This window comes from Peromyscus eremicus, chromosome 23 (assembly GCF_949786415.1).
Source record: "Peromyscus eremicus chromosome 23, PerEre_H2_v1, whole genome shotgun sequence".
NCBI lineage: Eukaryota > Metazoa > Chordata > Mammalia > Rodentia > Cricetidae > Peromyscus > Peromyscus eremicus.
In genome coordinates, this window is record NC_081438.1 from 15,807,262 (window position 1) to 15,879,350 (window position 72,089).

Genomic DNA, 72,089 nt, shown 5'->3' on the forward strand with positions numbered 1-72,089 from the left:
TCTTTGAAGTTTTTAAGGTATGAACGACTGCTGCCTGATTTTCTGGGCTCTTTGCTAGTGATCCACCTTTCTTGGTCTAGTGAGCTTCTAAACCCTGTCCTGTGTACCCTCGGTCTCTGAAGAGCCCTTTGTCCTATGGCTTCATGCCTTTGAATACCCACTTATACTTCTTCTGGTGTGGCTTTAGGAAAGGTTGGCACTAACTGATTTTGTTCAATCTGTGATATTCAACAGATAAAGATTCACTGAATTTTTAAATATTCATTTGAATAATTTAATTTTAGATGGATAGGATTATAATCTGGTACAATATTCAAAACACCAATGAAATTCAATTTAAAACCATTCTTTGGTTTTAAATTGTGTGTGTGTGTGTGTGTGTATGTGTGTGTAAAACTCACAGTGTCTAGGACTCCATCCACAAGATCTACACAAACAAATCCCAGAATGCATGGGGGAGGGACTCAGGAAGTCCCGCCCCTCGCTGAGAAGCTATTGCAGCTGACAGCTGCTGGGGTAGAGGGTCAGTTTTCTTCAAGGATTTGGCCCCTGAGAAGATGCCTATGCTCCATGGATGTTTGCCCCTAACCACACACATACAGTCAGCACTAAGTGGACTAGGTGGGGTTTAAAAAAAAAAAGGCACACAGAATTAGGAAGAGAAAGTGCTGTGGGAGAAAAGGGAGGGATTTGAGGGTAGGGGGCGGGATTGGATTTGATCAAAACACATTATGTGAATGTTTGAAATTCTTAAACAAAAACTTTAAAACAAATAAAAAAATAAATAAGTGTGTGTGTGTGTGTGTGTGTGTGTGTGTATGTGTGTGTGCACATGAAGTCATATATGTGTGTGCAGGTAGGCAGTACATGCCGCTAGAGGAAGGCAATCATACAGTATCTTTCTCTGACTCTCATGTTTCTTTGAGGCGGGGTCTTTGCCTGACCATGAACCCACATTTTTTCATCCAGGGCTGGCAGCCAGTAAGCCTCGGCAATCCTGATCCCCTTTCTTTGTCACTGGGATTACAGGCTCACCCCGATTGTTTCCTGGCTAATGGGATCTGAACTCAGGTCTGCATGCTGATGTGGCAAGCACTCAGGCCCAGTGGTCCCATCATCTGGTGTTTGATGCCAACTGGGCAAATACAGTCAGCAAACCAACAAGCAGGCGTCAGAGATGATGAACATGTCTTGCTTTCACTTTATTTCATGTTTCAGTATAGTTGAATGAAAGCCGAGGATTGGGAGAGTTAGAGAAAAGATGGGAAGGAGAAAGTGAGAATGGAAAAGACCTATTAGCCCTCACCACTTGCTTTTGCATTTAATATTGCAATTTAACAGCAGCAGCAGCAGCAGCAGCAGCAGCAGCAACAACAGTCACAACAAGGCACCCACACAACAGACTCAGAGAGAAGATGCCATAGGGCATCACGTGTTTGTACCTTCACTTTCCCCGCTACAGTCTTGTGTATTGAGCCGATGGATTTGGTGTCAAACCCCGATGATTAATCCCTACATTGCAGCCCCATAACACCATGATGAACGGCACCATGGTCGATAGGATAGGCAGAGCTTGCAACTTTTTTTTTCTTATAAAATCAACCCAGTAGGGAAATAATAATAGCAGCTCACATATATAAACAAAAGAGCCTTTCATACTGACAATTGGAATTATTATGTATATCTGAGTTTTTGTTTTTGCATTTTATCTTCATTAGAGGGATGATGGCTTTCAGCCTCACTCACTACATAGAAAACTATGTATTTTCTACCCCATGTAGCATTTAGGGTACACTTTGCAAGCCAAAGACTAAATCAATCCACCCCGAAGGGTTTAGCTCTGTTCTGCTTACAAAATTGAAAGTAAACCATGTTCAAAAAGTATTTCTCACTTGCCTGGTTCAGTAACGTGAAGGTTTGAATGTGAAATTTCCCCACAGGCTCAGTTGTGTTAACACTTTGTCCCAACTGGTGGCACTGTCTAGGAAGGTTCTGGAACCTTTGGGACTGTGCCCTAGCAGAAGTGGGTCACTGGGGGTGGAGGTTGATGGTTCTGACCTACCTCTCAGCCCTCTGATCTACCCAAATGTGAACACACCCCATGCAGGCTCTCAGTGCCATAGATCGACATACTCTGCCAGCATGCTGTCCCTGACACGATGGCCTGTCCTCAATGACTCTGTGCCCTAGAACAAGCTTCTATTCCTTTACACCAATTGTGTCAGGAGTTTTGACCCTTGGGCATAAAAGTAATCTAAGCATGCATTTGTGACTGTGTGTGTGGGTGTGGTGGTGGGGAGACAGATACAGAGAGACAGACATAGACACAGAAATAGACAGACAGACAGAAAGAGGGAGAGAGTCATTAAGTGTGTATAATTTACCCCTTGAATCATAGGGCAGTCATGGTGTTTAATTTTACATTCTATATTTAAATTTCTTAAAGTCATACAGCATTTCATTACACACCTAAAGTTAATAGTCTAAATTTTCTTTTTTAAAAATAGTAAATTGTCTTCACCCTTGAGCATTTATTTCATACATGTATACAATGAAACAGGATCATAACTACTTGCACTTCACCCTCCCACTCTCCCCAAATCCACCTCCAAGAAGCCCCCCTCCAAAATCCATATCCTCTTCCCTTACCAATAACCACTAAGTGCAGTTAGGGTTGTGTGTGTAGGTATGTATAGGGAGGGGGCCATCTACAGGAGCATGGGAATTCTACCATTGGCCACACTCTTAAAGAAAGTTGATTCTCTCACCCCAGCAGCTACCACCTGCCTAAAGCTCCTTAACCTTGACAGGTGATTCTGTGTAGGCCTTATGCAGGTAACCATGGCGGCTGTGAGCGCATGAGTGCAACATCCACATCACGGCTAGAAGAGCATTTCACAGCTCCCCTCCCCACCCTCTGGCTCTTTCCACTCCCTCTTCCAAGATGTTTCCTGAGCCTCAGTCATCAAAAGAGACTGAGTACTAAGCCCTAAATGGGGGCTTATCTTTATCAGCCCCGCCACTAAATTTCTCTCTTAAGTAACTTTATTTTAGATTTTACTAGAACCAGAAACTTTTTCTCACTTTTAGAATGTTTATCAACAGACACACATGGAGGAGGAGGAGGAGGAGGAGGAGGGAGAGGAGGAGGAGGAGGAGGAGGGAGAGGAGGAGAAGGAGGAGGGAGAGGAGGAGAAGGAGGAGGGAGAGGAGGAGGAGGAGGAGGAGGAGGAGGAAGAAGAAGAAGAAGAAGAAGAAGAAGAAGAAGAAGAAGAAGAAGAGGAAGAAGAGGAAGGATCCAAATGACTAAAAAAAATATTCCTAAGTCAAAGATAAGGACAGACAGTTGTCAACATGATGGTGACAGGTTAAGGGTGAGATGACCCTGGAGCCTCCAGAAGGGCAGGAACAGTGGCTCTTCCATGTGGGATGTCTACATATTTGTCAATGCCCTCATGACCAGGGTTGGTGAGCTGCAGGCCAGCCATGTGGGTGTTTGGCTGAAAAGTGAACTTTTCGTGTGGAAATTGAAGTATGCTCCCCTGGCACCCTTTGTTCCTTCTCACTTCCATGATTTTTAGGAGGGAAAAAAATGTTGCATAAAGTTGAATGCTATTATGCAAACTGCAGTCTTGGGTCACATTCTACACCGCAACTGTCTATGGAGTTTGGTTCCAAAACTCTTCACTAGACTTTAAAGGGTTTTCATTTAATTCATTCTAGGCTAGTTTTGTTTCCTGTAATGGTTTCATGAGGTAGTTAATTTGTTCTCAGAAATAAACCAGTGTCTTGAGCTTCCGGATGGGGTCATTGGCTGTGGTTTGCTAGCAGAACGTGGACCTCTTCCCATCAGATATCTGCTTCTGGAAATGTATCCTTTAACCCTTTAGCTCCCCTGCTCCCCCCCCCCCCGTGTGTGTGTGTGTGTGTGTGTGTGTGTGTGTGTGTGTCATATTTAAATTGTTCTGAAGTTTCATTAGAGTTTTGGTACTATCTTCACTTTTAGGGAGAGGATCTTCCAAATGCATCTTCCCTTGGTCTCAAGAGGTGAGACTGACCCCAGTAGCATGATGGGATGCTAAGAATGTTAGTTGGTTCTCACTGATGGCTGTGAGCCATTTTGTAAGCTTGCGTCTGTGTGCCTGCCAGGGCATCCCCTGTATTCTTTGAGCCCCGCCTGTGGAGGTTAAGTCTACTTTGCTTTTGATGTTTTAGATAGTATTGAGCCTCTTTTTAATTTTTTTTCCTGCCTCACTAGATACAAATGCTCTGCAAAGCCCTTCTACATGGAAACCTTGGCCACATTGAACGGGGGGGGGGGGGGGGGGGGAGAAGGGAGATTCACAGTAAAAATAAACCAAGGCAGAAGTGACAGCCATCTATGTGGTACCCCCACAGCTAAGGGGAGAAGAAGCACACATATGGTCGTAGAACCTGCGAAATTTGGTTGGAGCTCATTCTTGCACAAAGCTCATGTTATAATTTAGCACCAAATCTTCAGTCATTTAATGGGCACCTTTCTGTAAATCCTCCTTAATTAGGCTATGGGTTGTGTGTGTGTGTGTGTGTGTGTGTGTGTGTGTATGAGAAAGAGAGAGAGAGAGAGAGAGAGAGAGAGAGAGAGAGAGAGAGAGAGAGAGAGAACTGCCAGAGATTGTCCACAGGGACTACTGGTCACTAGTGATTTTGCTGTGAGGAACCCTGAAACAAGGATGATTTCTAGAGCCATTTCCCTACATTGCTGGCCTTTTATGGACAAGTCTTTTGAATTCTCCTTTCCCTGTTTTACAGATTTCCTCTTGTTCATTTTACCCTACTCCACCTTCATGCCTTTCATATCTTTTTCGTTGGTTTTGATTTTTTGAGAAAGGGTTTCTTTGTATAGCCTGTAGACCAGGCTGGCCTCGAACTCAGAGATCTGCCTGCCTCTGCCTCCCCACTGCTGGAAACCTTTCTTATCTTAGCTTGCTCTCATGTGTTAGGAACTCTCGAGGTTTCAAACACACTTCCTGGGGGCTGTTTGTCTGTCTGAGAAACCACATAATCTGGAAGTCTGTGCTAGCCATCAGACACTTGAAACCATTAATTTAAATAGAAAAGTGTTTTATATTTAAAAATCATTTCCTCATTTGTGTCAGCCACATCCCGTGCACCCAGCAGATACCCGTAGGCAGTGATTATTGGTTGGCCACGGCACCATCTACTTCCGGTCTCACACAGGCCCCGACAAGGATTACTTCCGGTGCTGGGTGATTTTCTTTTTCCCAACGATGGCGCAGGCTTGAGCAATTTCTGGTGCCATGCTGTTCTGCTCACAGTGCTGACCGGATCTAGTTCCGGTTTCTCACACAGGCTTCCATCATCTACATTGAGTCTTGACATGGGCCATCTGCAGCATGGCTCAGAGTTTGATTGGGCTGGGCAGAGGGGTCCCTGGGTTTGATTTTTTTTTTTCCTGCCCAAAGTGCATGAGATTAATTTCTCAGGCCCCACGAGTCTATGTCGGCTTCTATGAGGTCTGTGTTGTTATTATCCTTTCAAACCCTCTTAGCTCATGGCTGCCTCACTGAGGGCTGCCTCGCTCTGCGAACCTCGCTCTGCCCTTGTTCTGTTACAGCTGTTGATCAATACACAGCCTTCACTTTGCACTCTCCTTGCTCCATCTTCCCAGAAAAGCCGCTTCCTCCTGTGGGCGTGGTTTCAGAAGTTATTGGAGGTTATCTCTGGGAGGTCTCAGGCCTTTCCCTTGAGGCTCCTCTGTGTTCCTGCAGACAGGGAACCAAGGCTTTTTGAAGCAAAATGCAATAACTCCACGGTGGCTTTTTCATGCCTTTTGAGAATCTGAGGACCATTCTTTTCACGGGCAGCTATTCACACGCGTTAAAAATCTCTCCAAATCAAGAAATCCAACTTGGGGTTTTTCTCGTGATACCAACGTACACATGAGTTGCCAGTATGGTATTTATTGAAAGAATCAAGCCTGGAGTTCTGACACTCCTTTGTCTCTTTCTGGGGCACCACTTTCCCCCCTCAATAGGTAAAATTTCTAATTTTATTCAAGTCCATTTTTAAAAAGTCCACATTATTCTTAAAATGTTGACGGGAATGACTTTAGTCATCCGCAAACTGACCCCGCTGGTCTGAACCCCTTCATTCCATGGCTAAAAGGAAGGCTATTTTAAAAACAGTTCTGTCTAATGAAAATGTAATATTTCTTTTGTTGAATGTCATTTCCTGACTTCAGGAATTTTTTAATACTAATAAGGGACCGACTGTTCACGGGATGCCTCCTTGCCCCCCACGTTTCTCTGTTCTTTTGTAGACGTGGGGTGAACCCCCCCCCCCCCATGTCCGTCATTATCAAATGCTTCTGATTCGACCTGTGGACAAAAGCAATCTACCTTCTGTCTTTTTCTATCGGTGTTCCTTTGCAGGAGACTAGACATACCATATCCTGCCTGAGAATAAGAATTCTTCAAAAGTCTCATCTCCTCCTGGATTCTAATTTCCAAAGCCAGCATTTATTAAGGGAAGTGGATATGAGTGTGGTATTGGCGTGTGGACATGCATTTATTTGTTGTGTTTTTTTTTTCATTTGTGATTTGAGGTGCAAGTGACCCACATACAAAAGGAATTATTTAAAACAAGTTCCTTGCGTCTCCCTCTCTGCCAACTGAGATGTCTGAAGATGAAGAAGAGGATGAAGTGAAGTGCAAGGAGCCTGAAGATGCTGTACACACCCTCCCTAGAGCAAGAAGCAGGAGGAGGCATGTGCTGGGAGCATAGGTATCAGGCAGACCAAACGAAATTGCAGGATCCCTGGTGAAATCTAAAATCCTCATCCTCATAAATAAGGATTTACTTGTGTGTGTGTGTGTGTGTGTGTGTGTGTGTGTGTGTGTGTGTGTGTGTATGTTTGTATGCACATGTGTGAGTGCAGGTGCCTGCAGAGGTTAGAAAAGGATGTCAGACTCCTGGAGCTAGAGGTACAGCTGGGAGCTGAACTCTGGTCCATTGTAAGAGCAGCAAGCTCTCTTATTCTCTGAGCCATCTCTCCAACACGTTTGAACTTATTCCCAAAACTGTTCAATGAACAAAAGGTAACTTTAGTGAAATAAATAGAGTTATTAGAAAAGTGCAGGAAGGTGTATGTCTTAGTTTCTATTCTATTGCTGTGAAGAAACACCATGACCAAAGCAACTTAAAAAAAAAGAAGCATTTTATCGAGGGACTTGCTCACAGTTTCAGAGTGGAGTCCATGACCATGACCATCATGGTAGATAGCATGGCAGCAAGCAGGCAGGCATGGTACTGGAGCAGTATCTGAGAGCTCCCATCCTGATCTGCAGACAGCAGGGAGAGAAAGGGGGAAGAGAGCGCGGGATAGGGAGAGGTGGGGCTGGTATGGGCTTTTGAAACCTCAAGACCCACCCCCAGTGACACACCTCCTTCAACAAGACCACACCTCCTAATCCTTCCTAAATAGTCCACTAACTGGAAACCAAAACATATTCAAATATAAGAGCCTATCAGGGCCACACTTATTTAAACCACCACGCTATGTAAAAAAGAAATCAAGTAACGACTGTCCATCCCGTTTGGTAGTACATTTTTATTGTTACACTTCATCTCTCAGGGGTTGGGATTATTTGCATAATAAGTTTCCATTCAGCCATCACGCTTAAGCCAAAGGAATCCTAACACCCCCGCCCCCGTTTTCTACTTGATTATCCACATTGGCATTACTTGTAGGCACGGAAACATATCCCTTCATCCCGATTTAGTTCAGAGCATGGAAATTATTGATGTGCAATTAATTGCTATTCATGGTGGGATGAAACAGAAGCCAACATGATTGAGTCAATTGTTGCTGGGGGCTGAAGATTTCCTTTCCATTTAATAAAACGTGATAAATATGATTTTAATACAAGCCTAGAAACACTGATGAAGCCTTTAGTTTTTAATTCTTTCAGCATTTCCAGAGTGCTGTCTGTGGTGAACAAGAGCTTAGAGGAGGAGAGAACTGTCGTGGAGCCACCAGACACATGCCCAACCAAGGTTTCGTTTGTGCAGGAAGAAGATACACCTGCCTCTGGTATCTCTGGAGTGTTGGCTTCAGGACCCCCAGTGATCGAAGTCTTCAGGTCCCTTGGCTAAAATGACATTGTATTTGCATATAACCTATGCAGTTCTCTTGTATACTTTGTTATACTTGTTTATGTGTGTGCATGCAAGTGTAAAGACTTGTACATGTAAGTGCAGAGGCCAGAGGAGAACATCACATAATGTGTCCTATTCCTCCACTCTCTACTATATTCCCCAGTGACAGAGTCTCTTGCTGAACTTGGAGCTAGACTGGCGACCAACAGGCCCCCGTGATTCTCCTGTCTCTGCCTCCCTTAGCACTGGAGTTATAGATGCACGTGTGACTACACACCTGGCTGTTTTATGGGGGTGATAGGGATTTTAACTCAGGTCCTCATGTGTGTGCAGCCAACACTTTACTCCCGAGTCCTCCCCCCTGTTCATCCTATATTTTAAATAATTGCTGGATTGCTTTTGTATTTAATACAACTCAATTACCATACAAGGAGCTGTTATTTAGGAAATGACAAGAAACATGTCATGTTCAGTATAGATGCAGTATTTTAAAAACTGCTTTTATTAATTCCTTGAGGGCTTCATACAATATATTTGGATTGCATGCACTCCTCACTTCTCTTCCTAACTCCTCCCAGATCCATCCCCACCTACCCACCCCCTCCCAACTCCATGTCTCCTTTTCTCTCCTCCATAATAACCCACTGAGTAATTTGTGTTGCTCAAAAACTCATGGGCATCAGGCCATCCATTAGAGCATGGTCAACTTCGCATCAGCCACACCTTTGGAGAAATCCCCCTCTGCTATCAACTGTCCATAGCTCCTCAGCTAAGGGTGAGGAATGGTGAGACCCTCCCCATTCCATGATGGAATGTTGACTGGCTTGATTTTGTGCCGGCAAACACAGCCACCATGAATTGACGAGTGCAATGGTCCTGTCGTGTCCAGAAGACACTGCTCATCACCAGTTCTCACTGACCTCTGGGTCTTACAGTCTTTCTACCCCCTCTTCCTTGATGGTTCTTGAGACTGACCCCTCCCCTTCCTGCCTCTTCGTGTGTGTTGTGTGTGCATATGATAGATGTTCCGTTTCACATTCAAACCAATAGTGGGTCTTTACGATTGACTGCTGACAGGGTCTCACCCCAGACAGTAGGCTGTAATACAGACATGATGTGACTCAGCACTAGAAACAGGAGATTGTTGGAAATCTCCCCAGCTGCTTCTAGTGGGAGGCAAAGTTTAGACCTCTAAGCCAACCTGCTGGCCCACCCTACAGGTTTCTGATACATGGATGGGGGTCAAGACCCTGAACTTGTATCTCTACAAGCTCCTGGGTGATTCTGATGCCATTGCCCTGGAGACTGCCCTTTAAGAACTGCTGAACAGAGACACCTTTGCAGAGATCAGAGGGATTCCATCTCTGGGTTTCATGTGACAGACACTGTTGTGATTTGGGTTTGAAATGTCCCCCAAAGGCTTATGTGTTGAGGGTTTGGTTTCCAGTGCAATGTTCAAAGGTGGGGCTTTGAGAAATAATTGAACTGTGAGGGCTCTAATCAATGAGTTAATCTATTGATGAATTCATGACTTGACGATGTTTGGAGGTTTGGGGCAAACTGGGAGATAGGGGCTTGTTGAGGGAGTTGGTCACTTGGGATGTGGCTTTGGAGGGTATTTCTTGTCCTTGGTCCCTTCCTGTGTTTATGTTTCCTGGCTGCTAATGAAGTGAGCAGCTGTGCTCCATCATGCCCCTTTCCATGGTCTATGTGACCATGGACCAAAATCTGAAACGGTGAACCAAAGTTAGTTCATTTTCCTTTTAAAGTTGCCAGATCTTTTGATACAGTGATAAAAGGGTGACCAACATAAACCTGGCCGTTAGTGATACTGACCAAACCAGGTCACATCTAGACTGGATGTAGGAGGAACCATGGTTTAGTCTTTTAAGCTTTTTGTCTGAAAGCTGTGAGCAAAGAGCAGACCCAATGTTCTCAAGTGGTTACATCAGGAAGAGTCTGCCAATCTGTTTGTTGTCTGAGAGACAACAAGAACCTTGTTGCTTCCCACTCTGATTTGTCCCTTGACTTCACTTCTGCATTTTAATAGGCCTTAATATCATATGAATTAGTGGGAAATGAGTATAAAAAGGAAGGAAGCTGTAAATTTGCCTTAAAAATCATTAAATCACATACTTAAAATAAATGGATTTTTTAGTATGTAAATTATGCTTCAATAAAGCTGCTGAAAAGGCTTGGCCAACTGTGATGGTTGTCTTGTGACTTGGTATTTGTCATAGCTCTTGTAATTTTGCTCTTAACAGTAGTGGGTTTTATTGCAGATGAGTCAGACTCCACTGTAGCCATGAAGGAAGGACACACTGTTCCCTAAAAATCAAGTCAAATGTATTGGATTTCTTGATGAGGGTTTGCTGGTCATAGCTGAGTTGATTGGCAGTTGGACAATTGGCTGAGGACAAAGATGGAGAGAGTGTGTGCTTCTCAATGTTTATTGGGATAACTGAGGGCTGTGCTCATGGAAGGGGTTAAGTTTCACAAAGTGCAATTATAGAAGCTACAAGAACTTATGGAGCTGAGGCATAGAACCTGTGCAAGACTTGCTTTATATAGTTGGTGATGTCATGGCTAAGTGTGGGATGGGGACAGAGTCACAGGCTTTGGGAAAGGTCCATGTCTCCTATTGAGAGGAGATGAAATAGGTCATGGCTTTTTGATTCTGCAGTCTACTGTGACCCATGAAATGCCCAGTGGCCAACTGGGAATTAGTTGTGTTGCTGTGTCTCTCAATAAGTATAGAACACACTAGAATGTTTACCACTGGGGATGGGAGGCCATAGAGCATATTTATTTCTTATCACACATCATCGGTATTCACATTGGTAACAGTGGCTACTTCTCACTTCTGCCATGGAGGCAAGTGAGCCTATGCACAGACAGAACAGAGAGGCTGGTTGTATTTCAGAGTGTGTGGAGACTGTGGAGCAGTGGGTGACATGGAGTAAGATAAACATCATTGTGCTTGTTGGTTTTTCTCAACTTGACCATCTAGAGTCACCCAAGAAGGGAGAACCTCAACTGAGGAACTGCCTCCACTAGATTGGCCTCTGGGTAACTCTAGTGGACATTTTCTTGATTAATGATTGATGTGGGAGGGCCCACTACAGTGGGCAAGGCCATCACTAACTAGTCAGGGGGGCCTGGGCTGTATAAGAAAAGTTGCTGAGCAAGCCATAGTATCTGTGGTGGTTTGAAATAAGAAGGGCCCTCATAGACTCTTTTAATGCTTATTAACCAGGGAGTGGCAGTATTTTCAAGGATTAGCGGGATTAGGAGGAGGTGTGGTTCTATTGGAGGAAGTGCGTCACTGGGGCTGGGCTTTGAGGTTTCAAAAGCTCATGCCACACCAGAGTCCTATGAGCAGGATGTAGTTCTGAGCTGCTGCTCCAGTGCTATGAGTGTTACTGCGCTCCCCGCCGCCATGATGGTGGTGGACCAAACCCCTATCCAGCTCCATGAAGTTCCCTTTTACTACACTGACCCAGGAAGACCCCATGGGGCACAGGGCTTCTCAGAAGGAGATAGCTACATGTTGGGGACCTCAAAGCATTTGAAAGTCATAAAGACTGGCAAACACGGAAGGTGCCTCTGATACAGATGTGCTCTTTCCTAAGCTAGATGCGTGGGAAGTCACAGAGATGGGGGAGAGTGAGGCTGAACCGGCTGGCATGGAAGCTGCTTGGTGGTAAACTAAGGCATCCATCAGAGACCTCGGGAAGATCACAGGCTGGAACAGAGGCAAACGGTGCTTCGAGAAGCTACGCCAGATCCACTTACCATCTGAAAGTAGTTCACAAGGCACTCATTTTCTCTTTTAAATTATTTTTCAGTAATCCTACAAAAGTGTTTTTTAAATTTTTTTTTTACGATGTTTTCAGGAGTCTTGTAGATATAAACTTATCTTTGGATTCGCTAGTCTGAGTTATTCTGGTCAAAATGTCCTTGTGGGAAGCCCCTACCCCACCCACACTCTGTAGTGATGGACAGGTTCTGTGTTAAAGAGTCAACATGGATATGGCCCAAGTTCAACTCTTTCCAGAACCTTTCTGTTCTTCCTGGGTCCCCTGTTTCATGCCCCGCCCCATTTTACACACACACACACCACACATACACACACACACACACACACACACACACACTCACACACACATACTCTGATAAATCCCTCAGTGATTTCTTCTTGGAATTCATTTGTCCTCAGTGTCCTCTAGTCCCATCTTTATGAGTCCTTTGGCTCTCCCCAGATCACCATTGATTCAACCTTTCTTACCTTCATCCGGGTCTCGTCTCTGCGTGTGAATGTTGGATTTATTTAAAAGATGACTTTAGGGGGCTGGAGAGATGCCTCAGTGGTTAAAAGCACTTCCTGCTCTCGAAGAGGACCTGAGCTTGTTTCCCTGCATCCACGTCTAAGTGCTCACCACCACCTATAATTCCAGCTCTGAAGGACCTGACTCCTCTTGCCTTTGTGGTCTTCTGTACTCACATACCAATACCCTGCCCCCCCCAGCTGCAGAATTAAAAACAATAAAATAAATCTTAAGAGAAGATGACTTACTCTATAATCAGTGGTCAAATGAAACCTAATTTTCTCTCATTTTGAGTCTATGTTTGTGTCCCTCTCTGATCAGTTTATTCTGTTTCCCCTTAAGTACCAAGACCTTGCTCTGTTATCTGTCACCTCTTTCCCAATTGTATGTTTCTCCCTCAACCTTCCCCCTTCCCCTGAGAGTCTACCTTTCTGGCCCCTTTCCACTACTTCCTAAACAGCCATCTTGTCCTCTCCCCCTCCTACGCCCCATCTCCAGTTCCTCTCCCAGCAGACCAGACCAGCTAAGTCCTGTTCCATTTTTAGCATACTATGACACTTAGAGGTACTGTTCACAGCCTGAGTTGATGCATACTTCTTCCTTTGATGTCCCATCCACCAGACATACCACATCTCTTCCACCCAACTAAGTGTTTACACACTACATATCATGTTCACAAATTTTTATGCTTAGAGCAAAACAAATGCCATTGGGAAAGATACTGGGGTCATCAGAGACCCTGAGGTATCTAACACACTGAAAAACAAACAAGTAAGGAAGCAAACACAACAACAAACATTTTTTTCTCTCCAATTCTGTAAGTCACACTTTGTGAATTTCACTTTAAAGGATCTTTTTTCCCCCAAATCATAGACGTAGATATGGGTGTCATCATTGAACTTGATGAAATGCGTGGGAGGTTCGGCTAGAACTTGGTGAATGATCCTGCCAATCTTTTTGGTTCCATCACCTTGGGAGTACCGCACACATTGACCTATCAAGACATTGCTGTCTGCTTCTGACATCACCTCTGCCTGCGGACACTCGGGTATGATGTGGAGGTTACCGCCAATGTAATCATCCAGGAGTGGGTACATGTACAAGACCGGATCTCTCTCATAGGCAATGTAAAACCAGGCCTTGGCGATGGGCACCTGAGCTAGGACCACCCCCCTCCACTCATCCTGAGAGCCATTTTTGCCCTCAAATTCATGCTCCACTGCTCTGCCAACTATGATGCTTGCGAGGTGGATGCCTCTCACTTGAGCGAATGACACTTTCTGAGGCAGGATCTTAAGCTGTAAAATCCTTTGGTTGCTGTGAAGCTCCAGTCCATAGACACAATCAATTCCATCGTACTTCACCAAAGAGAGAGAGGGATTTGTCGGCAGTTGATCTAGAACAATGGCCTTCCAGTGGGTGACTGGCTCATTACCTTCTTTCCATCCATGAGAAATTCTGCAGCCGACAATGTTCTCCAGGGCCTGGGAAGGCTTGTCTCTCTTCTGATTCTGGAGAGGTGGCCTGCCCCTCTTTTTTGGAGTCATCTTCCTTATGGCTGTAGACCTAGTGCGGTGGGCCACAGCACTCTTGGTCCATTGCCTTGTGGCTATCTTTCTACGCCTGGGCTTCATACTTGCCCACCATCTGGCTTTGAAGAACTCGCCTGCTTAAACCAGACACAACACTGTTGCCTCTGCCATATGAGTGCCTGTAAGAATAAGAAGGGGAGGGTGCAGGGCCAAGGCTCTTGTCCAGGAGAACTTTGGGTCAGGTGAAGAAGGCAGCGCTAAACGGGTTTGGATATCTACATGCAATTTTGTTAGAAGAAATGAATAGGAAAATTGACACATGATTCTCTACAGCTTAGAATAACAATCTTGGAGATACGTTCCTTCTGCCTACAGGCAGTTTGCCTCTGCTGAGGAACCTCTTCCCTGACTGGCTAGGATAATGGCGGGTGGTGGTGGTGGCGTGGTGGTAGTGGTGGGGTGGGGTGGTGGTGGGTGGTGGGGTGGTGGTGGGTGGTGGGGTGGTGGGGTGGTATACCTGTCCCCGAAGTGAGCAAGCAGAAGGAAGGCAGAATAGCAAAGGAGCCAGAAGGATGGTCACACCTCTCCTTCACCCTCAAGCCACGAGCTAGGTGGCTGCACCCACAAATTCCCAGCGACATGGCACTCCTGTCCACTGGTCCTCTGTGTTGTGTCTCCTGATCCAGCCCCAGGTTTGTTACATAAAAGCTGTTCAGAGTCTCCCATTTTAAGAGTCAGCGCCACAAGCCCCAATTCAAAGGAAGACTCATTGGTCTAGGCAACAGCAGCCATTTAGAAACAATTTGTATCTTCTAAAACACATCCGGACAAAGGGAAGCTTTGGTATTTTAGCGGAATGATGAGTTTGATATTGTTAGCAAGGATAATAAACTTGGAAGAAGGACCGGCCTCAATCATTCCCGCAGCTATCAAACATGGGCAGCAGTAACCACATACAAGGACAAGCGTTTTCAAGGAAAACTCTTAACTTTTCAGGACTACAGAGGTCCCAGTTACTTCATAAACATATTTACCCAGAGAAAACGTCCTAGTTGTCCAGATTCTGTCTTCTGAAAACGTTCAGGCGCCAAAAGCCTCTTGAACTGTGGGGTTCAAGCAGCTGAACTGGCTTCTTCGCACCACCGGGAAGATAGTGAACCCACCTTCAAGGCTCTAACGCCCCTAGTGAAGCAGATGCGCAAACTCCGCCCACTGCTCTGTGACATCATCGAATCTGCTTACGTCATAGAACCCCCTCACCGGCCGGTTTCTTCCCTAGTTACAGAAAAGTCTGGCACCCCGGATCTAAAAACGCTTCTCACACAGCCGCTTGGAGACCCCAAATAAAGTCTCCGGTTTCTGAGTCACCAACGCACTTGATGGTTATTTTCCTAGCTCTCATCTATCCCTTGCTTATCTTTAAGCCATTCTTCGTATCAGAAATGTTGCCAGCCTCATTGAGGCAGCCCACTGGATAACACACCAAAATTAGCTTAATCAAAACCCATAATTAGAGGATGGCCATTTTTATTCAAACAAAGCTGGAATTTGACAGGATTAAATACCTTGTATTAAAGTCAATGGCAATCATGAATTATGGATCCTTTGCAAAGAGCGAGGAAAAATTAGGTCCTGGGCCTGCTTCCAAAGTCGGGGTAAACACATGACAAACCCGATATCGACCAGTCATATTTTAAATGCCTTTAAAATTCACCAGCACTTCCGGTTACAAGGAATTTATTAGATCAAATGCAGTAAAACAGGATGAAATAGATGAGGTAATTTCATTTTTGAAATATGGGCAGACAGAATACTGGATATAGGTAAATATGAAATTTGCTTGCAAATTATAGAGGGCACTTTAATTGTTCATGCCACAAAGTTCTTCAGAACTCCAAAAGGATCTTTCCCAGCATCCTCCCCTGTCCCCACTATGCCCTGTCCATACTCCTCTTCCTCTTCCCACATAATTCTCTTCTACTTTAATGTCTTAAATTTTTTAATTTGTATATATATTCAGAGCTTACTGACTTACGGTACTTTTGCAAGTCTGGCCACTTTCCTGAATGTAACTTCGCTTTTCTTCATTCTCTGTTTTAAGTCTGTCCTACCCTTTATGTGGCCACCATAGGGCTGACCTCAATGTGGTTTTAACTTAAATGACATTTTCCCCTTCATCTTCCTCCTCCAGGCACCTGCTGAGATTTATAGCCCTGGGGATTTTTTAAAGACTAATAAAATTGTCCTGGAGAGAACACACACACACACACACACACACACACACACACACACACACCATGAGAGAAAACATTTAATATTTTCTAAGAACCATAAACAAATGAGAGAATTTTCAAAAGATGAAGTACCAATAGCCAATAAATACAAGAAAAATATGCTCATCGTAGCCACCAACTTGGAGAGGAAAGAATTCGTCTCACTTTACACTTCCAGGTACTAATCTGTTACTGAGAGAAACTCAAGGCAGGAATTGAAGTGGAAAGCATCAGGAATGCTGCTTACTGGCTTGCAATCCATGGCTCACTCAGCTTTCTTTCCTTTTCCTACAACCCAGGGCCACCTGCCTAGCGGGTGACTCTATCTATAGTGGGCTAGACTCTCCCATAGCTACCATCAAAAAATATATAATTCCTCACAGATGTGGCCACAAGCCAATGTGATGGAGGCAATTCTTCATTTGATGTTCCTTCTTCCCAGATGTCTCTAGGTTGTGTCATGTCGACAATACCAACTAACTAGGATCTCTGCACAACCATGTTGGTGGTCACACTAGACACTACCCACAATAGACAAGCCATGTGGTAACCATAGCTGCCAATCACTGCATGAATGGCTAAAGAAAGTGTGGTATATACACAATAGTGTATTTTTTCATCTATGGATAAGAGTGAAGGGTTTTGTTCTCAGAAAACGGATGGAACAGGAAAGTATACTATGTTAAATAAAACAAGCCAAATTCAAAATGACATTTGTGAATTTAGAGCTAGTAAAGGACATTGAATAAAAGGGGGGTATTTAGGAAGAGAAAGGGGACCAGTGGGGTGGGTGTTCAGGTGGACAACGAGGGTAACAGGGAGGATGGAGATGGTCAAAGCTCAGTATAAACATGGGCAAAAATGTCACAACAAAGGCCATTCATTTCTACATTTAAGGTACATCAATATCAAGGAATAGACTCCAAACAATGTTTTGATTAAATTGGGGATTTATAGTTTAGAGACACTCTGAATTTTATTTGTATTCTTATTCCCACAGATGGCTTGGCACGGGTGACAGGACGCGGCCAAGTGGTTCAGTCTCTGTACATCGCGGTAACCATCTAGAACTCACCTCACTCAGTGAGCTGCTGGGTTACCATGGAGGAGGAAGTGGCTAGAGATCTTAAGGGTATACGAGGCAGGAAGACTAAGGTTCCTACTGCTACAGCTGTCCAAATCTTCACCCTTAGCTGTGGTCTGGGTGTGTTTTCCCCCCAAAAGCAATTTTCTGAAGATTAATCCCTAGTGGAACCGTATTTGGGAGGAATTGATCAAGTCAAGAAGGCTTTGACCTCAAACACCAATTAATGCTGCTGTCATGGGAAAAGTTGGATTATGAGGAGCTTGGCTCCCTTTCTTGTCTCCTTAGCCCACTGGATGCCTTCTGAGATGACAACATCCAACAAGAATGTCTTCCTCTGTTGATGGTCCCTTGCCCGAGATCTTGAACCAGGAGTCATGTAAGATCCGCTTCATTATAGACCTACCCAATCGGTGTTATTCTGTTTTATCAAGACAACATGGATGAGAATGCCTCTGAATAGTGAGCAAGCAGGTCATAGGGCAGGGAAAGCAAGGCTGGCAGGATGAATTAGGTTGTTATTGCTGACTGGAGATGAGATGGGCTCAGTGTGATCACATGGGCGCTAAGTGGGAGAGGGTAGCAGAGAGGAAGAGTGTCGGTCAGAGAGGTGCAGCCTGGGAGGGACTCATCCATTCACTGTTGGCCTTTGGTGATGGAAGGGGCCAGCAGGTAAAGGGAAAGGCAATAAAACCACGGATCTAAGAGCTCCAGGCATTGCCTTTAAGTAGTGGAACCCTTTTCGGAGTCCTCACTTTGAAGGGTGTAAAAGAAAACCGTATTGCTCTAGTCTAGGGTCTGTGGCCATTTGACACAGCAGTGGCAGTCAGCTAACATGGCGTAAAGGTGCAGACACAGGTGAGGGGCCCAGGAAGAAGCCTGATCTAGGAAGACCCTTGGCCTTCAAGGGCTGGAGACTCTTCTGACCAGAAACCCTGGACTACTCCTCTACACTGGTAAGGGCATCCCCGTCAGAAGCATGTCTGCCATGGCTTGGAGGAATAATCCCCTTTACTCAATTAGACAAATCCAGAAAAATCAAAATGACACCATAAAGTTGTGAAAGTTAAACAGCCTTGGACCCACAGCCAAGACGTGCTAAATCCTAGCAGGGTACCTGCCTGCTGAAAGAAAAAAAACAATGTGGAAAAGACCAGGGCTGCCGACCTTTTTGACAAATCATAAAGGTTAAAATGGAAATCATTGCCATGCCATGACCGTTCACCAAATCAAAAGCAGATGAGGAAAACCAGCTCCTTGATGGTGACACCCAGATGATTCAAGGATTTTAAACATCTGTCCTAAAGCCAGGGTTCAAGCATTGGTGAGAAACTCCCCAAACAGAAGAAAATACTCAAGGTCAGTGAAATAGGAGAAACAAGAAAGGACCAAATGGAAATTACTGATCAAAACAGACAGTAAGTGGGAATTCAAGAAAAGTACCCAGGCAAGTTCAACAGTGAAGTAGAGATGGGAGAGAGGGCAGAAGGGGCTGGAGAGATGGCTCAGTGGTTAAGAACACTGTCTGGTCTTGCAGAGGACTGGGGTCAGTTCCCAGCACCAATGGATCTGATGGCCCCTTAGGGCACCATACTCACACATGATGCACTTGAGTGCATGTGTATGTACATGCACACACAGAAAAAAATTTTAAATCTTTAAAAAATAAAAAATAAAAAGTCGTCAGGCATGGTGATCACTCCTTTAATCCCAGCATTCAGATGCAGGTTTATCTCTGTGAATTCAATCCCTGCCTGGTTTATATAGCAAGTTCCTGGGCAGCCACAGCTACACAGTAAAACCCTGTGTCGAAACAAAATGAAAAGAGAAAGAGCGCCATATTTATTTCTGATAAAATAGACATCAGAGTAAATATTTCTACAGAGAAATATCATACTGAGCTGAGAGGTTCAGTGGACTAGGAGGAGACCCCAATGCTTCATAGCACTACCCATCACAGCCTCTGCACGAAGCAAGAATGGATAGAGCTGAAAAGAAAAACAGAGGATCTACAATTAAAGTTGGGGATATGGGTCAGCTCATCAACAACAGAAGTAGGCAGAAAGCCAGCTGGGATGTGAAGGGCTCCACCAGCCAGTGTCTCTGACTGACACTTCCCAATAGCATCAGGATGGTCTCATTTTCTTGGAGTACCCATGGACTGCCCAACAAGATGGGCAGACTCTCAGGGATCACAGCACAAAATGTGGTAAACATCGAAGAAAGGATGTCTTGCAGAATATGTTTGTTGATCTGTTTACACAGGTTTCACGTAGCCCAGGCTGGCCTTAAACTCACTATGTAGCCAAGGATGGTCTTGAACTCCTGATCCTCCTGCCTCTACCTCTTGGTGCTGGGATCGCAGGTGTATACCCACCACACCTGCCTTATGCGGTGCTGGGAATAGAACCCAGGGCTTTGTGAGTACTAGGTGAGCGCTCTGTCCACTGATCTCCATCTCCAGCCTCTCGGGATGTGTTTTACTAACACAACAAAAATCAAAGCAGAAGTCATTAATAGGAGGCAACAGAGAGTCTCCCACATCCATAAACAACACATACGTCAAGAAGGAGATAAATAAAATAGGCAGCGTTGAAAATGAAGGGGAAACATAACATCCAAACTTGTGGGGTGTAGTTGTGAAGGTTCTAAGAGGGAATTTTTATTTCCAACACTAATTCTTATATTAGAAGCAAACAGCGGTCTCAGTGGTCGCAGGCCAGCAACCCAAGTTCTTATCTACACTAGAAAATGAGAAAAGAATTAATTCAATGAGAGACAGTCATCTTAAAAATGAGCCCCAACTCAATAACATTAAAGATAAGAAACTAATTGGAAAAAAAAGTCAATGAAACACAAGCAGGTGTTTTTTTTTTTTTTTTTTTTTTTTTTTTTTTTTTTAACAAAGAATGGTATTTTGTGGCTTTGGTTAGACCAAGATTGAGAAAAGATGAGGTCCATTCTGTTTGATGATTTAAAAAAGAAATGATTATGGTTTAGAGTTTGTGAAGAACACTGAACTTAGCACCACAGACAAAAATTTTTTTTAAAAATTATTCATCATTAAAACCCTTTTTAATGCCAGTGTTTACTCAACTTGTCACTGCTATAATCTGTTTAATATCAGAAAAGATTCCCAGCCATGCCATATGGAAATTATGCAATGTTGAAATGGAAACAAAGTGTTGTAATTCCAACACAGACCCTGGATGAGAAAAAAAATCATTGTTTTTATTGTAAGGAAACTAGCTTGGGTGGCCCACGAGATCCACGCCTTTTCTGTTTTCTCAGCATCATCCTGTCTTAGAACCATCTCTTCAGACAGCATCATAGCTGTGTTGTAATTTTCTTCAAAAACCAAAACAGAACTGCCTGCCACTCTGTTGGGCTTGCCACGGTGCTTTGGAGATCCTGGACCTCCAGACACAGTGAAAGTCCCGTCAGCCATCCCAAACCAGAATGGCAGCGTCAATTTAGAAGAAAGAGGAGAAACAGAAATCAGAAAGGAAGAGAAAAGCTGTGGTTGTCTGGAGACATTTTGCTAGTCGTCCAGGCTGGCTTTGGATTTGTATCTCCCTGCCTTTGCTTCCTGAGTACTGAGATTGTAGATGTGTGCCACCACGCTCAGCTTTTTATCTGTCATTATAAGCAACTCAGCAGCAGCCCCTTATTGGCCAGACTTGCTCATCATCAACAGCAGCAGCAGCACGTTGAGGTGGAACATGGCATCCTTCAGCTGTCTGTCAAGATAGTTACCTTACAGTACAAAGATTCAGTAGTTCTTCTTCCCCTTAGACTCCGCAAGTGGGAGTGATTTGAGCTGACCATATATATTGTTTTATTAAGAAATTTGTTGATTTATTTTATATACCAACCACAGATCCCATTCTCACCCGTCCTCCTGCTCCGCTCGCCCCAGCCTTCCCTCCCAACCCACCCATCCCCTCCTCCAAAAAGGTAAGGCCTCGCATGGCAAGTCACAAAGCCTGGTACATTCAGTTGAGGCAGGTCCTGCATGAAGGCTGTGCAAGGTGTCCCACCGTAGGGAATGGGCTCCAAAAAGCTGAGCTGACAGTATCTTAACCTAATTCTGATATTATGACAAAAAAGAGAAAGAAATGAAATAAAAACTAGATGGGTTCAACATCAAGACTTGCACCTTGATGGGTTGAGAAGATGGCTGACTTGCCGTGTTGGTGTGAGCACCTGAATTTGGATCCCCAAGTAAATCATGAGTAGGCTTTGCAGCCTACAAATAATTCCAGTCCTGGGAGGTAGAGACAGGGGGTCCCTAGAGCAAGTTGGCCAGCATGACTAGTCATTCTGGTGAACTCTGGGTTTGACTAGTCATACTGGTGAACTCTGGGTTTGGCTGGGGACTGCTTCAATGAATAAAGTGGAAGAGTAAACGGAGGAGTCCCTACATTATACATCTGTACTCGTGCATGTACAGACTCACACAAACATGCATACACACAGGTACACAAGCACCCACATATGTGCTTATGCATGTAAATATGCACACCTGATGTGCACCCCCCACAATATACCCCCAACACACACAAGAAAAAATGGAACAAAACAAAAACCTTGGACTTCAAAGAGACCTCCAGGCCCTGCCTTCATTATAGTTGCATATAGTGTGAGGCAGGCAATTCAACAAGGGTTTCTGTCCACCCCCACACAAACCAACACACAGACCCTCTACCCTGGATTTGTCCCATCAGCCTCTACGATCTGTTGAGGACACACATATGCTTAGCTTAGTCTCCCCTCTATCATCCTCTGCTGTTCTGTTGCAGGAATCTTGAGCTGGGGCTCAGCTGAATTGAGCCTTATTCCCAATCTTGGATCCAAGACCATGTTCAATGGCCATAGACGGAACATTGGAATCTGCAAAGAACTCTGCATTCCGTTTCTCATGAGCCCATGCCACAGTGTCAGGCAGAAGGGCGGCTTTCTTTCTCTGCCACTTATTAGCTTAGAGTATTGGGAAATTGGCTCAACATCCAAACCTCACTTCCCTCATGTGTAAATGAGCAAATAAACAATTCCAATTCATCAGTTCTCCATTAGGAGTGAGCTAGGAAAGCACATCAAAATGATTAGCACAAATGTGGTTTATGAATGATAAGCAGTATTATTTATATCATTGGTAACACTGAAAATTATTGTACCTGGAACATAATGGTTTTATTATCGTTGCACAGACAATATGAGGAGAGCACCTAGGATGCGGTAATGCCTCCCACTTGTTTTTATTTCTGATAAGTATTTCTTTCTGCTCCAGTTCTCTTTTATTTACTTTCCAATGCATCTCCCTCTTAGACGATGAGGTTAGGATGGGTTTGGTGAGAGGGGTTATAAGATGATGTGCCACAGAATATATAATAAGATTAATCATTGAGTTCAAATGGAGGTGCCCTCATTGGATGAGTCATGCTCCTCCCGGAAGCCACTGGTTGCTTGTGATGGCTAATCTTGGTTGTCAACTTGACACACCTTGGGAGAAAGAACCTTAGTTTAGGAGCTAACTCCACCAGATTTGCCTTGGCTATGTCTTGACTGTTAACTGATGTAGGGGAGCCCAGCCCACTGTGGGCAGCACCACCCCTCTGCAGGTGGGCCTGGGCTGTATAAAGGTCCCTGGATATGAGTGTAGAAGCAAGCTAGCAAGTGGCATTTCTCTGTGGTTTCTGCTTCAAGCTCCTGATTTGGCTTCTCTTGATGATGGACTGTAAGATGCAATAAATCTTTTCCTTCTCAAGTTGGTTTTGGTGAGTGCTTTTTATCAGAGCAACAGAAAAGCAAACTGGAAGAGTTATTCAACAAAGCTCTCAATGCCAGATGTGGGTTGTCTTCCTACAAGTCCACGACCAGGGAGATTCCAAAGACTCACCCCCCCAAAAAAAAACCCAACAACCATACAGGCTATTACTATTGCTTTTGGATGCCCACCAGACCCTATTGTTGAAGACACTCAATACTTTGGTCACAGGTCATAGAAGGATCCATTTGAAGCTGAGATGGAAGCATCCTTCATAATGGCTAACCTTCATGGTCCAAGAAGGTGCTACCTAGGAGAGTAGGTAGATTCTGCCTGGGGAGAAAAATCAGCTGCAAGCTCACTTATCTGTGAACCATTCAAGCTACAATATCAAGCCAGATGTGTACATCTGCCAGTGCCTTCTAGTACAATAGTAGATGACTGTCATGGGGTAACAAATGAATCCCAGGCCTATTTCACATCTGGTTCTATAAACCTGGTCAAGAACCTGTGGTTGGGGAGGTGTAGGCTCTATGAAATAACCCAATACTAAATAGTTATGTGGGCAAACTGCCTTCCAAATATTCATGTGTATATCAATAGATTGGTGCTGCACTCAGCTTTCATCAGAGAAGTTGCCTACTGCCATGGGTAGAGATGCACAACTGGACAGAGTGCCAGGGATCAGTGATGGTGGTGTGCTCAGACCTAAACAGGGCAGCTAGGTCACCTCCACCAAGGCTCAGAGATCACTGTGGAAGAGGGGGCAGAAAGAATGTAAGAGCCAGAAGATGGGGAGGTGGACAAAAAACAAATGTTTTCTGGATGTGATCGAGTCATTGTACTCGTGAACTCATGGTGTCTACTTGTCATGTGCACAAGATTGGGCCCCTCAACATTTCATCATGGATGGGAGAGGGACCATGAAGCCCCTCCTCTCCCATAGGAATAATTTGTCAATCAGCATTTATTGGAGGAGGGGTTCTGTCCTCTTTACTGATGTAGCCACAGATAATTTGCCCTCGCTTCATTGAATGTCCTTGTACTCATGTAATTAATTAAACTCAGGGGTCACACACAAAATGGAGACATGAAGTATGAGGGGGGACTCATTGAGAATAATGGTGCCAATGGGAGAGGGAGGGTCATGACAGAGGGGGCTGAGGGAGGGGCTGAGGGAGGGGGGTAGGGGGAATTGAAAGAGGAGATGGGGAATGAGGGAGGGGGATAGGGAGTGGTTGTGACTAAACTCATACAAATATATGAAACTGTCAAATAATAACAAAAATATCCAAATAAGAGTGGTTTTTTTTTTTTTCGAGACAGGGTTTCTCTGTGTAGCTTTGTGCCTTTCCTGGGACTCACTTGGTATCCCAGGCTGGCCTCGAACTCACAGAGATCCGCCTGGCTCTGCCTCCCAAGTGCTGGGATTAAAGGCGTGTGCCACCACCGCCCGGCAAGAGTTTTTTTAAAGCTTAACTAGTGGCTGTCTTTCTAGACCATCAATCATTACACCTTAGGGTTTCATTTTTTGGATCTATTTTGTTTCTAAGTTTTCTTTTCCTCTCAGCAAACTGTTGGATGTGGAGTTTTAGCTTGACTCAGTGTGGTTCAGGGTGTGACTGAAAATCAAGCCAATAAATAACTTGTATTTAGCAGCAAAATCCTGGTAACTTCTCTTCAGAAATGTCCCCTTTACCTCACTCTACTCACATCCCTTCTAAAAACTCTGTCTGAATTAAGCATCTACCGCTGATTCTCAGACTAGTTCAAACCATAAGTGGGGGAAAAAACACCCTACAAAAACAAGGAGAGGCAGATTCTTGAAAAGCAAAAAATACATTACCTTCTGAAGAATCCAACCACATGGCTACAGTTCCTAGGCTTACGTTAATGCTTGCCAAAGCTGGCCATATTGGGGTCTCAATCCCCATTGGCATCAGAAGGGGAGAGTTTTTCACGAAGGCCCAATAGGTCTCTGCCATGTTGGGATTCAGCAGCAGCCATAGGGCACACTCAGCACTCAGGAATCCAAAGAGGAACCCCATTGTCCTGAGGAAAGACATAAACAGAACCCCGGGCCCCCACCAATACCAGATTGGGTCTCCTCCAAGTGCCAGTAGAAGGATCCTTCCATCGCTCCAGAGGGCGATTTGCAACAGGAGCCCTCCAGTGCTTATCTGCAGTGTTTCCATGACAGGTAAGGTGACCTGTTGATGTCCCACACAACCTAAGTCAGAAGCTCATTTATTAGTAAAAGGGGGACCTGTAGGTCCCTGGCCCCCGTTTTGGGTAACTGTTGCCTTGCTTGCTGACCTTGACCTTGATATCCTCCCTATGCTAATTCCCTCCCGGGTTTCACCCTCCTGAATGCTTAAGGGAAGTTCCTTGTCTGTGTATCCTGCATAATGGGCATTAACAGCTTAGATGCAAGATTGTAAAACATCAGTAGCGAACTTCTGCCCTCCGGGGTTCTCCTATTATGCTGTAAGCCTGTATTTAAGACCTCCTCCCTCCTTCAATAAATGGCATTCGACATTAAAAAAAAAGAAAAGAAAAAAAAAGCAAAACAAAGCAAAGCAAAACTTCACTTTGCATCTGGGATACCATTGTATTGGTTAGAGACTCCACTGCATTGAACAAAATGGAGAGAGTAGGGTCTGATGTCTAAAATTATGGAAGAAAAAGGAGGATATAAGATGCCCAAAGGAAACCCAAATTCAAAATCCAAACTCTTTGGCTGTTTGTCCTAATGCGTCTCTCTCTCTCCCTCTGTGTGTGTGTGTGTGTGTGTGTGTGTGTGTGTGTGTGTGTGTGTGTGTGTGTATGTATTCCTGTGTGTGCATGAGGACAGAGGGAGACCCCAAGTGTCTTCCTTTATCCTCTTCTTCCTTAGTTTTTGAGGCAAAGCTTCTCACTGAGTCCGAAGCTCACTGTTTTCCTTGTCCTGGACACCCAGCAAGCTCTGGGATCCACCTGTCATCACCTCTCAATGGTGGGTTACAGGCATGTGCAGATGTGTCCAGCTTCTTATGTGGGTGCTGGGAATTTCACAGCAGGCACTCTTACCCACTGAGCCGTCTCCCCAGCTTGCATCTCATCCCATATTTAGTGGCGTTCAGGATAGTCTGTAGTTTATTGTTTCAGATATTTGCTTGGCCTATAACTAGACACTCATTCTTGGACTGTAACTCGTTGGTTCTCAGCCTTCCTAATACTTTGACTCTTTAACATAGTTTCTCACGTTGTGGTGACCCCAACCATAAAATTATTCCCATTGCTACCTCTTAGCTGTAATTTTGCTACTGTTATGAATTTTGATGTAGATATTTTGGAGATAGAGGGTTGCCAAAGGGGTTGCAACCCACAGGTTGAGAACCACCGCTATAAGCGGTTGCAAGATGTGGTTGAAGTACAAATTGGAGAAGACAGCCACTAGGGTCACTCTCAGTTTCCAAGGGCATCATTTTATGGACCTCCTTCACCTCTTTATCTCCTTAAATATGAAGTCATGGGAACAGCGTTTGTCACTGTGACTAAAACAAACCTTAACAGGGCTACATGATGGGCCATTATTGCTACTATTTTGTTTTTCCTTCCCCCAAATGCCACAATTTAAGCATCATCAAAAGCCAAGAAAATAGGCATTGAGATCTATGTATGTGAGATATTGCTCGTTATTCATCTCATTTACCTGGGCCTAGACCTCAGAGGACTGCAAACATTAGTCACTCAAGAAATCTACTTCCTGATCATATTTTGTTAAAGAACAACAAAAAACCAAACAAACAAAAAACAAAAACAAAACAAACAAACAAACAAACACCCAACCAACCAACCAACCAACCAAACAAACAAACAAAAACCCAAGCTAAATTCCCAGGGAAGGAAAATGAAAAATCTAACCATTAGAACAATAGAGATGTGCTGTGGGATGATCTGTATGTCAAATTGGTCTGATTGGTCAATAAATAAAACACTGATTGGCCAGTGGCCAGGCAGAAAGTATAGGCGGGACTAACAGAGAGGAGAATTGAGACAACAGGAAGGCGGGGGGGCGGGGGGGAGACATTGCCAGCTGCCGCCATGACAAGCAGCATGTGAAGATGCTGGTAAGCCACGAGCCATGTGGCAAGGTATAGATTTATAGAAATGGATTAATTTAAGACATAAGAACAGTAGCAAGAAGCCCGGCAGGGCCATACAGTTTGTAAGCAATATAAGTCTCTGTGTTTGCTTGGTTGGGTCTGAGCGGCTGTGGGACTGGCAGGTGAGAGAGATTTGTCCTGACTGTGGGCCAGGCAGGAAAACTCTGGCTACAGAGATGGGTACACAAAGTGGGGTGTGTGTTTAAAGCTTTTACTTAAAGAAATGAACTTCCAAGTTTTCTCTCTCACAAAATGAGGTATATTGCACACCTCAGCTGAATCAGGACCAAACACATGAGGACCAGAGGAAGCCTTGTACATCAATGATGTGAATGGAGGTGTTTTTACCAAGGCAGGGAGACAGAGCGAAGCATCTTTCCTTGGACTAATTGAAAGTGAGGAAGCAGGTGACTCTCCAGGCTTACCTAAGTTATTGCATACTGGGGCAGGCTTGTGAAGTCCTGGACCCTCAGCATCTCCAGTCCCCAAAGCTGAGATGCAGCTGCTCCTCTCCTCCCTAAACCCTGCAGGAGCACTACCAGGGAGAGGTACTTGAAGACCCTCTTCTCTCATTCGCAGATATTCAGTTCTTCTATTAGCAAGAATGGCATTATGCCTTACCTCATCTTCTTTCCAAATCTGCCATCTCTGTGAGGCTCTGTATTGAAGGTCTCAGCTGGGGATTCTGACTTCCAGAGCTGATGTCTCCAACAGGCTTCCTAACATCTCACCTCAACCGTTTTCAACAGGGATTATCTGTGCTTTATCTAGTGTGGAAATGGGGAATCAATTCTTGCTTATCTGAGTCCCTGGAGGTAGTAGGTGCTCATGTAGAGACAAGCATGTGAGGGAATTATAGATATGAAAGTGCTAATATATCCTCAGGGCAATCTTCTCTAATTTTCTATTTCTTTTTTTTTTTTATCATAAATCAAATAAAGTAAGTCAATATACCAGACAGGGCGAGTGTCTGGCTTATGCTTCAGCCTCTCTCATCCCCAAGGTCCTAATGCCTGGCTGCTCAGGATATGATATCTATTGGAAGTAGAGTCATGGCAGATATAACTAGTTAAGATGAGGTTGCACTGGAGTGTGCTGGGCCCCTAATCCAGTATGATCATTGACCATTTCAGAATAAAAGTGCTGAACGGGAGGCAGAATGGGGGGGACCTGATGTCAGGCAGTGGTTGACTAAGGGCTGGTTTTGTTTCTCATCCAGAATTTGGGGCTTCCTCAGGTTCTAATGAGCACTGGAGAATTCTCATTAGGGACTGGGGTTCATTCAGGATGATCTCCTGGGGCTGCAGAGAGGTGGACTTGGAGGAGGCTGAAGGGTCTGTCAGCTAAGGCTTCCCAGAAAGCACATGGTGCAGAGTGGAGACAGCAGAGACAGTGACTGGAGGCACTTAGGGCAATGCTCCACTTTTCTGCATCTGAGCACCCCACCCCATGCTGTCCTTCTGCTCACTCAGCATCCAGTCTGCACCGAGCAGCTTAATTGCCTACTTACACATTCCTCAGACAAACCAGCACAAACCAGCAAGAGGCAAAAGACAATGTTGTTTTACACAGCACTAAGAAACAAACACCACATATTATAGCGCACAGTGGATGGTAAGATGGTTCATAACAGAAATGATACAAAACTGAAATAATGCCATTTAAGAATTGTTGGACTGGAGAGATGGCTCAACAGTTGGGAGTGTCTGCTGTCCTTGCAGAAGACCTGGGTTCAGTTCCCAGCACCTACCTCAGGTGGTTCCCAACTACCCATAACTCCAGATCTGATGCCCTCTTCTGGCCTCCAGGGGCAACTGCACATGGGTGTACATACACACATACAGACACACACACATACACATAAGTAAAAATAAATCTAAAATAATCATGAAACACTCCGGCTCACTTCCGTCTTGTGTAACTTCCCACTTTCTCTCTCTAGTGCGCTTATACATTCTTTCAATACAGGCCATGGCACATACTTCTGTAAGCACCGTGGTGCCTATCTTTGAATCAGTTACACAGTGCGTGATAAATGTGCACAATAGAACTGGTGTAAACTATCAAATGTCGGACAGTTTGAAGAGTAGGTGTTTCAGTGGGTCATGGTGTAGTTTCATCTTTTAAGGGAAGAAATTGGACATTTGGGGGAAAAAAAGCCTGGAAAGAATGGACAGGTTGTTAGGAACCCACAAGGAGAAATAAACTCTCAAGAAAGCCCAAACTGTGTGGTCCTATTCTTTTATCTTTACTTTCAAGTCAGAGCACGGAAGTCTCTGAGAGATGGGTGCTATTTGCATAATGGAACTTCAATCACTCCTGGGTTTAGAGGAAGTCGGAGGAGTCTTGACCTCTCTTCTTTCTTGTTGTCTTCAACATGGGAGATTGTGTGATCACTTCTCAATTTCGGTGCAAAGCTCAGAAGCAGCTTTGCCATTGCTATTGATTGGCTATAAATTTCTCTTCACCACAAGCTTAAGTAGAAACTGGCAGGTTGAATTGATTGTCACCACGGCTGAGATTAGGTTTCAAGTGTTTACTGCCTCGTCATCCAGATGAAATCAGTTGTAGAAGGCTGAACATTGTGTTTTGTTGTATATTGTACACACACACACATACACACACACACCACATACTTGTTTTTTATTGAAAAAAATTCTTTTCATATAACATATTCTGATTATGATTTTCCCCCAAACTCCTCCCAGATCCTCCCTATCTCCCTCTCTACCCACCCAATTCTATGTCCTTACTTTCTCTCTCTTTAAAAAACAAATGAACAAAAGAAGAAACTCACAACCCTACAAAACCACAAAATTGGAAACCAAAATATACAAGCAAAAGTCCAGTAAGTAAATGGCCAAAGAAAGCTATGTGAGATAAAAATCTGCAACAATATCACTGAGTTTGTTTTGTGTTGGTCAGGGACCTACCGTGAAGTGTGGTTAATATACCTAGTAAGACTCCATTGGGGGAGACTAATTTTTCCTTTGCAAGCAGGTATTAATTGCAGCTAGCTTCTTGGTTAAGGGTGGGAGCCCATGTCCACTTTCTTTTCTCAACCCTGGGGCCCTGCCCGATTTGAACCTGTGCAGGCCCTGTGCATGCTGCCACAGTCTCGGTGAGTTCATATCCGTTTCAGTCCCATTGTGTCCGGAAGACACTGTTTCCTTGGAGTCATTCATTACTTCTGCCTCTTGTAGTCTTTCCACGTCTTCTTTCACATTGATCCCTGAGCCCTGAGGGGAGGATTTGATGAAGACAACCCATTTAGGACTGAGAGCTCCAAAGCCACTCATTCTATACACATTGTCTAGTACACACACATACTTGTATATACAGCATATAGAGAAACAGAAGGGAAGGAATGACGCACTATGGGCACACACATTTGCATCTATAGGTGTGAAGAACTTCCTATTGATGTTTTCATCTCTACAGTGTCATGTGAGTGTGTGTGCGACACACACACACACACACACATATATATGTGTGTGTGTATGTGTGTACTTGTGTGTGTGTGTGTGTGTGTGTGTGTGTGTGTGTGTGTATGCAGATCCACATGAACAGTGTATGTGTGTGCATATGTGGAGGCCAGGTGCTGACAGTATATGTCTTCCTCAATCATTCATCTTATTTTTTAAATATTTATTTATGTTTAGTTAGTGTGCGTGAGTGTTTTGCCTCCCTGTGCGTCTGTGTACCATATGTACGCAGTGCCCACAGAGGCCAGAAGAGGGCGTTGGATTTCCCCCAGAACTGCAGTTGCATGGTAAACCCTCATTCAACCATAAGATAAGAACCTCAGAATTATAGCTAACAAGTTAAGAAAGAAATGAGATCAAGTAATAAAGGTAATAGCCTCTTCGTCAGGAAGACTAACAATGGCGGCTCAAATCCTTACAGGCCTATTCAGTAAAAGCGAAAAAACCCCATTGTGTAGACTACTGGGAGAAGGGGATTGTGTCCTAATAAAAACAGGGGAGATTGTAGAGATTGCCCACCCATAGTAGTTCTACCAGAGTTGGGCATTTTTTTCTCTATTAAGGCCCATACAATCAATTTGGATTTATGATTGTCTTGTTTTGTTGTCCCAGAGCTTTATGAAACTGTTGCCATATTAGGACACAGAATTTGGGGTAACCCCACTCTGTGTTCCAGGGCCACCACAATGTGAACTTGGTCTCCCGTGTCCCCCGTTCAGTTAGGGGTCTTGCCACCTGCCACTTAAAGCTCCCCGACGGTTGTTACACTGTTCTTGTACCTTGCTTCCTCTGTTTGTAGTGCTCAGCAGTTCATAATCGCTCTTCTAATTAGCTCGCTCATTGACCCCAAATCAGAACCTTTTCTTCGGGGCCTAGAGGGGTGGCTCAGAGGTTTAAAACACTTGCCACTCTTTTTTCAAAAATTTATTGATTTGTTTGTTTCTCATATATTACACCCTGACTGCAGTTTCCCCGCCATCCCACCCCACCCCCTCTCCTTCCAGTTCCTCCCTTCTCCCCCCTCCCCCAGATCCACCCCTCCTCCATTTCCCTTCAGAAAGGAGCAGGCCTCCCAGGGATGTCAATGGAACATGGCATAATAACAAGTTACAATAAGACTAGGCACAAACCCTCATATCAAGGCTGGATGAGGCAGCCCAGTAGGAGGAAAAAGGTCCCAAGAGCAGGCAAAAGAGTCAGAGACAGCCCCCAGCCCCACTGTTAAGAGTTCCACAAGAGCACCAAGCCACACAATCGAAAAGTATGTGCAGAGGATCAACTCAGACCTATGCAGGCCCCCTGATTGTTGCTTCAGTCTCTGTGACCCCCCTACAAGAGTCCTTCTTAGTTGATTCTGTGGGCCATATTCTTGAAAACACTTGTTTCTCTTATGGAGGACCCAGGTTCGGTTCCCAGCACCCACATCAGGAGGCTCACAACTTCCTATAACTCCAGGGGATCCAACAACCACTTCTGACCTCTTTAGACACCAGCACTCACACGCATAAACATACATAACAGAAAGCCCACAATTAAACACAAAATGAAAATGAATATTAATTTCATAAGGGAGGGATTTGGTGTTTATCCAGCATGTTTCTATAAAGGCTACCTTAGGGACAAGCAGTCCTGATTTCTTCTGGGGCTGCACACAGTGAGTCATGAAAATTGTTTCATTTTTTTTTTGGGCGTAATTGGATTCCTGAATAAATGAAATGCAACTGATATGCCTAATATGCGCATATAGCTTAGAATACGTGCCTTGGGCATAGTTCCTGCTCCAGAGTGCTAACCGTCATCCCTCTGTTATTATAAAGTTGTTGCTGTCTTCTCTAAATAGAGAAGCTAAATCCAGTCTGGGGGCCTGGCAGGAAGCGCTTGCCAGGCTATTTCCATCGCATCTTCCCATCCTCCTGCATCCAACCAAACATCACCCTTCCCCCCACCCCCATTAAAACAAATTCACAAGGCATGCCTATTAACCAGCACAGGGCTGCCGTTCCCACCAGCTGCCATGTGTGAGTCTACAGGGCAAGGTCTCCTCTGAGTACCCCAGCAGCTGGAGCAAGTTCCAAAGAGAATGTTACTCTGGCATTATTCTTTATAGGATTATATAAAAGTCATTTTATTGATGCCATTAAAACAATCTGTGTAAACATGATTTTTTATGGCAGAAAGATATTCCAGGATACAGCTATACTGTCATTGACTTGACTGTTCCCCTGTCATTGGGTATTGGGTGCTTAGGATGTTTCTATTTTTTTTTTTTTGGTGTGTGTGTGTTTTTGTTGTTATGAATGGGGTGGTGATGTTCCTCCCCAAATATGAATGGGAAAGTCCTGCTGGAGGGGAACCGGGATGATGGTGTTAAAAGACGAAACACAGCCGTGCCATCTGTGGTATGGTCTCTGCAATGACATGGGCTTTATTGGGCAGGGGAGGGTTTGATATTACTGGGAATGCAAACCCAAATTCCTGAAGTTGGGTGTGAACTGTGCTGAAGTCTATGTGGAGACACTCCTGATACCAAGTCTGTAGAGATGCTCATGGTACTGAATTTGGGGGAGAAATGCTTATGGCACTCCAGTCCACAAGAGACGATCATGGTGAGAACTTGTCAGGGGAAAGAGCATCCATCAGTAAGCAGGAGATACCATGATGCCTCCATCCATCCTTTCACTTTGCGATTATTTTCTGAACACACCCTGTGTGCCAGGTGGTGGCTCTTGATGTGGTCCCTATGACGACAGCATCAGCATCCCTGAATACTGACTACAAGTGTAACTCCTGGGTACCACCCAGACCTTCTACAACAACCTTCCAGTAATATCTGTCTTATCAATGCTTCTGAGGGCTTTTGAGACCTGCCCAAAGTTCAAAGTCTGTGAGCATGATATGACTCAGAGCCACAGCAGTGTTAAAAATTCCCTTTATCTTTGGACTTAGGTTACAAAGAAAGGAACAAGAATAAGCAAAAGCTTAAGTACTTTGAGGTAGGTCAGGTGACTGTGTCTGGAGGAAGAAAGTAAACAGAGGTGCGAGAACAGAGATGGGAACGGACAAACCATCCAGATGCTGGTGGATTGCACGTCCCAGACAGAGGGTACAGGAAGCACCAGGACTTGAGCAGTGCCAACTGGCTGACAACATTCTGTGCCCACACCAATGATTGAGGAGAGAGCTGGCTTCCCAACTCTGTGCATCGGTAGTAGAGAGTGTATGGAGATCAGCAGGTGGAGGGTCAGGAGTCAGGGCCACAGAGCATTCCCGGGTGTGAGCATGGGTTTGAACCTTCCTGGGAAAGGCACATGAGCACTCGTCAGTCTCAAACCTCCAGGGAATTTAGAGAAGCATCAGGAGTTGTTGCCTTTCTCTCCAATTCATCTGGCAGAGGAGGTAGGTAGAATAATCGATGACGTTTGAACAGAGATGCCTTTGATACCACCAACAAAGAACCCAGGGGGACCAGCTGTTACTTGCCTGCAGCTTTCAGGCAATAGAAGGATACTTTGGGGACAGGCACTAAGGCTGTCCTTTGGAATTCCTTTTCAAGGATCCCAGAGGATGCTCACCAGTGTGAGGGGTGAGCCTGGCCACGCTCTGCCAAGTAGCTAAATGACTGAGCATTGTATCCAAAGAACAGTGTCTGTTCTGTGGTGTCATCTTGGGACCAGAAGAGGGAACTTGGGGTTAAGATGTGCTGAATAGGCTCAGATGAGATGGCTCGGGGTGTAAAGGCCCTTGCTGCTAAGACCGATGGCCTAAGTTTGAGCCTCAGGACTCACATGGTGAGGGGAGAACTGACTTTTGTAGATGACCTATAATTTCCACATGACCACTATGGTATGTGTGTGCAACCACCACCTGGCACAAATAAATATTTTAAAATGTAATTCAAAGAGCCAGAAGGTGGTGGTGCAGGCCTTTAATCCCAGCACTTGGGAGGCAGAGCCAGGTGGATCTCTGTGAGTTCAAGGCCAGCCTGGTCTACAGAGCGAGATCCAGGACAGGCACCAAAACTACACAGAGAAACCCTGTCTCGAAAAAACAAAAACAAAAATGTAATTTAAAGAAACTATGAATGGATACTGTGTGTGTGTGTGTGTGTGTGTGTGTGTGTGTGTGTGCACACACGTGCGTGCACGCACATGAATATGGAGACTTGAGGACAGCCTCAGGTGTCATGCTTCAGGTGTTATCTACCATTTTGTTTCTTTTGAGACCAGATCTCTCACTGGCTTGGAATCATCAGCTAGGTGAGGCTGTCCAAGAACCCCAGGTATCATACCTGTCTCCACCCCCCCGCCCTGTCATGCATCTGCACACCTTGGCTGAGTGTATGTGCATGATGTGGATTGAACTTGAATATCCATGTTGTCAAAGCAAGCACTTCATCAGCCAAGTCACCTTTCCATTCTCAAGTGGATGCTCTTTAATGAGCGGGGGAATCATTTCGAAGGTCCACATGATGTCCACTCTCTTCTTTGGAAAGGGATGCTACTTCGCCTTCCTAGGTAACCCAGTTCACAGCCCCAAGAAGCTCTTCAGAGAGGAAGTAATGCAGTCTGACACCCAAGGAGCATCATGGGAAGCTTCTCGGGTGTCACATGGTGGTTCCGCCCAGGAACTGACTCCCAGAGCCCTGCATCTGGAGGTGGGAGACCCTCTCTTGCATTTGTGCATTGCACAGGAACGTGACAGTGGATTTCCTGCCTGGTCATCTCACAGTCAAGAGAACAGCAACGATCAACATTTCAGCTGCCATTCGGAAGAACCCTGTGGAACTATATAGCTTTGCATTTGGAAATGGAAAGGATAATTCCCTCCCCGTCACCGTTGAGTTTGGTCCTTTCCACAGGCCTTGGGCAAAATCTGAAAAGTATTTTATATTGCTCTGAAGCAGCCACGCACCCCACACCAGTTGTTAGTATTAGCAGTTCGTTGTTTATTGGTGTGGGGTGCCCCCCTCCCACCAAGACAATGGCATAAAGGAAAGAGAGATAACGTGACAGTTTATTACCATCCTGCCCGGCGGGTTATCATGAAGAGTGGGACCAAACTGTGTTTGCCGTTACTCCTGAATCAGTCATGGGCAGGTGTTTAATGAGACAAACAACATGCTCTGCTCTGTGGCGTCCTCAGCCTCCACCCTCTAGGTACAGATGCTGTGGTTTTAATTTAATGATGATTCATTTTATTCAGGTTAGGGATTCAATAAGCGTTTTCAACTTATTTCTTTATCCAGTACTTATATTGTTAGTTTTGAGACAGGGTTTCACTATGTAGTCCTGGCTGGCCTGGAACTTGTTCTGTAGACCAGGCTAGGCCTCCAACTCACAGTGGTCCACCAGCCTCTGCCTCCAGAGTGCTGCTGGGATGAAAGGTGTGTGTGTACCATCATGCCTGGTTTTGCCAATGATCAATTTTTAAATGAAATGTATTTGTTGGAAATAACACACGTCTTCTTGGATGTGTAACTTAAGTGTCCAGAGTGGGAAGTGGGGAGGAAGATGGGAGAGGTGACATTTTACTATGGAACATGTAAGAACTCAGGGTTGTTGTCAGTCTCAGAACACTATTGATACATTTGGGAGAGTATATTTAAAAATATTCATTTGTTAAATGTCAGAACGTAAAATACTGTGTGTTTTGTTAGCCTTCTTAGATGTTTGAAAAATATTTGTTGGTTTTCCTTTTATGTGCATGGGTGTTTTGTCTGCATGTGTGTCTGTGTATCATGTGTGTGCAGTGCCCGTGGATGCCAGAAGAGGGTGCCAAATCCTCTGGGATTGGAGTTACAAACCATTGTGAGGCATCATGTGGGTTCTGGGAATGGATCCTGTGTCCTCTGCAAGAGCAGTCAGTATTTTTTTTAAATATTTATTTATTTATTATGCATACAGTGTTCTGCCTGCATCCCTGCAGGCCAGAAGAGGGCACCAGATTACAGATGGTTATAAGCCATCATGTGGTTGCTGGGAATTGAACTCAGGACCTTTGGAAGAATAGCCAGTGCTCTTAACCTCTGAGCCATCTCTCCAGCCCCAGTATTCTTAACTACTGACCCATCTCTCCGACTTTCTCAGATTTTAATAGGTAAGGACACTTAATGTGCTAGCCTTCTGTTACTATCACAAAATGCCGGAGAGAGTCTACTTAACACAGGAAAGGTTTGTTTTTGATTTGTGTCCCATGGGTTTTAGCCTCATTGCTTTCAGGCTTGTAGTGAGGCCCACTGTGACAGGAGTCTATAGTGGAAGGCGCTGCTCACCTCATGGTAGCAAGAAAGAAAAGATGAAAGGGGAAGAAATTGCCCGTGACCCTCTTAAACAGTGGTTCTCAACCTGTGGGTCACAACCCCTTTGGCAAACCTCTAACTAAAAAAAAAAAATTTACATTACAATTAATGACAGTAGCAAAATTACAGTCATGAAGTAGCAACAAAAATAATTTTATGTTTTTTGGGGCTGGTCACCACAACATGGGGAACTGTATAAAAGGGTCACAGCGTTAGGAAGGTTGAGACCCACTGTTCTTAAGATACACACTCACGATGGCCTGACACCTCCCTCTAGGCCACAGCTTCCCATGATGCCAAGCTGAGGACCACCCCTTTAACACGCATGCTTTTGGGAGACTGCAGTAAGAATTCCTTCCCTGGGGAGGCTTAGACAATATCATGCACTCTTTTCTTCATTGTGTCTCATGGGCAAACATAAATATGCCTCTATCAAAATCCACCCTGGGGAACCAGTGAGTTTATGGGGGCTTGTTTGCAGAGTATGAGGACAGGGATCCCAGCGTGTCTACACTAGGAGATCAGATCTGCACGCAGTGTGGTAGCAATACAGATAGATCCTGCTCAATTACCTGTCCCCAGCCTATATATGTGCACAGCCCTGAGGCCCCAGAGCACCTGCAGCCAGGGAAGAACTGCACACAGATGGCTGAGAGGCACAGCTGGAATCTTGGGCGAGGGTCTAGAAAGCCTCCCCATCACCTCCTTCTGCTAGAGTGACATCAATAACCAACAAGCCCTAATATGGTGGCCACTTGCAAGCAGACACTGCAGACCCAATGAAGAGGACCATGTTTCACAACAGAGACACTCCAGATCCAAAGCGTGGCAGACACGTCCACATCCCGAGCTGGGTATTTGTCAGCCTATGAGTCCTGAGACTCAGCCCTCTAGTCCATTACCTCCTCCAGACTCTCACACATTCTTTCCTTCCCATTAGACCCAGCAGCCTTGGCTGACTTGATCCTAAAACTGAGCTGCTGAACTCGGAGGGATGGAGCAGATTCTCATGTAGGTGACAACTGTATAATACCCATCCTGGCCCTTGGGTTGCAACATTACTCAGAGTGTCGTCTCGGTAATCTTCTTATGTGACCAAGGCCAACTCAGTAATCTTTAAAAGTGGATTCATAATATTAGAGCCCAATTAAGTAGGGAATTTGGCTCAATATGGCCCTGGAATCAATGAACACGTATAGCGTGCTGTTAAGCCGATTTGAAATTCTCATTCACCGACAGCAGGCAACTTAGAAATGAGGTATTTGAACAATAAAATTCCCGGTCTTTTGTGAAGGTATCTGAGTTGCAAGCTAGCTTTGTAACTGGCTATGTCAAATGTGCCCGTACCTAAAGGATGTCTGAAATTTGGGTCCTCTCCATCTCTCTAGACAGAGTCATGCTCCCTCATCTTCTACCTCACACAGGAAGCCCTGCTGTCTGCCATCCACATGCTATCCTTCTTTGTCCCAGTTCCTTTGATAGACGACTCAGTGGGAAGTCTTTGAGTTTTAATTCATTGTCTTTAACTGTGTATGTGCGCATGTGTTTGCGGATGTGTGCCCATGCACATGTGTATAGGCCAGATGTTCGGGCTGAGTGTCTTCCTCAGTCATTGTTTACCTCGTTTTTCTGAGGTGATGCAGGGAGCCTGGCTGGCCAGTGAGCACCAGGGACCCTCCTGTCTCAGTGCCGGGGTTTTGGGGTGCACACAGGTGTGCCTTATTTTTCCTGTGGCTTCTGGGATTCTGAACTCAGATGCTTGTGTAGCAGTCCCCTTCCTGACCAAGCCATCTCCCTGGTTCTAAAATGTGCATGCCTTTATGCAAACTGTCTCAGTTTCTTTTTTTAAATTTAAATCATGACCATGTATTTTTGTACTGTGAAGGATTACCTCAGCAAGTCTGAGCTGTCCAAATGCCACATGTTTCAAAGCGAGGCTCAGTCTTCAGTCAGCCTTGAATCATATGAGATGGTCAGGGTCTCGGGGCATCAGTCGGGTATTCCGAAGAGCTGGGGAGACTCAACGGTGTATGTGCGGATGTGGCTGACCCTAATAAGAACTCCCATCACCATGGGTCGGGTGAGCCTCCTTGCTGGGCATCCTCCCCATGTGTGGTCATTGGCACCGTTGGAAGAATGAGGCTCCGTCTGTGCAGCTTTGTAAAGAGAAGTGGGCGCTGGTGTGTGGTGTCCTCTGGCTTTGTCCTAGAAGTCTTTTACTTTTGTTACTTTTGATCGGTATTATTTTCTGGTTCTGTTTTTTTTTTTTTTAGTTCTGTGAAACAAATCTTAGTGCTTGAAGGTGTCCCTGATGATGTCTAATGCCAATTAAAAACAATTCTCTGAGGGCTGAGGGGATAGCTCAGCCGATGAAGGGCTTGTCTTGTAAGTGCAAGGACCCAAGTCTGATTTCCCACTCCCTGAAGTATGGGGGGAAAACTGGTTGTGGGGTAGTGTTTTTTTTTCTTTTTGAGACAGGATTTCTCTGTGTAGCCCTGGCTGTCCTAGAGCTTGCTCTGTAGATCAGTCTGGCCTCAAACTCAGAGATTTGCCTGCTTCTGCCTCCTGAGTGCTGGGAGTAAAGGCGTGCGCCACCACACTGGATCTTTTAATCCCAGTGGTAAGGAGGTAGAGACATGGGGATCCCTGTGGCTCACTGGCTAGCTGGTCTACCCTAGTAGGCAGATTCCAGGCCAAGGAAAGACCTTGTCTCAAAAATAAAAACAAAATATAACAAACCAAGGAACAACACCTAAGGACGTCCACTGGCCTCCACGCATATGTGTATGTACACCTGCACACACAGATGCTACGTGAGGTCTATATAACTGTCCCTGCCACCACCTCTCCTTGACAGTCTTAATTTGTTCTCTTTCCTCACGGGTGTGTGTAAGTGTGTAAGCAGGGTGAGAGTTCTTCCGAGACTGACCTTGGCTTCAATTGGCTTTATGCATTTTTTGTTCCTGCCCTCTTCTTCCACGCAAGCGTCGCTCAAGCCAGGGCTGGGCACCGAGGTTAATGAGCACTGATGAATTAATTAATTATCTCATTAAAAAGATAATGTAACCATCACAAAGTGGCTGCCCTTGGGCTGCCCTCACATCACACGCCCTTGGGGGGGGGGGAGTGCCTTGAAGTGGCTTTGCTCTTCTCCATTCACACCACTGTGCACGTCATCCATTCCATTCAAACTGTCCCCCAACCGTCAGCAGATCTTTCCCAAGTGACAGAAGCTGGCCTAGTTCCTAGAGAACATTAGACGTCCTTGTCCCCCAGAAAGATTCCATTCTGGAGGGGACAGGAAATAGATACAGGGATTAAGTATGACTCAGTCGCTGGTAATTTATAAAATGGAGGAGAAGAGCAATTTGTGGGGGGGTGGGGTGTATGTAGAAAAACCCAGGCTGTGCTTGACATTCTGTTTAGAGACAGGACAGTACTAAGAGATGGAGCTGGTAGCCCTCACAGGAGATACCAAGAGCTGTATCCTCTCGTTAGAAGCACCCCCCTCTAGGAACAAGGTAGGCGCAGCACTCAAGATACTCAGGGTGGGGGAGGTATACAAACTTCAAAAACATGCCGGATTCTCCAGGGTTCCTCTCCAAGGTTATGGAAGCAACCAATGCCTGCTGGGGGGAAGAGACTCTTTCAGCTGAGGTGCTAAGGGGAGACTCTGGCCTGTGCATCTGCCTGCAAGTCCAGTGGGGAGCTCAGGGGGTGAAGCTTTTATGAGCCATCACCCATGTTGGAGTTTGGATAATGCATCTGTCTTTGAACAATCTCTGCTCCTATAAGTAACCACTTACCCATGATATCACATAAGTACGTAAAACTCACTGAGGGGCTGGAGAGATGGCTCAGTAGTTAAGAGTGTTTACTAATCATGCAGAGGACTTGGGTTCAGTTCCCAGCACCCACATGGTGCCTCCTAATTGCCTCTAACTCCAGCTCCAGGGGAATCTGCTGCCCTCTTTTGGCCTCTGCAGGCACTGCATTCACACACACACACACACACACACACACACACACACACACACACACACACAAGTTGGGCTTTGGTGGAATCAATGCTTTGGTCTGTTGTGGGCTGGTTCCCTAGCTTATGTGATAGGCATGTTGTGTCCTGGCTCACCAGGAAAGGTCTCACACACAACAAGGGCAAATGTGATAGTTGGTTCTTGCTGGAGATGTTTCAGGCTCTTCCTGGGGCCGCAGGAGGAGGAGAGAAGCCAGAGAAGTCAGGCTGGGGAGGGGACGAAAGATCTGAGCCTTGAGGAGCTTTTGGAAGGAGTGTGGCTGCTTTCGCTCTAAGTAGAATGAGAGACCCTGGCAGGTTCGGAGTAGAGCATCGTGGTTTTCTGACTTGCACAGGCACGCCCTCCCTGTAGTGTCTACACTGGGAAGACCATGTGTGGAGCCAGTCCCACACAATCACGCCTGTGATGATGTTTTGACCTCCCTTTCCTGTGGACATCATTTCATTCCCAGGAGGGATAGGAAGAACTCAGGGCTCAGGGAGACAAAAGCTTTTGTGGGTGAAAACTTAAGACCGGGTTCTTCAGGTTCTTCCTACACCACCTTCTTTCTCTTATCTTTCCTCAGATTAGGGGCAAGAAAGCAGCTCTCCACCAGGACCGTCACATCTCAAAAGGAGAAAAAGCACAGTGCCAGCTAAAAGGTCACCCATAAGCCATCATTATTATGTTTTCCTTAGGCCCCAAGGATTTTAACCGAAAGGGCAATAAACAAATGAGGGAGGGTCTGTCCGAGCTCTGGGAGGCTTCTGGGGACACTGGTGACATTTAGAAAAATCACATCCCAGTGATGCGGTAAAGGTCGGAAAAGGCTAAGGGTTCGGGCACCCTCCTCTTTGTTGTCTAACGGCACGGAGATGAGCAGTTTGGTCCTGGCCCACTATGTGTCTATCACAGTGTTAATAATGCCACGGCCAGTCACGGATGTTGAGGTGGCTCCGTGCACGGGCCTTCTGTGTCCTTGTGGATGGTGGTCTGGTGTTTCCTAGAAACGAGACAGCTTTGTTCCCATCCAACAGCCTCTGTGGAGAAATGCTGTTTTGGCTTTGACACGGGTTGTACTTTCTCTGCTGAATCACTCTCGACTCAAGCAGGCTCTCCAGTGCTCAGCCACCTAGCTTTCCTCAGGACTTAGTCTGTCACTCTGGCCCCTTTCTGTCTCTCCTACCACAGGACCTTTGCACCTGCTGTTATTGCTTGGATCTGGGCCCCCCTCTTTCCTCAGATATCTGCCTGGTGGCTTTGTCTTGGCATCGGGCTGACACCCTCTACACAGCCTTCCATTCTAGAGTGGCCAGAGTGTTTTTTGTTTGTTTGTTTGTTTGTTTGTTTTTTTGCCACATGATTGTGGGAGCTGATTGAACCCGAGCCTTGTCCATACTCATTGAGCAGTCCTACCACTGGGCTATCCCCAGCCCTCTGCTTACATTTTTAAAAAGATTTATTTATTTATTATGTATACAGTGTTCTGCCTGCATGTATCCCTGCAAGCCAGAAGAGGGCGCCAGATCTCATTACGGATGGTTGTGAGCCACCATCTGGGTGCTGGGAATTGAACTCAGGACCTCTGGAAGAACAATCAGTGCTCTTAACCGTTGAGCCATCTCTCCAGCCCCTCTGCTTACATTTTTATTTGAGGCAGAGTCTTACCGAGTTGCCCCAGCTGGCTTTGAATTCTCTCTGTAGCTCATTTAGGCCTAAAACATGCAATCCTCCTGCCTCAGCCTCCCACGTGGGCATAACAAGTAGACCTACACCACCAGGGTGCGCTTCCTGTCACTTGTTGACTCCTTCCCTAGCATGCACACCTATCTGAAGACCTCCCGTGTGCTCCTTTGATGTTGGCTTATTGTCTCTCCCTCCCAGCATGAGATCAGCTGCAAGGGAGGATGCAGCATATAGGTCCTGAAGCCACTCAGGCGATGGGAGTTCTCCTGCATCCTCAGACGGAGTCAGCTAGGTGGGTGAACGGGACTGTGTGCAGTCAGGACACCGGTGGGCACCCACTCACCCTTGCTGCTGCATAGCTAACACTGCTGCACATGAGCAGGGGTTCCAGTGTATCACCTCCAAATAACTCAGCACTAAGTCCCCTGGTGTGAAGAGGTCTAGTTGTTTGTGAAACACGTCAGTTGGATGAGAGTTGGTGACCTGCACTTTAGACTTTCTACGGCTATCTTCAAAACGGCTTCAAAACCTCTAGCCCATTTGCAGCTTCAGCAGAAGGATGTGAGATGGACATTCCCAGGCTCTAGGCCAGACTAGATGGTCTCATGCTTTGACCTTCCAGATGGAAGCCTAAATAGGCCATTTATGCCACACCCTTGTAACCAGAAATCCATGGAGTCTGTTTAAAGGGCAAAGGATTTATTAAGGGGAAAAACTCACTGTACAGAACAGAATTGATACAGGTTCTGGAATGCTGTTCCAGCCACCTGGATCAGTCCCGCATCCAAGTCCCATGATGGAGCAAAGAAAGCGATACCTACGTGCATCCCAGGTCATAAGGGTCAGAGAGACCATGCCCCGAGAGAATGTACTTCAAGGTCATAGTCAGGTGGAGCAGTTAACTGCTGCATCTTTAGGTGCTTCAAGGTCATAGACTGAACAGCTACCCACTACACACCCTCAAGGTTCAGGGACCATCTTGGAAGCCAGGGTGGAGAGACTGTAAGAGCCAGAGGTCAGGGATGCCCAAAAGGGATCTGAGTCTTCTGGATGTGATGGGACAGCTGTACTCATGAACACACAGCATCTGCCTGAACACAATCAAGCCAGTCCAACATTCTAGCATGGAGTGGGAAAGGAGTCCATGAGTCCCCACCACTACCCAAGGAGCTGTGGACAGTTGATGGCTTCTGGGGGAAGGAGTTGGCTTTCTTTAAGGGTGTGGCTCTGGTAGACCTATCACGTTCTGGAGGACCACTCCCCACCCGGGAGCGTACAGGCAGCATTTATAAATATGAAAAATGAGGACACAAATTCAGTGTGCGTTGTTGGGGTGGGAGGTGCAGATGGATCCAGGAGGAGTTGAGGGAGAATTGAGGAATAATTATGATAAGAATACATTGTACAAAATTCTCAAAAGAAGCAATGAAATATTTTTAAATGGGAAAGATATTTGAGTAGATTCTTCCCCGAAAAAAAGATGAGCATTGTATCCTCAGTCAGGAAGGAGAGAGAGAGAGAGAGAGAGAGAGAGAGAGAGAGAGAGAGAGAGAGAGAGAGAGAGAGAGAGAAAGAGAGAAAGGCTGGTGCTTAGCTTGCTTTCTTCTTTTTGCTCAGTCTAGGACTGCAGCCCGTGGGATGGTATTGACCACATTTACAGTGGCTCTTCCCCACCCTTAAGAGGAGAGACAGGGAATCTACAGAGGAGACTGTCTGCCTAGACTTGTTGGATCAGTGAGCTCTGGATTCAGCCAAGAGACCTTGCTTTAGTGAAGAAGGGTGGAGAGTGGTAGGGGAGGCCCAGCAGCCTTGGCCTCTACCAGCACAGACACTGCAAAACCGCTGCCCGTGTGTACCCACATCTATGCAAATGTGTGCACACACGAGCCTGCGTACAACACACATAGATGCACCAGACGACGACACACTGACGGCACTGAAGGTCAGTCGTGATGATGCGCCCCTGTCACCCCAGCACTGAGGAGGCTGAGGCGGAAGACTCATTAGTTTCAAATCAACTTAGGCTACAAGGGAGAGCCTGTTTTCCAAAAAGAAGAAGATACACTTGACAGCAGCAAGGGTTACCACAGAGAGCATGACACGTGGACTGTGGGGTGCAGCTTCTGGGACTCACTGAGGGAAACGGCTTGGCTGGTTCTGATCACATTAAGCATGGACTCTGCGTGTGACAACCTGCCTCCTGTCACTCCCCACTCCCAAAAGAAAGTCATGTCAGCATGAAGACTTGTCTTCATCGAAGTCCAAAATGCATGATACGTGTGTATGTGTACACATATGTCCCTGTGTGTGCATGCCAAGATGGACAATACGTGTGTATGTGTACACACGTGTCCCTGTGTGTGCATGTGTTTGCTCAGGCGCTTGCTCATGGTGGTCAACTCTATTCCTTATTCACTTGTCGGAGAGGTTCAGCTTTTACTGGAGGAATGACCTCTGAACTCTCCCATGAAGAAAGAGTTTCCGTGCAAAACCCTCCAGCCTGGAACTTCCTGCAATGCAGCTGCTGATCGTGTGACATCCCTGGAGATTTAAGTTATTTCAAAAAATTATAATTATTATGAAATCTACTTGGTCTCAGTTTTGCTCACAAATAAGAGCTTCTGAGCCTAGGGCTAAACTCCGAGTAGAAATTGATGCCCAGAGACTAGGTGTGGGGCTCAGCATTTTTCATTTTGTTAGGAATAAGCTATGTAGTCCACTCCTTCACTCTAATGAACCCCTGGTACCTTGAACCTGGAGACCATGGGACCAGAATGGAATGGCTCAGCCAGGGACTGTGAGCTGGACCAAGACTGGATGTAGGATTTCCTCAGTTGGCCTTAAAATTTCCAATTCAGTTTCAGGGTGTATTCTCATTTCTTCTTTTGAAGGACAGACTTCCATCTCAATGGAAAGAAATGACATGACTGTTAGGCCACCTGGAATGTTCTCTGTGGGAAGATCCCAGGAGGCTGGCTGCGTAGTGGTGTCTGGACTTGTTGATGGAGATCAAGGTGAGCTTTTCCCCCATTCTGATATTTATTTTCTGAGGAGCCCATTTCTTTAGCAAGACCGGGCACAGTGGTCCTTTGTGGGTGATTACAGGGCAGTGTGGCTCAATGATTCCTATCGTTTGATCACTGAGAAAAAATTGGGGCAGGGTGCTCACTGTTTATTTTTAAAACCTTCACAGTGACATCAATCATTTTTGGTTCCCATCCTAACTTATCAGCTCTTCATTCATCTCCTATCACTAACTTACTGTATTTATTTTATTTTTGTTTTTCACTTATATGCATGAGTGTAAGTGCATGTGAGTGTGCGTACCTGCAGAAACCATGAGAGGGTGCCAGATTCCCTGGAGCTGGAGTTACAGGTGGTTGGGTCCAGTCTGAGGTGGGTGCTGGGAACTCTGGTCCTCCGTAAGAGCAGCAAGCACTCTTCATATGTCCCTATATTTCTTGGTATTGAAAAGCTTCAGACACCAATCTCTGGACCTCCTCTCTGTTTCTATTTATTCTATGGTGGGATGCAGTTGTTGTGAGTACTTACTGCTCTTGTTCTATGAGTGGTTATGACAATAATGAGTGATAATAATGAGTGGCCTGGCTTTCTAGGCTCTCTAAGGTCTTTCCCTAGGATTCCTTGGAGTCCAGTTAAACAATGAAAAGATGTACATGACTTAATATTTGCAGCCTGGCTAACTAAATAAAAACCGGTAATGAGCTTCTGATTTATTTAAGCACCAGGAACAAAGCCTGGAGATCAGGAGAGCGCGGCCGGTCTTTGATCTTGTTATTGAACAGATTGGAGTTTATCGACTTGCAGCAACTGGAGAGAACACAGGCCATGGGGCTTTGTGAATTTTTCTCAACATGAAAGTGTTAGCAAAGGCAAATTATGGGATTTGGGGTTGTGTTTAGTATTGGGGGGAGTGTTAAAATCGTTAAGGCTTTGGTCTGGATTAAATGTTATCTGGGAGTGGGGTTAATTCTGCCATGTGATCTCAGAAGGGTTGCCTGTCTGGGAACGCAGTAGGAAGCTGGGCCAATAGATAGACAGACATCTAGTGCTCCCGATGAATGCCTCAGGAAAATCTTATGTAGCTTTCTGTGTTCTGCCCCCAGGTTGGAACCAAAGCCAGACACTAAATATTTCTCACGAGGCACACAAACTTTTCACTTTTGTCACGAGGAGGATTTTGGTGACATCACTGTGTGATCGCCCCCCTCAGGCAGCATTCTCTGTTACAAAAATTCCACAAAATATTCTCCTGCCTTACATTCTCCAGCATGGAGATAGTGGTAGGTTTGAAATGTCCTATGTGTTCAGTGTCTGAGCTAGAAGAAGCCACCAGCCTCGGAGTGTGTGTGATGACTTCACGTCTGACTGAAAGCGACAGGAAGCCTGAGCTCTGCAGGTCAAGGACGCTTCACCAAATTACCTCTCTAGAATGGGGAGAAAATAGTTTGTTGCATAAGGATGAAGTTGCCTCCCTTTTAAGTGATAAGGACGGAGCCATGGCATCACAATAAACCATGGCACCCGTTGTGAGGTGTTACATTATCATGCATTTCCATTTCATTGTGAAAAACCATCAGATCTGTTATGACCTATTATATTACAGAGAAATTCTGTTGTAGTATAGGATTACGTCATATTGTCTATCATGACCTCTGCATGACAATAAGTTTCTAGTGCATTCTAAGTAGTCATTGTACCGTAACAAATTTCTCGTGCATCATGATGAATCACATTACATCCTAATACATTGTGATTTCACCATGTTAAATCATAACTGCCATTATAATAAATTTCTACTACATCATGATAAACCATAGTAGCTATCATGATGCCCTATCTCGCTGTAATGATTTTGTGAGAACTTTCCAGAAAACAGCTTCCTTTTGTTCATGATAAAGGCTGTCAATAGTCTTGACACCTAGCTGTCACCGTGCCCCACTTACTTACTGAACAGAATGACAGTCAAGTTGTGAGGGCATCTCGTCCTTTACTCTCCTGTCGCTGTGATAAAACACCATGACAAAAACAACTTCAAGGAGAAAGGGTTGGTCTTGGACTCCCAGAGTGTTCAGACCATCATGGTGTGGAAACCCTGGTGGCAGGGGCTTCAGGCAGCTGGTTCTCAGCTCAATCTCCCCCTTTCACAAAACCTAAGACCTCGGCCCATGCAATGGAACCTCCAGCAGTTAAGAGGACTGGCTACTCTTCTAGAGGACCCAAGTTTTATTCTTAGTACCTACATGGTAGCTCACAACTATCACAACTCCAGTTTCAGGGGATCAGACGCCCTCTTCTGGCTTCCATGAATACTGCATGCATGTGGTGCACATACATCCATGCAGGCAAATGCTCATACATATAAAATACAAATAAATATTTTTTTAAAGAGGCCTGTGGTATAGAGATTATTAGCTGCAGAGGGGCTGATACACAGGACCTTAAAAACCTAAAATAAACATAAAATTATTAACAAAAGGACATTAAACATGGGAAGGACACTAAAAGCACCTGACAGGAACACTGCAAAAAAAAAAAAAGGTGTAACTTAGTAAGTGCAGTGGATACGGTCATCTACAGATGTTCATATCATAATACCTGTGAAGATTTCAATTCACATTCAAAGGCAGTGACTCGCACTACAGGTTTTTGTCCCCTTGGGGAAGTGTGCAACTGATCCTAGAATAGAGTCTTTAGATCTGGCTGTTTTTTTGCCTTGAGTAACAGAGGGAGGACATGTGAAGAGACAGAATTCTATTTTTAGAATGCTCAGCATCCCAATTCTATTTCCATTTCACCCACAGGAAAAATCTCCTCATCTAACCTTCAGTTACTTTTCTTATGCCACACCTAAAAAAATCCTCTTGAACCCTTTCTAATGCACATATTATGCTCAGCTATGAATGTACATACACTAGACTTCTGTTGGAGAATTTTAGAAATTGGATGTTCAGGATACTCTCCAGAGAAATTAAATCATGTTTAGAGAGAATATTGACAACATTAAAAGATGTTTGTTTTTATTTTATGTGAATGGGTGTTTCTGCCTGCATTTTTGTCTATGCACTATATGTGCTCAAAAGGAGGCCAGAGAGCGTGTGGGATGTGGGTCCTGGGGACTGAACCCAGGTCCTCTGCAAGAGCAGCCAGTGCTCTTAACTATTGAGCCACCTCTCCAGCCCCCAAATGACCAGTTTTTAAAAGCTGGTACTGTAAACCAGGAGTCTGGAGTAGACGATCAGAAAATTATGACCTGCAGATGAAATATGGGGGTCACCTGTTGTTTTGCAAATAAAACTGATGTGGGACCCAGCCACATAACCTTAACGGATGCTTCCACAGTACAAGGGCAGAGTTGGGCATGGATGACAGGCATATTGTTTTTAAAAATGACAATACTTGCTGTATGGTTACAATGGTTCATCTTCTTTGTCAGTTTTAGGGGACACCGAGTCATCCAGGATACATAATCCTGTGTGTCTCTGTGAGGAGTTGTCTAGATTAGATCAGTTTAGAAGGGAAGACCCTCCTTGAATGTGGGCAGTGCCATTCCCTAGGCTGGGATCCTGGACTGAATTAAAAGGAGAAAAGGAGCTGAGCACCAGCATTCATCTCTCTCTGCTTCCTGACTGTGGATGCCACGTGACCAACGGCCTCACTCTCCTGCTGCCATGCCCCCCACTGTGATGGACCACACCCTTGGCTTATAAGCCAATACGAATCCTTGCTTCCTTAATTTGTTTCTTATCAAATATTTTGTTACAGCACCAAGAAAACCAACCAACCAACCAACCAACCAACCAACCAACCAACCAACCAACCTAATCTAATGGTCATTTTCAGAAAGAAAACGTTGCCAACTTTCTCTGGGGCAGGGGATAATAGCTCAGCAGAAACCATCCAAGTGTTCTTTGATGAACATCCTATTATCGTAAGGTGATCAAAGTTGACCCACTCATGTCACAGACCCAGGGATAGGGAGGTGTTGGAACTTACCTAAGGTCACTTGGGAAACTCATAATTCCTGGGACAAGGTGTCTTTTAACTCCCTGTCATACAGCAAGTTCCTGAATAATACAATCCACATGACTTTTCCTCAGTATTTTGTACACTTATCTAGAGTCCAAAAGTATTAAATAGAACATTCCAGAAAAAAAAAAAAAAACTTTGTAAGTTTTAAAGAGTGCACCATCTTGGTTGTGTGACGGAATTCCACCTCGTGCTCTTTTATCCCAATCAGAACTTGGCAGGTTCACTGTGGCCAGGCTGTATATGTTACCTTCTCATTAATCATCTGGCAGCTATTTTGGGGATCAGATTAATGTGATTTTGTTGATTCTATGGCTGGGCTAAAGCAACTCATGTTGCTTAATAAGAATCCCCCAAATCCAAAAGTGACTCACACATGCCATCTGTGTAGTGTGCTTCCTTTAAGTGAAAATATAAAAGGCAAAAAATTATCAGCTCAGTCAGGGGGAAAACGGGTTTCGTATTGTGAGCACTAGTTGCTATTCTTAGTCTTACACTGTGGGGATTTATAAGTGAAACTTGCTCAGAGGTGCATGTACTCAGGAAAGGACATGGTGCTTGTAGATTCAATACACTCTGTGGTTCCAGGCACCCACTGGGGGTATTGGAGGATGTCCTTCACTGAGAAGGGGGATTACTGCATTATTATTGTATGTCAGTATGAACCAGTATTGATACACTGCTGTGGCCACACTCCATTTTTTATTCATGTTCTTTTGTGTTTACACACACACACACACACACACACACACACACACACATCATTTATTTAGTATGAGTGTTTTGCCTGCATTCAGGTGTACGTACCATGAGCATACCTGGTGCTCATGGAGGTCATGGAATGCCCTGAAATTGGAGTTGTAGATGGTTGTGAGATGCCATGTGGGTACTGGAACTTGAACCCAGGTTCAAGAGCAGCCAGTGTTCTTCACCTCTGAGCCATCTCTCCAGCTCCTGTTCCTTTTTTTTTTGTCTAATTTTTTCTTTCTATTCCAGGATTTTTCCTAGGATACCTAGCATGTAGGCTCCTTTATTTCTCCCACACAAGAGACAATTTAGCACCATCACCTAAGGGTCCATTGACAGCCATGTTTAGATCCTTTCTTCCCACCAGTCTGACCCAAGTGACTTCCCTGGGGACCATATCAGCAGCTTCCTGTGAATAACAGGCAGCAAGTGTCCAGACCTCCTTCTCTTTCTCTTTCTAATAGCTTGCTTAGATAGCAACGATATATGCAAAGATGCAGTACTTCCAGGCTAGTAGTGATGGGAAGTGTTTTCAACCCCATGAGTGTCCCCCAATTTCCCCTCATCTATGGCTGCCCTCTAAGACCTGGGAAGGTCACATCAAGGCTCTTAAATTTTCAGTGTGGTGAAGTCAGAGCAGATGGGACTTTGGCATGGCTTTCTCTCTGGCTCTCCCTGCCAAGGCACTGAAGATTCTGCCGCTCATCTTCCCACATGTCTGGCAGCAGACAGGGGAGCTCTGCCCACCCCTTGATAAATTCATAATTCAGAGTCGCAAAGGAAAAAGCAAGGAGCAGAGGTGGGGTGGGATGCAGAGTGTGTTTTACAGACATTTTAAGGTCTGGGAAGAAACAAAGTCCCTAGAGAAAGTTACATGGCAGCTGTACAATATAGCAAATCTGTGGTGTCCGAGGTTGTGGGGTCTGCAGTCATGAATGACAACTCCCATCCCTTAAATGATCCATTAGTGTCTGTCCAGGACTCAGAATCCCAGGAGTGGGATCCACTGGCCTCTCCATGGGGACCTGTGACAAAGCAAACATTTTGGCCCGAAGAATGGATGAAGATTTGCCTTTCTTTGATAGGCATGGTGCATTCAAAAAGAGGCAGATCCAGGAGAGAGTGTGAGCAGGAAGAAAATGGGATGTTCATGAGGATAGAAGTAGCGTGAGAGAAGATGTTACCTGTAGCTAGAGTTTTCCTGCCTGGCCCACGGTCAGGGCAACTCTCTCTCTCCTGCCAGTCCCACAACTGCTTAGACCCGACCAAGTAAACACAGAGACTTATATTAGTTACAAACTGTATGGCTGTGGCAGGCTTCTTGCTAACTGTTCTTACAGCTTAAATTAATCCATTTCTATTAATCTATACCTTGCCACATGGCTCGTGGCTTACCGGCATCTTCACATGCTGTTTGTCATGGTGGCAGCTGGCAATGTCTCTCTGACTCAGCCTTCCACTTCTCAGCTTTATTCTCCTCCTTGTCCCGCCTATACTTCCTGCCTAGCCAATGGCCAATCAGTGATTTATTTATTGACCAATCAGCAACACACTTGACATACAGACTATCCCACAGCAGGTACCCACCAGGACTCCTCTAGTTGCAGGTGACTAGGCCCCAAGTCCTGAATGTTTGAAAAGAAAACCTCTGGCTTCACTGTTGACCTCATTGTCACCTGCAGACAGATGAGGGGACCCCACATCTCCAGGGCATTGGGCAGGTGTCAAGAATGGTGAACATGTTGTCGAAATCTGTTGAATTGTTGTTAGCGTTAACTACAAGGCTTAAAAAAAACTTTCAAGCATTTCTCCTGATGTTTGTTTTCCTGTAAAGAAGCAAGGACATGGAGGATGGGGCAGTTTGACTCTAATTGGCAGTGGCTGCTCTCTGGCCTGCCTTGAGACAAAAGGATTATCAGTCTACTAGCCAGAGGGACTAACTCTATACCAGCAGCAGAACACACCGCAGATGCCCCAACAACTGTGCAAAGACACGGGCTGGCTGTTGGGGCTACAGCCTCAGCTAAGACTGTCTGAAACTCAACTAGACTTGTTTTGGATCACAAACCCGTGTGAGTCATTTCCACCTTGGACAGTAGGGGGCGAACTCCCCCTAGTTGGAGGGACTACCGTGGCAGCTGGTTCTAAGGGGCAGGGCTGTGAGTGGTGAGAATAAGTGCCTGTGATTGGTTCACAGTGAACAATAGTGGTCTAGAGAAATGTCTCATTGGCTGAGAGCACACACTCATGGCGGATGGTTCACAGTTGTCTGTCACTCCAGCTCTATGGGTTGTGATAGGCTCTTCTGCCTTCTCTCTGTGTGCTGGCTAGTTTTACATCAACTTGACACAAGCTAGAGTTATCTGAAAGGATAGCCTCTCATAGGCTCTCTTCATGGTGCCAAGCCTCAACCTCTCTGCACTGACCCCTTCAATCCTGGGCCTTCAACCACCACTGAAGCTACACCTTCACCCATGGCCTCTCCTGACCTCTCACAGTGCCAGGCCTCAGCTGCTCTCCACGACCCCGTCATGCCTTCAAAACCAGTATCACCTGGTTGACTCTTACACCTCACCAAGTCCACTGCCAGCACGAGGTACAACCTTGGCTGCTCCCAGAACACAGCTTCTCTGTACTGTTGGGAAACACTACCCAGAAGATTTCACCTCAGTGATGTTGGTCTTTTCTTAAATCACTGTTAATTTCTAAGTTTCAGCTGGCCGGCATCAATTGTCCCAATAATACAAAGGTTTCACTTCAGTGGTTCTGGTCTCTTGTTAATCGTGGCTGACTCTACAGCCCCAGATGACAAGAATTACAGAATCTTAATTCAAAATAGCAAGCAGCCCTGATAGAGTCTTAAAATTTTCCCTCTGAAACTTCACCACCCAGGCCTCCATCTTCTGCACTGCTCTCCACAGTCTTCTCTTTCAAGTTCCTCAAGAACATCCCACTGAGCTCTCGGTTCTCAGCGGCTTTTCTAGCCCAAATTTCCAAAGTTCTTCCACAATCCTCCCCCAAACATGGTCAAGTCTGTCATGGCAATTCCCTACTTCTGCCACCAACTTGTCTTAGGGGTTCTATTTCTGCAACAAAACACCATGACCAAAAATCAAATTGGGGAGGAAAGGGTTTATTCGGCTTACACTTTCACATTGCTGTTCATCACCAAAGGAAGTCAGGACAGAAACTCAAGCAAGGTGCAGAGGCCATGGAGGGGTGCTGCTTACTGGCTTGCTCCTTATGTCTTGCTCAGCCTGCTTTCTTATAGAACCAGGACCACCAACCCAGGGATGGTGCCACCTACAATGGGCTGGGCCATCCCCTATTGACCAGTAATTAAGAAAATGCCTTACAGTTGGATTTTATGGGGGCACTTTCTCAACGGAGGCTCCTTCCTCTCTGTTTATTCTAGCTTGTGTCAAGTTGACATAAAATCAGCCAGTACAGGTTCTGTGTGCTAAACCAATGATCTGGCTGATGTAGCATGGACCCTGGGCTTCCTGACTTCTGATCTCCAAACACTGGATTCCCTCATTCGAGTTCACTTGTTGGTACCCACCATTTGACAGATGAAGAGCTGGCAGTGGTTGACTGCTGTATTGATTGTTTTTCTGTTGCTGGGATAAAACACAGCACCATGAGCTGGCTCCTGGCTGCCTCAGCTCACACTCCAGCTCCTGAGAAATCCAATTGATGCTGGCCAGCTGAAACTTAGAAATTAACAGCCTCTGAGTTGGGTACCCCAAGTTGTCTTGGCAGCAGCCAAGGAGCTATGGAAAGGGTCAGAGAAATGAGGAAGCGGCTGATGAGGTTGGGGACAGCAAAGGTAAAAAGAAGAAAGGAGGTAGAAATAGAGACAAAAAGAGACTGGGGAGCTGATGGAAGTTCATGAGGGGCAACAGGGGAGAGCCTGAAGACTGTGGTTGGAAGAAGAGTTCCAGGAGAGCTGCCAGATCTTCAGGACCAAAGACACATCCCACTCCTCTGAGGCTCCACTTCTTTAAGGTTTCACAACCTCCCAAAACAGCGCCACCTGCTGGGAACCAGGTGTTAAAACACCCGAGCCTGTGAGGGACATATCACAGTTAAGCCTCTAACAGAAAAGATTCTGCTCCTCTAGTAACTGTTATCTGGGAGAATGGGGAAAAGGCTGTATGATCTACTGGTGGGCCCTCTTCCATTCCATAGGTGAGTGTTAATGGGCCCAATCTTGTGATGGCCATGTTAGGCCTGAAGGATGACTGTCCACAACCCAGGCTGGTCTCTAGTCCTCATGGTGTGATTATGATGAGCAGTATTGGCATCTTGATGGGTCAGGTCTAGAAATGGGGCTACAAGGGAGTCAAAGGAATCTAGAGAGAAAGAAAGGGATTATTATTGTGCAGTGGGACTTTAAGAAGCAATTGAATCAGGAGGAAGAGTCAAGTGTACATTGTACATGGAGGATAGAAGATAAGATTGGGAGGTAATTTGGGGTCACATTGTGACTCAGGCTGAAAGCTGTAGAAGCTTGAGTCCTGGAGGGAAGACACAGGATCCACATAAATAGGCAGATAAATAGTTGGCTAGGTTCTATTTTGTTCTATTATAAAAATAGAGCATTGAAGCAGTTCAATAAACAATTTCTTCATTTTGGAATATAGATATTGATTTTGTTGTCTGCTCACAGTGTGCTATGCTGCAAGAACAAGAACTCTCTGCTGTGTTATTAAAACGAGAGAGAGAGAGAGAGAGAGAGAGAGAGAGAGAGAGAGAGAGAGAGAAATATCTTTGTCCCAAATAGTTTACAGATGGAAAAAAATTTTGGGTGAGTGAATGGGTGAGGGGTCCTGAACCTACAGCTTACAAAGAAAATAGAGAGGGAAAAATGCCCCCTTCTTTAAAAAATAGTTTGATTTAAAATTCTTTAACTTTATGTGTATGTGTGTCTCCATGTTTGTGCCACATGAGTGCAGTACCTGAGGAGGCCAGAAGAGGACATCACATCCCTCTAGAAACAGAGGTACTGGTGGTTGTGAGCTGCCCAACATGAGGGCTCGGAGTCAAACTTGGGTCCTCTACAAGAGCAGCAAGTGCTTCTGTTCTGGGAGAGACCCTGCCTTAAAGGAATAACCCAGTGACCAATAAAAGAACCAACACCTTCTTCTAGCTGCTACATGTACACACACACACACACACACACACACACACACACACACACACACACCCCTTGTGGAGCATGAAGTGTTCATGGGTACCCCCTAATCTCAGAATCAAAGCTGAGCCTGCTCCTCTTCTGGAATCTACCTGACAGCTCTGTGGTATCCTTGTATCCTTGGTTCCCGCCTCCATCGAGACTCCAGGGATGGCTGGAGAGATGGGTGGTGGGTAAACCGCTTGCAAGTACAAGGTCAGTTCAGCCTTAAGAACATGTGTAAAAAAAAGCGGGGTGTGGTGGTGCCCACTTGTAATCCCAACACTGGCATGGTGGAGACAGGTGTATCCCTGGGGCTCACAAGGGCCAGCTTAGCCTACTCCATGAGCACCAGGACAATGAGGGAGGAGTCTGTCTTTAAAAGCAAAGTGGATGATGACTCAAGACATGACAGCCAGCCATCCTCTGCCTTTCCTAGTGCATCCACACTCATACACACACACACACACACACACACACACACACACACCCCATCCCCAGTGGATGCAGAGAAATGCTGGCTGGTGAGCTAACAACGTCCTCATCCCTGATGTGATGGAAGCCACCCGCAACAACAGTGAGGCTGATGTTCTAAGGGGAAGCAGGAACACTCACCCAGCCAAGAAGGGACGCCCTCCTGAGAGGCTGACCTTGCAGCAACCATATTAATTTCTATCCATCGGTCTCTCCTTGGAAAATCCTTCATCCCAAAGCTCCATGCTCCACGTGGACAGCCGAGAGTCTGTACTGACCTCAGAGAATCCCTCTACTTCTCTTTCTGGCAGCTCATGATGTCCATGCCTCATCCATCAGCCTGCAGCATCCTCATGAGGGTCACTAAGGGTATCTGTCAGGGGAACAAGGAAGACAGGAACATGTCACCCACAGAAAAGTCTTCTAGTCCAATCAGATCTGCCTCTCTATTTCCTCCCCGATGTCTCTGCAGGGTACGCAGCCAACAGGGTCCCACCTGCACAAGTGATGCTCAGCGCCATCCAGCGCACACTCTGTGGCATTTCCGTATCTTCTCACGGCTTATTGTCTATTTTGATTGGCAGAAATAAGGAGGCAGGGAGGAGAGAGAAGAGAGAAAAAGTGAGAGTCAGAGAGAGAGATAGAGAGAGAGAAGAGGAATGTCAGAGAAAGACAGATACAGAAGGGTAGAGACAGGAGAGAGAGAGAGTTACAGAGAAGAGGGAAAGAGGGAAATTATAACGAATGAATTTCTATTTAACCACCATTTTGACACCTTAGGAGGGGCCTGTAGGAGGCTGGTAACTAGCGGAGAGACTAGTCCACAGTTTCAGAGTCAGGGGTCCTGTGTGTGATTTCTGTTTTTTCAGAAGTGGGGTTAACCTTGGTCTACAGTTTCATCCCAGCCTCCCTGCTGTTAGAGACATTCTTCTTGTGCACTACATTCAGCAGGGCCAACCCCACAGCCAGCCCGGCTCTGCTGAGGCCGTGTGGTCAGACAGGCACGCCGCAGTGTTCTTTCTGTTAAGCTCAAAATATCGGCAATCTTTTACTCTCTGTAAAGTCAGTGTCTGTTTTCTCCTTGGAGTCTTGAGTAAACACGAGCTTGTGCTCCTGGGAAGGCATGTGGGCTTTCTGTGAACACCCCAGGAAAAGCCCACACTTCTGTCAACCTGTATGGATTGATGGTGGAGATGAAAGGCCCAGTAGGGCTTTGATTGGGGTGCTTTAGACTCAGTAGGTTCCATGTTTTCAGCCAACAGTGCAGTGGTGAGAGCCTCATTACCCAGGATGTACCCCTGCAGTGATGCAGAGAGCCATCTCCTGAGAGTACAAATCCTCAGAGTGGTAACACATCTATACAAGCACACACACACACACACACACACACACACACACACACGCATACACATGTACAAATACACACCACCCACACAAACACATACACATGCACAAACACACATACATGCACACACACACACACATACACATGTACACATACACACCACCCACACAAACACACACACACATGCACAAACACACATACATGTACACACATACACACATGCATATACACATATACACATGCATACACACATACATATACACCTCCCACACACAAACACACACACACATGCACAAACACCCATACAGACATACATGCACACACACATGCACAAACACATGAAGACATACATGCACAAATGCATACCCACATATACACATATATTCCACATACACACAAACTCAACATACACACATATATATATACACAAACATGCACACATATAGACACACAAACATACCCACAAACATGTACACAAACACACATGCAGACAGACACAGACACTATTCACACACACACACACACACACACACACACACACACACACACACACAGAAATACAAGGCGGACACACCACCCTGGGCCCTTTGGGGGACTACTAGAGTTGTGATACATATAATTTTATTTTCTGCGAAGCATGGGAATTGTGGAGACGGAAAGCCCAGCATAGATTTTTCTTATTCTTTGTGTTTTGTTTTCTTCAAGGTGTTTCATTCTCGGGAGCCCACCAGAGACTGTGAGAATAGATGTCTGAGAGGTGCAGACACGGGTGAGGAGCCCACGAGGAAGTGAGGAGGAAAGGATCGATGGCTCCGGCAGGGCGACCGGGGTCTCCAGTGAGGGGAAGTGATGAAGGATGGATGGGCAGGGTTCCCTCCTGATGCTCACAGGATGGATGGCACCCCCGTTCCTCTGTGGTCAGCAAAGAATAATAGCTGTGATATACAATATTTCACTAAGAACAATGACCGCAGCAGCTTAAAGTCAGGGCAGAGGAACTAATAAACACGCTTGCTGCGCTAAAGTCAACCGTGTGTGGGACGGAACCACTTTGGAAGTAGAGGATGCTTTGAACAGCACCTACAGACACCAACCCTTCTGTTAGAACTCAGTGAGTGTGCCGAGGTTGACACCCAGGAGGAGTGAGTATGATGTCCATGAGTGTGCTCTGAGGTTGACACCCAGGAGGAGCGAGTGTGATGTCCGTGAGTGTGCTCTGAGATTGACACCCAGGAGGAGTGAGTGTGATGTCCGTGAGTGTGCTCTGAGGTTGACACCTAGGAGGAGTGAGTGTGATGTCTCGCACACCACCTCACTCCACGCTCTGGAGCAGTTTTCTCTGGAGTGAAACACTCCCTTCGGGAAGGAGCAGGGTGACTCCCAAGCCTTGGGAGACACGCAAACTTCACAGTCTGGGAAAGCTGAAACCCACAGGAGTCCAGAGGACCATCTCCAGTGTTAGTAGTAGTCACTACACACCAGGGGAGGAGAGTCTCGCTAGCCTGGCTGTGTCTGTGTCATCCCGTAAGTAACCCCTGTAAAGATTCAGTTCATCAAGCTGGACTTGTGTGCAACTATTGTGCTGGTTTGCCATAGCTTCCCTATCCAGGGTGTGTGTGTGTGTGTGTGTGTGTGTGTGTGTGTGTGTGTGTGTGTGTATGTGTGTGTGTGTGTGTGTTGTATACCTGGGGAAGTTGTCTCATAACTCATGACTCTTCAGAACAGATCTTTTTATAACAGTGTAGACTGGAAATTGTATGAAGGAATATTAAATCTCTCTCTCTCTCTCTCTCTCTCTCTCTCTCTCTCTCTCTCTCTCTCACACACACACACACACACACACACACACACACACACACACACACACTGGAAATTAAAATAAAATATAAAAAATTTATACAGCTGTTTATCCAAAGAATGAATGCAGGTAAAAATGCAAGACTTGGAGAAGCCGCAGATCTCCTATCCATCCAGAGGATTTGGGGCTCAGCAATTAACAAAAAGCACATGTTTGGACCTAGGGTATCCTCACCTGCTTAGACATCAGCCGACCAAGAAATGAGTTCCAGAAGTGGAGGGTCTGTGCATTGGCTGGATATTAGAAGTACATAGGCAGTTACTGCTCGACCTTCAGCCTTTGGTCCCATTGGTCTATGTTGGACCAGGGCATCCATTATGGGTCAAGCTCTTTGTGTGGCTTTGCTTCATCCAGGTTGGGTACACCACTCACACACAGGGGGACCACATTCATTTAAATAATGCCACTGGGGTGAATGGCAACTTCCCACAGTGACTTCCACTCCAAAGTCTCAAAGGATTCCATTCCCAGATGCATGTAAGCAGCAGGCAGTTGCTACACTAATCATTCCAGATGGCCCCTTTCCTCTGCCCTCATGAATTATCCACAGGTATGCTCTTGTGAGAACTCTACTGGAGACCTTCTGCAAATGCCCCAGCTTCCCACTCCCCCAGCTGTTGCCCATGGAAGTAAGGGGTTAGATCCTCCTGGAGTTGGGGTTACAGGAGGTTGTGAGCCAATGTGGGTGTTGGGAATTGAACTCAGTGTTCTTAACCACTGACGGGTCCTCTTCAAGAGTAACACATGCTCTTAACCACTGAGCCATCTCTCCAGCCTAATGCATCACTGTTAAATCATAACACGTCCTTCTTTGTTCTGCAGAGTCTCATCCTGATATAAAATACTGTCCAGCTTAAAAGTCCGATAGTCTTTGAAGAATCTAACACTTTGAAAGTTGAGCATCTCTTTAAAAATCTGAAGTGGGCTCCCATAAAATTACAAAACAGGCCGGGCGGTGGTGGTGCACGCCTTTAATCCCAGCACTCGGGAGGCAGAGCCAGGCGGATCTCTGTGAGTTCGAGGCCAGCCTGGTCTACAAAGTGAGTTCCAGGAAAGGCACAAAACTACACAGAGAAACCCTGTCTTGAAAAACTAAAAACAAACAAACAAACAAAAAAACCAACCAACCAAACAAACAAACAAACAGAAAGACCCAATACTTCTTATTAGAAAAGGAAAGAACGGGGCAGAAAAAAACAATCATATTAGATGTAAAATGGCCTCTTTGCTTGGTTCATATTTGCTCTTCAAAGGTTTAGAGCCAGTTTTACAGCAGGTTGATGATGCATTTTCCTGATTTTTTTTCCTTTGGACCTTGAAACATCTAATGAGCTTTGAGAACGGGGCATCTATTTCCTTTGACCAGATGATGGATGGACGCACTGTCCGAATTAAGCTTCTTTAGCCCAAGCTAGAGAAAGCGTGCATGGCTCTCTTAAGCAATGAGAAAAGTGATGGGAAAAATGCCAGGAGGCTGGCTCCAAAATTCGACAGGAAAACTGGAGGATGGGCCTCTGAGGAGGAACCTCCAAGCACCCTGGTACAATCAACCATCCTAAATGTCGCCCAGAGGAAGCTCAGAATTTTCCCTGTTTCTTGCATTGACCACACTGCTGTAAATGTCTGCCCTTAGTTAATCAATTGTGACTGTTGTGCATCAGCCTTAGTGAACTGGGACCTGTTTACAGTTCCAATGTAGAGTTGCAAACTCTTGCTAGACTGGAGATATGCTTTCCTCCCTCCAACGGGGAAGGAGGTGGATAGTGTTTTTTCCAGGCAGGGGCCCCTCTTTCTGCATGTACAGTCTCCCTACATTCACTCCCAAACAGCTGCTGCTGTTTAAATACAATATTGATTCTTACCCGGTGGGGATATCCATGCTCTAGGTTTGGAACGGAACCATAAAATCCCTGCAGAGTCAATGCAAGCACGGGCTCTGACTGCCCGTGCTAACCTTTGCCACCTTCCATCACTCAGCAAGATGACTACTCTGTTGCATGTCACAAGTTCAAACCCATTTCCCCCTCTAGGGAGGCAGCATGGAAAAGGCCATTTTTTTTCAAGCTGAAATCAAGGTGAGCCACCCCATTGGATTATGACATAAGACCTCAGGTGACAGATTGGCCCTGAATGAGAGCAAGGAGAGAAATCCTGCCTCATGCCGCAATGAAAGGGAAGAATGTGTGCTAAAATCCTCCAGCCCACAGTCCTTGGACCCTCAAGCTTATTTCCCATATTTCCCTATCTAATGAAAGCCTATTACTATCTCAGAAGTCCCAAGGCTTCCTCCTCCTTTTCTTTTTCCTCTCCCTCCTTCTCCTTCTTTGAGACAGATATCTATATAGCCCAGGCTGCCCTCAAATTTAATGTAGGGCTGAGGACAACCTTAAAATCCGGATTCTCTTTGTTGTTGTTTTAATACAGGGTCTCTCTACATAGCCCTGGCTGTCCTGGAACTCACTATGCAGACCAAGCTGGCCTCAGATTCCTAGAGATCTGCCTGACTTTGCTAAGATTAAAGGTATGCACCACCATACTCAGCCTGATTCTCTTACATCCACTCTCTAGTACTGGGATTATATCACTGTGCCTGAAGTGTATGGTTGGTGCTGGGGATCAAACCCAGGGCTTCCTCAATGCTAGGCAAGAATTCTATCTATAGAGATACATCCCCAGCCCCTACAGTCATGGATCTTTCCATCAAGAAGACTGATTTTTCTTTCCCAGGAAGACTTACATTTCCACCTGCCTCCAAGCTGCAGGCAAATAAATGCTCCCTCAAAAGCAGCATTCTCCTGCATGAGATTCTCCAACTTTCTTTTTCTTCATCTGCTTTTCCATGTGTGCTTGAGGAGTGTGGCTGCTGGCACTTCTACACAGGAAAGAGAATTATGCTCTGGCTGATGTTGTCTCTGCTTATTGAGGTGTTTCACGTCGAGTTGAGCTCTAACGGAGGGATGCTGAAGCCTTATTTTTCTTACCTGGACCAGGGATGCACCCCAAAATATCACTCTGCAGGAGGGTGTTGTGGTTTATGTAAAACGTACAAGATCCCTGGTGAGGGATGGGAGCTCACCGATTTCAGCGGATGCAGAATGAAGACCCTCTCCTATCTCTCTGACTCTCTTATTTCAGGACTGCTTCCCTGAGGCACCTGATTTATCTTTGCTCTAATTCCAGATCTCCCTCCTCACCTTTCAGAGCAAGACTGAAGGGGCGGGGTGGAAAGACCTGGTTTGAAAAAAGCTGCCTACCTTATAACTAGTCTTCAATATCTTTCAACAGCCTTTTGAAGTCACCATGTGTGTGTGTGCTTGATAAAATCTTTATTGGAGCCCTCCAAATGAATGAAATATTTCCCCCTATTTTTCAAATGAGGGGAAAAAGATCTCTGAATGCATTCGTGTTTTAGCTTTTTGGTGTGTTGGTTTCCTCCCTGCCTGGTTAAATTTATCCCTCTTTGGGATAAAATGGGATTGCTTCCTTAATTTCTTTTTGCAATAGATCGATTTAATGTATAGAAACAAATGATTTTTATGTGTCTTTTTGGATATTTTCATTTCTCTAATTTCTGACTACATTTGGGGTTGGCATCTGAACAGCTTTCTGCATGACATCTGCCGGGGTCCATTCCCTTCTCCGTCCAGCTTGGATCATATATATATATTCAGTTTTGCTTCCCCCCCTTTCTTCCCTCCCCCCACTGGTCTTTGTGGTGGGTCCTCCAAAAGAGCAGTCAGTGCTCTTAACTGCTGAGTTATCTTTCTCTCTAACATCCAAAAATGTTTATTTTTATTTATTTGTTTGTTTGTTTGTTTGTTTATATTCTGAACCTCTAGTGTTTGAAAGCGTGCCAATACGTATGAGGAACCAAAAGTTATTTGGAGTCAATGCAAGAATGCCTCCTTCAGGTAACACTTCACTTAATTTTTTTTTTCTCTTCCAGTGTTGGGAAGATGGCTCTGTGGATAAGCACTTAGCGTGTATGTATGAGGACAGAAGACTGGGTCCCTAGAACCCACGTAAAACCCACGTGGGTGTTGTGGTCCACCTGCAATCCTGGTGCAGTGGAAATGGAGACAGAGGGTCCCCAGAGCAAGCTGGCCACCAGAGGAGCCAAATGGTGTGCTCCAGGTTTAGGGAGAGACCATCCCTCAGTATATAAGATGGGGAGTGATCAAGGAAGACACCCGATGCAAACCTAGGGACTCCACACATGTATACACATGTACATCTGCACCTGTACACACACACACACACACACACACACACACACACCACATATACAAAAATAAATAAAAATAGTGTTTTCTTCCAAACACTGATAGGAACAAGATGAACTTTTCCTTCTAAATTCATACCTAGAAAATCAGTGGGACTTTTTTCATGCTTTGAGACCCATGAGCACTTGATATTATGAGCCTATGGTCCTTAGATGGGGAATGAAGTCTTGGGAGAAGGACATCCAGGGAATGAATCTACCTTATAACTTTGTCCACAGTCACATACAAAGGAGGAGAAACTTTCGAATGCTCTCCTGGTGGAATCAAATCTAAATCCTCCTAAGTATTTTTTTTCCTGAAGGGATGTCTCCGTGTGTCTAACCAAAAATACACGCTTCCCTTGAAAGCCGTTGCCACCAAAGAAGTCTGCGGAAGAACACAGGTGTTAACTCTTATTTTTAACTCTTGCATTTGGATGAGGGAGCAACAAGAAATCCATGTGCCTGTCAAACAAGGACAAGATGGAGAATACTGCCCCCCCTACCCCCCATACCCATATATTTCCCTCGTCTATGTTTATATATTTGCTGTCTGGTGCAAGCGACATGCCTTTCTTTTGGTGTCTATCCTTTACACTATTTACATTCAGGTCTATTACTAGGGGACAGAGCCCATGGCCGTGAATCATGCATAATGTAATTATAAATAAAAGAGAGCATCCTTTGCTGTGGTGGGGACTCTTCTTTCTCCGACGGTCTTCAGGACGCAGCCTGCTTGTGAGAGACAAAGACTTGCGCCACGCAGGTGAAGATGCTGCGCTCACACTCAGCCCTTTGTAGATGAGGGTCCATCCAAAGAAGTGGCCTGTGTGGTCCACTGCTGACCGCTACCGAGGACTTAATGTCCGTCCACGGGGATGGATATTTGAGTCTCTCTGCAGCTGTTTGATTCGCTCCGTGCTTTGCACTGTCAAGAGCTGTAGCGGAGTTCAGCCCCCACAGGATAAATTGGGCTATGAGTTTGTGTTTGTCGCTATGGTAATTTATATCGGCACCATTTTAATAACCGCCTCAAACTCGGGCACTCTGCAACAGTGAGGCTCACATCTAACAATAGAGGAGAAACACTCCAGAAAAAAGAATTAGAATGAACAGAAATGAGTGACTTCATAGCAGAGAGATCAGAGTGTTTGCATCAAGAGGGTAAAAGGGCTTTTATGCCAACATGTATTGGTTGCAACGGAAATAATCTCTGCATATGGTCCAGATTCTGCCTCAGTGCACACAGGGAAACATGCTTGCTCCTTACTGGGCATAAGGCAACAGAGACTTTTCTGGCCACCTTCAACGATGTATTCAAATTAATGGCCACTACACTGTGGAGTGGTAGTTTTTTATTGTGGATCTAAGGATGTATTTCTTTTTAAGCTCTATTTTTTACTTTTAATTTTGTGTGTGTGTGTGTGTGTGTGTGTGTGTGTGTGTGTGTGTGTGTGTGCATGTGTTTGCAGATTCCTTTAGAGGCCAGAAGGGGGGGGTGACAGATTCTCTTGAACCAGAGTTACAGGCAGTGGTGAACCCCTTAGGTGGGTCCTGCAAACTGAACTTGGGTCCTCTGTAAGAGAAGCAAGTGCTCTTAATTGCTGGCCACCTGGGAAAACAGATCTTCTTCAGTATTTACTAAATTACTGGAGCCCACTTCGAATCTCTTTGTACACTGTGCATTTTGGTTAAGTGTTTTGGAACTTACATATTGGGGTTCTAAGCCTCTTGGGGTCTCAAAGGGCAATCAGATGAGCATAAAAATCTCTTAAGTTTTGATGAATATTTTTGTTGCTATACTGGGTGTCACACCCAGGGCCTTGCAAACACTGGGTGATAATCTCTTTCTTTCAGCTCTAACCCCAGTCCTCATGTGTCTGAGGTGTGGATGCAACACATTTTCTTCAGACCTCTCAAAGTGGTTGTGATAGGACAGTGTGTACTTGGCATTCTGTTCTGACATTAAACAAGTGGCTATATCCATGTCCATTAAAAAGTGGGTAGATCCACATACATTAAAAAGTCTGAAATTTCTTCATCAAAAAAAATGGCTTACGAATTAACACAAGCATGTCACTGCCACTTGTTCATTGAACATATGCACATGGTAGTACATATTTCTAGAAGATACCAACCAGCCCCCTCTAGCCTGCTTAACTTTAGACACGACAACTGTTTTTCAGATGACTGGTGACTAAGCTGGGGAATGAACAATGATATCAGAATGTCTGGTTGGTTCTTCAAGAAACCAAGGCCCTATGAATTGAATTTTTTTTTTTTTTTGGCTTTTCGAGACAGGGTTTCTCTGTGTAGCTTTGTGCCTTTTCCTGGAACTCACTTGGTAGCCCAGGCTGGCCTCGAACTCACAGAGATCCGCCTGGCTCTGCCTCCCGAGTGCTGGGATTAAAGGCGTGCGCCACCACCACCAGGCTGAATTTTGTTTTTTAAAGTATTTTTATTGTAGTGTGTGTGTGTGTGTGTGTGTGTGTGTGTGTGTGTGTGTGTGTGTGTGTGTGTTTGTAAGTTAGAGGATAACTTGCAGGACTTTGTTCTCTCCTTCGACCATGTGGGTCCTGTGGATAGAACTCAGGTCATTAGGCTTGCAGTTAAGATGGTCCAATCAAAACAGATACTTAGGCCAAAGATGAGCCAATCAGAATTACCTCCTTGGAAATTTAAACGTGAGATACAAGAGTTGTCTATGCAATTTCTGTTTCACAAGAAACATATTCTTGGGACAGTGTTGTCCAATGTGAGTCACATATATAAGTAGAAAAATATAAACAGAAACAGGTGAAATTATTTTCATTGCTATATACAATTTAAGCCTACAGCTAAATGTTTTCATTTTAGCATATGATCATATAAATATAACATTTCATTTTTTTTTAATTTTAGATCTTGGTCACACAGTGGCTGTGTGCAATAATACATACAGAGCCTCAATGTGGGTCAGACCCATTTTGAGCATTCAATAACCACAATACTTCCAGGAACCACATTGGGGATACTGTAAGAGATGAGACCTCAACAAACTTGAAAGCAAAGAACTGTTGGTTCAATTTCAGATGCTTTCAGGTGCCACACATGCCAATGTACATGCACATGTGCACACATCTATGTGCAGGGCCATGCACACACAGACGAGCAAAGATATACATGCAAATGCACACATACATTCATACACATATGTGCAGACTTGTACACACACGCATACATACCCGTTCACATAGGCACACATACACACGTATGCATGTACACATGCACAGATATTCACATACACATAGCTTTTTCTAAGGCATTATTGAGTGGACTGGTGTCCTTTTGCACATGGCGGTGGCTGCCTCATGTTGTTCTATAACCAGAAAGACAAGGGACTTGGTCATTTTCCCAGAGGAAGCACTGGGAACAGGATGGACCCACAGATACTTGACAAAGTCAAATACTGACACCCTCCCACCATGTGCTATGTGTGCTGATGCTAGGGCTCAGTTCTTGTTCTTAAGAAGCATGGTTGTTTATGCTCTACATATGTGGACCCGGGAAGTTAAATGACCTGAGCATCACAGTGGCAGGGAGGGGAACCAGGGCTCAGCTCAGGTTTGATTCTCATCCTTTCTGCTTCTCCATGGGACTCAGGAGAGTCTATACTCACTTCCTTGCTTGGAGGAGGCTGTACATCACAGATGGGAAGACTATTTGGGTCTGTGCAAGGAGGAGAATTGGCAGTGCCTTCCTCAGCCCCTTGGGCACTGTCTCTCAGCCCTTCTGTCAGCAGCATCACGTTCCCTAATGGAAACCTGTGGCTACAGCCTGGGAAGAAGGAAAGCATCATGATGATGATGCCAGGATCCCTAATCATCCTGGTGATTCAGCCTTAGTGCGATGCGTCCTTGAGTTTTCTGTGGATGACAAATTTGAGCCCTAGTCGGTACTGAGGTACCAGTAGGGCTGGGTGTTCAGAAGCTTCCAAATTCATATGTTTAATTGCTGACCCCAACACGATGCTATTAGGAAGTGTCCTTCAGGGGTGTGTAGACCATGAGCCTCTAGGGGTCAGAATGAGAGTAGGGGGGAACCTAGAGATGCCTTGCCCATTCCAATACATGAGGATACAACAAGAATATGCTGTGAACCAGAAGACTGGGTTGTTAAGAATGATGGCCATTGGTCTGAATGGGCAGGAAGGTCCTTGAGTGATCTTGGCTCACTCATGAGAAAGGCATGGAAATTAGGTCAGTGACTTCTGCAGTGGCAAGAACCAGGTCGGATGTCAGGCTCTGCCCCCACAACAGCTTTGTGACATTGGAATGACTTAATTTCCAGGTTCTACTTTTTGGGAGGTGTTCTGAACAATAAGCTTAATGAACATTCTCACCATATAATACTGTTATAAAAAATCAAGTAAATGAGCAGATGGATAAAAGCGTTCTAGAGCCCACAACTCCTCACTGTGTTGTGCCCATTACTGGTCATAATTGGGCAGGAACTCCACATAGAAACCATGGAAGAACACTGCTAGCTGGCTCACTCAAGCTCATGCTTAGCTGGTTTTCTTACATAGCTCAGGACCTCATGCTTGAGAAATGACACCATGTACAGTGGGCTGGGCCCTCATCCATCAATAACAATCAAGACAACCCCCGCTCCAGACAAACCTGATCTAGGCAATTCCTCAGTGGAGGTCTCTCCTCTCACATGATTCTAGGCTGTGTCCAGCTGACAATTAAGACCAACTAGGACAATTGGATAAACACAAAATATAGTATAGATAAACATTTTATGAATTAAAAAAAACACTGGTTGGGACTTTCCTCTGACTTGCCTTCATTCTTGAGTCTCAGGCTGAATATGGAACATCACTGGCCACATGACTGGGTACTGGGCTTCCCCTTCAGGACGACATCTCAATTCAGCTATTTCCATACGGGTCTCATCTCCAAATGCTGTTATTCTAGAGTCAGGTTTCAATGTGGGAATTTGAAGGAAGGATGAACATGAGCATTCAATCCAAACAATGAATTATTCCTAGAAGGAGAGTCAACAGGTGAAAATTCTTGATGGCTAAGACACTTGTATACAACAACTCCTTAGAGAACACCTTCCCTCTCCATGTCTGACTTCCATCTTAGGGGGTGAGCTTGCTAGTGATGTGTGACGGAGGAACCACAATGACAGGTGAAAGAAGCAATTCAGGTGTTGTGGAATATTATTTTAATTAGGCAAAGATGTGTTACCTTTGCTTATGCTGTGGAATATTACTTTAACTGTGTAAAGGTGTGTTACATTTGTTTCTGCTGCCTTTGTTAATGATGTAAGTTGTGTTATGTTTATTTATGCTTTATTTGTTTAATTATGTAAAGATGTATTGCATTTGTTTGACCTTGCCTGCCTAAGAAACCTGATTAGTCTAATAAAGAGCTGAACGGCCAATAGCTAGGTAGGAGAGGGATATGTGGGGCTGGCGGGCAGAGAGGATAAATAGGAGGAGAAATCTAGGCTCAAAAGAAAGGATTCAAGGAAGAAGAAGAAGAGAGGAGAGAATAAGGGAGAAAGAGAGGGAGATACCTAGGGCCAGCCTGGCAGCTACTGGACAGCAGACACAGAGTAGGACATACAGAAAGAAAGGTAAAAAGCCCTGAGGCAAAAGGTAGATAAAGAGAAACAGGTTAATTTAAATTAAAAGAGCTAGCCAGAAATGAGCCTAAACTAGGCCGAGCACTCAAAACTAATAATAAGTTTCTTCCATGTCATGATTTGGGAGCTGGTTGGTGGCCCAAAAAAGAAAGCCTGGTACAGAGAGGCATGACCAGGGCTTGTCCTCAGAGTCTCTGGATCCCATCCCCACATAGTTGGCAATTCGCATATGTAATCACATCACCATCACACGCAATGGAAGACACTCAAAATAAACCCCCCCCCCCAAGTGGTGGTTGGCCAGGCTAGCAGCTGTGGAGGTCAGACTCGAAGGCCACCACCGAGCTTAAGATGGAGTTAGGGTCTAGACCTTCCCGTTGGAGAGGGATGGGCACAGTTGGGTGACTGTTGCCATGGAGCTTGAAATTCAAATCAGGAGGAGCATCTGGCATCTGTGTGTGTGACAGAGCCGAACCTTGGAGCTGCATCTGATGAGGACAGAGAGGAAACGCGCTGCCGTCAGCAAGATGGAGCCGCTGTTTGGGAAGCGAGCGCACATGCGATGTTTGCCTCTCTGTCGCTGGATGCCTCGCTAATCAGTAATAAAAAGAGCCTGATAAATCGGGCCTGATTTTCGGCTCCAAAATTAAAGGCAATGAAAAAAAAAAACAAACCGAGAGTGTGATAATTTTGACTGTCGGCACCTTAGAGACCACACAGTACATTGTCCTGCACCAAGGTTTGCATTCTACCCTGCCTTGAGGTTGTTGCATGGGAGCTGTTTCTAGACAGGTCCAGGTTGTGAATGAAGTGTGGATGGTTGACATAAACTGTCTGGTGCAATTTTTTTTTTTTCCTGTTGTCAACTATCATCAAGGTGTATCCATATCCTCCTTCGCTTTTCTGTTGCAATGATAAAACACTGACCAAAAAACAAAAACAAAACAAAACAAAATAACCAGCTTCAGGATGAAAGGGTTTACTTTGGCTTGCAGTTGTCCATCAGTGGATAAAAATCAGGGAAGGAACTCAGAGTAGGAACCTGGAGGCAGGAACAGAAGCAGAGGCTGTGGAGGGATGCTGATTACTGGCTTACTTCCTATGACTTGCCCAGCCTGTCCATTGCTCACAGTGGGCTGGGACCGCCTACATCCATCATCAGTCAAGAAAATGGCCCATAGACTTGCTTACAGGTCAATCTAATGTGGGTAATTCCTCAGCAGAGGCTCTCTGTTCCCAGGGGATTCCAGTTTGTATCAAGTTGACAAAAACTAACCGATCCAATATACTAATGGAGGCATCATAGCTATGAAGTTATATATGCTTATTACAGAGAGACAAAACTTAAGAAGCATAAAAAGAAGAAAAACCACTTATGTTTCCAGTAGAAATAACCATGTTAATGTGTTGATTTATTTCCTTCTCTTGTTTGTATTAGGCATAAAACAAAGAAATGTATTCATAAGTAACGGGTGGGAACTTTCAGAAGCGGATTTTATTTCACTGTTTTTGGAAAATTGGACTCATTCATCTATTAAAAACCAATACGCTAGAAGCATCTCTCCATGCTGTTAAATATATTTAGAAAACACGAGGCTTTAAAACCATGTTAATAGCATTGAAATGAAGCTTGGTAGCCTTCTTTTTGCACTGTTATAAGGACTGCTGTCTGGACCATATTTTGCTCTTCCCCAAGTGTCCTCTTAAGGTTAGAAATACAATTCCATGGATCTATAAGACCCCCAGAGGTGGTCTCTGCTCAGTATAGCCACAGCAAAGGACCAATGAGAGATGGGTTCAGAACTTAGCGGCAACAGCAGGGACTGGTGTGTACCAGCTTGTGGTGAGTGTAGGAAGTGATTAAAAAAACCCTCTTGTTTTGTGCATGTCACCCCAGGATGCAAACCTCACTTTGCCACAGGAGGATCTGGGGAGAAATGAAGCTTTTGACTCAGCACTTGGCTCTTTGGCAAGGGGTAGGGGGCGGGGATTAAGATCTGATCAAGGCTTCCCCACCTGGACTAACCCTTAAACTCTCTGAGGCAGAGTTCAGCCACCATCTGACACAGGCTAGTGGAAGAGCCACTGGGGAAGTGAAAGAAAGTCAAGTACACAGATGAGCTACTCAATCGTGGAGGTCAGGGAAGCCTGTTGCTCAAATGACTTTCCTCTTAAAGCTCACAAAGTGGCCAAGGCTCCAGAGCTCAGCTCTTCACTAAGAACTGTGGATCAAGGCCTATTAGAAGTAAAACTTGCTGGGTGGTGGTGGTGCACAGGCCTTTAATCCCAGTATGTGGGAGGCAGAGGCAGGTGGATCTATGTGAGTTCAAGGCCAGCCTGGTCTAAAGAGTGACTTCCAGGAACAGTGAGGGCTACACGGAGAAACCCTGTCTTGAAGGAGGAGGAGGAGGAGGCGGAGGAGGAGGAGGAGGAGGAGGAGGAGGAGGAGAAGGAGGAGGAGGAGGAGGAAAGGAAGAAGAAGAGGAAGAAGGAAAACTCCAGGGAAGAGGCATATAAAACAGTGCTTAATACAGCTTAATAACGTTGACCCCCCATGTCCTCTGATCCTATTCTCCTGCATGTGTTTGCTTTCTTCTACTCAGTCAAGTTGACAGGACAAATGTGGAGGCAGCTGAGGTATAAAATACTCTGCTAATAATGAATAAATGTTAATCAGATCTTATGATTGCTCCAGTAGAGCTATCAGAAGGTGTTTTGATAAGACTTCGGATGTCTGAGTGTGGCGGAGGCTAGTTGTACT

General features: G+C 45.2%; 1 protein-coding gene and 1 long non-coding RNA gene across 3 annotated transcripts; one reads left to right on the forward strand and one right to left on the reverse strand.

The window, feature by feature from the left end:
• Positions 1-11,506: 11,506 nt before the first annotated feature.
• Positions 11,507-15,217, reverse strand: LOC131898581 (Y-linked testis-specific protein 1-like). The gene is made up of 3 exons (XM_059249770.1): positions 15,055-15,217; positions 13,317-14,199; positions 11,507-11,654 (listed from the first exon to the last, which is right to left on the reverse strand). Exons 2-3 carry the CDS (start codon positions 14,120-14,122, stop codon positions 11,507-11,509), a joined length of 954 nt encoding a protein of 317 aa, XP_059105753.1. The 5' UTR covers positions 14,123-14,199; positions 15,055-15,217.
• A 417-nt stretch (positions 15,218-15,634) lies between these two features.
• Positions 15,635-20,739, forward strand: LOC131898457 (uncharacterized). 2 transcript variants are annotated; one of them, XR_009375931.1, is made up of 4 exons: positions 15,635-15,675; positions 17,294-17,376; positions 17,666-17,756; positions 20,669-20,739. It is a non-coding gene; the product is annotated as an uncharacterized LOC131898457 (long non-coding RNA). The 2 variants fall into 2 exon arrangements; XR_009375930.1 differs by lacking the exon at positions 20,669-20,739 and having other exon boundaries at positions 17,666-17,791.
• Positions 20,740-72,089: the final 51,350 nt, after the last annotated feature.

Excerpts from the sequence above, each read along its gene's own strand:
- LOC131898581 (XM_059249770.1), bottom strand. The coding sequence starts at position 14,122 with ATGAAGCCCAGGCGTAGAAAGATAGCCACAAGGCAATGGACCAAGAGT. Across the intron at positions 11,655-13,316 it reads TTTAAAGTGAAATTCACAAA|TGTAGTAAAAGGGAACTTCA; the intron begins GTGTGACTTACA and ends TTCCTGGGTCAG.